This window comes from Pongo pygmaeus, chromosome X (genome assembly GCF_028885625.2).
Source record: "Pongo pygmaeus isolate AG05252 chromosome X, NHGRI_mPonPyg2-v2.0_pri, whole genome shotgun sequence".
NCBI classification, from domain to species: Eukaryota; Metazoa; Chordata; class Mammalia; order Primates; family Hominidae; genus Pongo; species Pongo pygmaeus.
Window position 1 is genome coordinate 24,882,413 of NC_072396.2, and position 72,089 is coordinate 24,954,501.

Consider the following 72,089-nt stretch of genomic DNA (forward strand, 5'->3'; position numbering starts at 1 on the left):
AGCCTCATAAATCCATTTTCCCATTAATCAAAACTTTACACGGGAGCTAACAGTGATTTTTACCATTCATTCAACCAGTTTGCACAGAGAGCAAGAGGCCAGAAGTCTGGTAAGAAATTGCCTTTTTGACAGCATGCCAGGTTTCTGGATTCCCTATCCCTGAGTGGCAGCAGCGACCCTGCTTGCTGCTCCACAGCCATGGGGCCTAAGCCACAACACAAAGGAAAACCATAGTAAAAAGCCTTTCAATTTTATAAGTTGCTGCCCAACCGGATGCGTGGGGGACCCGAATTAACATTTTCCATTCTGGCCAGAGCAAAATATGTGTGACAAAACAGATGTTAGCCACTCTGCTTAGCGCCCAACATCAAACTGGCCAGGCTTAAACTTGCCCCTAGTTTGGCTCTGTCATCTTTAATCCACTCCAAGTGAGATTAAAGGAGTTTTAACATGTGGTCTCTGGGCAAGATGGTTGTCCTGAGTAACAGAAAAGATAGAAAAGGGAAAGGAGAGAAAGAGAAAAGCATTGCTTGCGGCGAGTTGGGGAAGGCAAGGAGCTCAGAGTGGCCAGAGAAAGGCCCATCCATTACAGCAACACTGAATCAAAAGTTCAGGCGGCTCCTTATCAGTTGTGAAGGGATCTTTTCTAGCAGTCCTATCAGCCTGCAAGTTTCCCTTTTAGAGGAAAAAAAGGTTCCCCATGTCCCATGATCCTGTACATGCCTAATCCTGTCACCTATAGCCATCAGCAAAAAGTGCAAGGCAGATTAATCCAAAGAGAGTAGTGGTTAACATGCTATAGTGCGAAATCCATTTTTAACCAAGGACTTTACTGAGGAGAGGGCCTCTAACCCAGTCCTATCCTTTACCCAGGTAAAATGTACCCCACTACTTACCCCAAATCGGCCAATTGGTGTGCCGTCTATTTCCTTTTGATCGGGATTGTAACTAAGCCAAAAGATTAGCAGATTTTTTTTTTTAAATCGATTAGTCACTTAAGCTTTTTATTTGGCTTTATTAAAGTCTTTAAATAAAAATATTGAAATTTTAGGAGCTTCTGCGTATCAATAGGCATCTTCAGATAAGACTAATTTGGGAGCTCTCATTTGCAAATGCACTTCTCCAGTGCAGTGTTGTTCATTTGGAATGTTCACCGTAAGTTATTTTTGGTAAGACTTCACCATTTCTGTAAGACTTTGCTGCTTCCAGGGCCTAACACTTATGCATGTGTAAGCCAGAAGGAACTCAGTTCTTCAGAAATTAAGGATCCCATTTTTTACCTCAAATTTTGTCTTTGTTCTCAGGTTCCCTTGATCAACTCAGCCAATGATTTGTTTTTCCTATCTTAGCATGCAAGAAAAATGAAACAAAGGGATAGAATGCAAAAATCCCTGTGAATTTCCAAAAGCCAAGTTTTACACCCCCTGCAATATTGCCATTTACTATTGGGTTCTTTCTCACCCAGTCAGATGTAATAGGCCTCTAACTGGATCCAAGCCAGTTAATTATCAGATCCAATCCGATCCCGGACGTAGTCCAGTTTCTGTCATGACTTCCAAACCCAGTTTGGATCAGAAATTTGCTCAAACTCAGCTCCAAACACAAATCTGTGGAGCTTTGGAACTGGAGAGAGAACTTACCGTGATATCTAGCTGCTCCAAGAGAGAAACAGCACAATGGGTCTGGCAGGTGCCTTGCTTAGTCACTCAGCGCTCCTGCGGGTTGTTGGAAGCTCTACTTCAAGTCCCACGTTTGATGCCATCTGATAAAAGAAAAACTTCAGCTGAATTAATTTATTTTTATTTTTTATTTTTTGAGACGGAGTCTTGCTCTGTCGCCCAGGCTGGAGTGCAATGGTGTGATCGTGGCTCACTGCAACCTCCACCTCCCGGGTGCAAGTGATTCTCCTGCCTCAGCTTCCCGAGTAGCTGGGATTACAGGTGCCCGCCACCATGCCCGGCTAATTTTTGTATTTTTTAGTAGAGACAAGTTTTCACCATGTTGGTCAGGCTGGTCTCGAACTCCTGACCTCAGGTGATCCCTCCTGCCTCCGCCTCCCAAAGTGTTGGGATTACAGGTGTGAGCCACCGCACTTGGCCAGCCGAATTAAATTTAAAGGAGTTTAATTGAGCAATGAACAATTTGCAAATTGGGCAGCCTCCAGAGCCAGAATAGGCTCTGACTCCAGTGCAGCCACGCAGTGGAAGAAGATTTATGGACAGAAAAGAGAAAGTGATGCACAGAAAATGGAAGGGAGGTACAGAAACAGCTGGATTGGTTACAGGTTGGCGTTGGCCTCATTTGAACACAATTTGAACAATTGGCTACATTTGATTGGCCAAAAAAAAAAAAAAAAAAAAAAAAAAAAACTCAGTGACTGGCACAGGTGTGGGCTGTAGTCTGTTTATACCCCCACTTGTTATAGCTCACCACGTAAAGATAAACCTTTAGGCCAAACTTAAAATATGTAAGAAGGGAGCTTTAGGCTAAACTTGATTTAACACATGACATTTTCCAGAGATCCATGCCCCATAAATACACACATTCCAAGTTTGTTTACCATAAACAATGCTAGATGAACCAAATACATTCTCCTGAAAGCATTCCATAGATAAGGACTGTCCTGCTAGTTTAATATTATTAGTATGTTTGCCAGAAGGTCTGTTATTAGCATGTGTACAAAGAGATTTTAGTAACTCACTTTTTTTTTTTTCTTCCCAGGAAATCTTTCGGTTGGAGAGACTGGATTGCAGCTTGCTGCTAACCCTTTCCTTACCAGTTTCCAAAGAACAGGAGTGGGAGGCAGGGTGCCTTCTGTGTTTGTGTATGGCTGTCCAGATTGTGGAAGCTCTGGGGCACTGGGGAAATGAGGGTTTTAGAGTTGGGCGTACAGACAGATGACTTAACCAACTGAAGTTCAAATCTCAGCTGTCCCCTTTTTGTGTTACTTTAGGGAGTTAGTACAGCTGTCACCTCATCTGAAGAATGAGAATACTATCTACCTCATTGGTTTATTTTTATAAGCATAGGAGTCTTTTTTGCATGAAAATACTTTTTAAGCTTTAACAAGCTATACCCATGTACTGTATTATTGTTGTTATCAGTGGATGTCTGTAGCCCTTTCTATTTGGATGTCCATTTGTGGCCTGTTCCAAGGTTGGTGGCTCTGACTCTTGGCTGCAAAGCCTTTTAGTGGCTGAAGCTCTGTGTTAGCAGCAAGACATCCTGGATGACAGAAATCCTTTGTTTTGGAAACAAAAAGTAGACCCAGGTCTACTTTTAGAGCACCACATTTTTCACTATATTTATTTTCACAGTCTACAATTTTATATATTTATATAAAAATAATAACAGCTGGCCAGGCATGGTAGCTCATGCCTGTAATTCTAGCATATTGGGAGGCCAAGGCAGGAGGATCACTTGAGCCCAGGAGTTTGAGACCAGCCTGGGCAACATGGTGAAACCCCGTTTCTATAAAAAATACAAAAATTAGCCAGTTGTAGTGGCACGTGCCTGTAGCCCCAGCTACTTGGGAAGCTGAGGTGGGAGGATTGCTTGAGCCCAGGAGGTGGAGGTTGCAGTGAGCTGAGATCACACCACTGCACTCCAGCCTGGGTAATAGAGAGAGACCCTGTCTCAAAAACAACAAAACAAAACAAAACAAAAACAGCTAACAATACTGAGCACTTATTATATGCTAAGTACTTTTCCATGCCCTTTATGTATAGTATCCCATTTAATCCTCCCAACAACCTAATGAGGTCATTACTTTTTCTTTTTAATGATACATTTTAATTATTACAGAGATAAACACGTATATTCAAAATGTTATGTTCTGTTTTGATCAATTAGCGATCAATTATAAAAATTTTTCCATGTTATTGTCACAATGATTATTTTTTATTTTTATTTTTATTTATTTATTTATTTATTAGGGGGGATGGAGTCTCGCTCTGTTGACCAGGCTGGAGTGCAGTGTCGCAATCTCGGCTCACTGCAACCTCCACCTCCCAGGTTCAAGTGATTCTCCTTCCTCAGCCTCCTGAGTAGCTGGGATTACAGGCATGCGCCACCACGCCCAGCTAATTTTTGTATTTTTTTAGTAGAGATGGGGTTCTACCATGTTGGTCAGGCTGGTCTTGAACTCCTGACTTCGTGATCCGCCTGCCTCGGCCTCCCAAAGTGCTAGGATTACAGGCATGAGCCACCACGCCTGGCCATGATTATCTTTTATAAAGTTGTTTGTCAGACATTTAGACTGTCTGTAATTTTTCAGAGATAAATAAAGCTATAAAGAACATATTTTCTCATAAAAATTATACTTACCTAAATCTGTCTTTTAACTTTGTTCCTGTAGGTTTTTTCCTATTTGTGGAAATTTCATATACATGTAGAAGAGTTCATGTAAATGTTCAGCTCAATGAATTGCCACAATAAAATATTACCTGCGTCTAAAGCCCCCCTCATGTTTTCTTCCAGTAATTATGCCATCAGGCTCCACTCTTGTGTTTGGCTTCTTTTGTTCAACATTCATCTATATTGTTGTGTGTAGTTATAGTTTGGTTCATCTCAAAGAAGGTGGGAATTATTATTAATCATAATTTATAGGCTAAGAAACAGAGTCACAGAAAGGTCAAGTAGCTTACTCAGAATCATATATTAGCAAGTGGCAGAGCCAGAATTTGAACCCAAGTAATCTGACTTTGCTCTGTTAACCATTATGTTAGACTGCAGCTCATAGCTATTTATTTAAAGTCCATCTCCCCCACTATGCTGCAAGCTCCATTTAATACCCAGCACCCAGCACCTAGACATACCAGGTGACCAATAGGTATTTCTGACTGAATGAACGAAGAATGAATGAATGAATGAATGAATGAATACCAGATAGGCCTGCTTTTGTGATTCAGTGCTTTTGCCTCAGTTGCTAGAAATGCCTCTGAAGGTTCAGGATCTTCCTTTTCTTCATCTTGATTATGGGCACCTCCTCAGAATCACTCTTACTACCTGTGGTCACAGCCTGCTGATATCCCTTCTGCAGCAGCACACAGCAACCTGTGTGACTCTACTGGGAGAAGACTCTGGAAGCTTCCATGTTGAAGGAAGATTTGCTTCCGTGTCTAGACCTTGGAGAACTCCTGGGCCTTATCTTGTCCTTCCATAAGAGGGAGACACTAGGGTAATACTATTTGATTGCTGCTCCAGGAGTTGGAATGGCCCCTATACAAGTTCATGCTTCTATAAATCCTGGAGCAGTTGAAAATGATTCCTGCACTCTTTTTTTTTTTTTTTTTTTGAGATGGAGTCTCGCTCTGTTGCCCAGGCTGGAGTGCAGTGGCGCGATCTCAGCTCACTGCAACCTCGGCCTCCCAGGTTCACACCATTCTCCTGCCTCAGCCTCCCGAGTAGCTGGGACTACAGGCACCTGCCACCACGCCTGGCTAATTTTTTTGTATTTTTAGTAGAGATGGGGTTTCACCATGTTAGCGAGGATGGTCTTGATCTCCTGACCTCGTGATCCGCCCGCCTTGGCCTCCCAAAGTGTTGGGATTACAGGCGTGAGCCACTGCACCCAGCTGATTCCTGTACTCTTAACCCTCAGCTTCCTGTACAGAATTTTGGTGTCCATGGACAGTTGGTCTCTTGACATTTGTGGTAATCTTTATGGTTTGTTTTTTTCTTTCTTTGCCTAACAGTGAATCTTTTACTTATGATGTTACTGAAGCAGGGATATAGTCAGGAACCATTTTCAGGTATGTTCCATCCAAAGCAATGTGAGATTGACTGTTGGATTTGTGAATCCCAGGCCTGTGCTTGATTGATTGCACTCTTCCTCTCCCCAACTGTACTGTAGTGAGACTTTGAGAAATGGCCCACCTTCTCCTCTGAAAATTGCCTTCAAAGGAATTAGCTTAAGCCAACTGTCTTAAAGCCCATAAATGATCACTACAGAATTTCCAAAACCAAGAGAATTGGTCCATTTCTCTAATACTTAGATTTTTTCTAACACACTGAGGCCTGGCACTATGACAAGTAAAAACAAATCTAGCAACAGTTCTTTGTATTATAGGAGGACACTTTTTCTTAGAACGTTTTAGCCATTATTGTGATGATCTGCATACTGGGCACAGGTAAACAATTTACATGGAGAAAACCCAAGAGTTAACTATTACTCATCTAGTAGTCTGATTCTCAGCATTTTCTCCTTATTGAATGAGTACCGTATTTGATACAGGAAACACAGGTTTGGAAGAATACACATGCCAGCATTACAGGAAAGCAGATTATTTGCACTTTTTGTGGCCTAAGACAAGGGTTGGCAAACTTTTTCACTAAAGGACCAGCTAGTAAATATAATAGGCTGACAACCGTACAGTCTCTGTTGCAACTCTTCACATATGCTCCTCTAGAGTGAAAGCAGCCATAAACACTATGTAAATGAATGGGTATGGCTGTGTTCCAGTAAAACTTTATTTACAAAAGCAGTCATAGGCCTTATTTAACCTACAGGCCATAATTTGCCAACCCCTTGTCTAGGAGATCCAACAGAAAAAAATTAACCAAAGGAACAAAAGCCCTGTACAACGTAAGTTGAGAGATAGACATATTCCCCAAATTGGTAAATCCTTTATAGAAATATCTATTTTTTCCACGGTGTTCTAAATAAAGAAGTTGAACATGACAGTGAATGGTTTCAAGTGGGGATATGTGCAGAAAAGAGTTAACATACCGTGCCTAATTGCTATCCTTTAAAAAGCCTGCTTGCGGCCGGGCGTGGTGGCTCATGCCTGTAATCCCAGCACTTTGAGAGGCCAAGGCAGGCATATTACCTGAGGTCGGGAGTTCGTGATAAGCCTGGCCAACATGGCAAAACCCTGTCTCTACTAAAAATACAAAAATTAGTCGGGTGTCATGGCACATGCCTGCGATCCCAGCTATTTGGGAGGCTGAGGCAGAAGAATCGCTTGAACCTGGGAGGCGGAGGTTGCAGCGAGCCAAGATCGTGCCACTGCACTCCAACCTGGGTGACAGAGTGAGACTCCATCTCAATAAATAAATAAATAAATAAATAAATAAATAAAAAAAATTAAAAACCTGCTTGCAAGGTTGGCCATTGACTGGTGTCGGGCAACTTAGATTTTGGGGAGGGTTTTCACCCTAACTGATAAGACTGGTTCACTGTGCATAAACTGTTCAAACAATATGATCTGTGCTGAACCCTCGCTTTCCTTCTGGGAGTCTAGAATTTGGGAAGGTGCCAGGCAGAGGCTACCTATGTGACCATCCTCTGATAAGAGCCCTGATTGTTGGGTCTCTAATGAGCTCACCTGGTTGGTGACATTTCATGCATGTTGTCACAGCTCATTGCTGGGGGGAATTAAACATGTCCTGTGTGACTCCGCTGGGAGAGGACTCTGGAAGCTTGTGCCTGGTCTTCTCTGGACTTCATCCCATGCACCCTTCCCCTTTGCTGATGGTGCTTGGTATCCTTTCACTGTAATAAAACATAGCTGTGAGTGCAAGTATATGCTGAGTCCTCCTAGCAAATTGTCAGACCTGAAGGTGGACTTGGGGACCTCCCAACACAGGGTACATTATTTCCTACCTTGTTCATTTAATGTCCTTTTCCTCCAGAGGTAAACCATCAATTTTAAATTTTGGAAATGTTCCTGATCACAGTGACAACACCTGGGTTTAATATAATACAGGATTTGCAGAATCCTGAGCCTGGAGGGCATGAGAAATTGCAAGACAGCATGTGGTCAGGGCTCCACTAAAAGGAACTCGGTGACCACTTACTAGAAAATTGGTCTGATTTAGCAGAAAATATAGCTTGATGATAAAACTATGACTGTTTGCAGCTTGTATATCTGAGGTCAACCTAATGACTTAATGGGTCAACACAGTTCCTAAAAACTACAACCAGACTTGGGGTTCAGTAAATGGCCTGTGCCCAGCTTCATTACAATGACCCAATCTGGAACTAATAAGCTTGGCCTTGTTCAACCAATTGGTCTTTGTGAAACTTTGCAGCTTTGCTTTTATAAGACCCACGCTGAGGGTCTCCAGAGGGTATGCTCTCCTTGTATATTCCCTAAATGCTAGTAAATCCTCAGTACGTCAGGCTGGGCATGGTGGCTCATGCCTGGAATCCCAGCACTTTGGGAGGCTGAGGCGGATGGATCTCTTGAGCCCTGGAATTTGAGACCAGCCTGGGCAACATGGTGAAACCCCGTCTCTTTAAAAAATACAAAAATTAGGGGCCGGGGGCGGTGGCTCACACCTGTAACCCAGCACTTTGGGAGGCCGACGTGGGCAGATCACAAGGTCAGGAGATCAAGACTATCCTGGCTAACATGGTGAAACCCCATCTCTACTAAAAATACAAAAAATTAGCCGGGCTTGGTGGTGGGCACCTGTAGTCCCAGCTACTCGGGAGGCTGAGGCAGGAGAATGGCGTGAACCCGGGAGGCGGAGCTTGCAGTGAGCCGAGATCACGCCACTGCACTCCAGCCTGGGTGACAGAGCGAGACTCTGTCTCAAACAAAGCAAAACAAAAACAAAAAAATTAGCCAGGCATGGTGGCATGCAACTATAGTCCCAACTACTCAGGAGGCTGAGGCCGGAGGATGGTTTGAGCCCAGGAGGTGGAGGTTGCAGTGAGCCAAGATCACGCTACTGCACTCCAGCCTGGGCAACAGAGTGAGACCCTGTCTCAAAAAAAAAAAAAATTCTCAGTACTTCAATTTTCAATTGTCTCTGAATAATTCTTTGACAGTTTGAAGGCTCCATCCTACAGGATCTAATTCTACTTAGGTTTTCCCTCATCTTGTCTATCAGTAAACTGATTTTAATGCTCACCATGTCTCAAAGTCTTCATATTTCTTTTATTAGTGGTGTCCTCAAAGGTTGTGTATAGGGAAGTATGGGGTGATCTGAATCATGCCAGTGTCACTGAAACTGCCTTTGCAAAAATTATAACAGTGAGAAAATTAGGACAGTGAAAGAGATCTGTCCTAATTGACTCCATATTGCTTTTAACCTCCAAATTGCCAAACAGAGCAGGCACAGAGAGCTAAAGGTGCCAGAGATGCTGAGGGAAGTGTGTGCATTTTTGATAACTGTGTACTTCTAGTGACTGCACAGTTTGAAATACCATGTCACTAATAGAATTTCAGAAGCTGGATTGATGTGGGGAAAGCACCTTTCCCAAGACTTCTCTTGGCTCCTAGGAGGACGGGCTCCCTGACTTTGACACATATGGCCACCTTGGCATTTCAAAAGCCTTGTGGTATGGAAAAACAAATTCATTTTTATGTCCTCTTTTCCCTTTCCACCTTTCAGCACAGACTTAACTCCCTTAAACCCAGACATCTGTTGGAACCTCACCTCCAGTCATTGGTTACCAGCGTGTCAGGCAATCTGGACTTTCCAGTGATGCCACTGAGATAGCACCCCTCAAAAGAGCAGTGGTTTCGTTTCTAGATGGCGGATCTTCAGACAAATTCGGCCATTTTCATTTCACTTCCTGAAAGTCAGGGTCAGCTCGTGAAAAGTTGTTAAACAACATGCTAAATGTGAAATGTCAATCCTCACTCTAAACTTTCCCTATTCAGAGCATCAGATGAAGACTTCATTGGGTTTTATAGTGGCTTTCTGATTTTTGGTAGTCCATTGAAGAAGGGAGTTTGAAAGCTGCATACTGTTAACGATTGTCTGCCCATGTCTGCCTGAAATACCATGATTATTTATGGAAAGTATCTTTAATAAAGCTGGATACAATTTGGCTTGGAAAAAAAAAAGGCCACTCCACTCCTGTGAGGCGGGAGCCACCGTGCCCGGCCTCGGTCAATCAAGTCTTGAAACACATTACCACCTGCTATTGCGGGGGTATCGAGGGCAGGGCACAACTGGGAACACGGCCTACCCTGGGCCGCCCTTCACTGCTCCATGACAGCATTATCACATAGAGGAAGACATATCCGCAGGTGGTGGCCCAGAACAGAAGCTCACAAAGCAGAAAGGGTGATGCCAAGTGGATGACTCAGGAGCAGGCAGATGATGAACCTCCTTTTCTGGAAATATAACGGAAAAAAGTCATCTTTGAAGAGAGTAGGGGAAGCTAATGTTTGCGTTACACTTAGAGTTTAAGTTTCACACCAGATATGAGAGGTTCTTACAAGAGATAATACTTTTGTACCTTGGCTTTCTAAAGGCCAGACTGTTATAAAAATGGTGATGGCACAAGGCAATGACTGTCTGGGCCAGATGAATGGATAATGAACAATCTTTCCAGAAAAAATGTAGGCCAGGAGTCATATCCAGCTTTCATATCTCACAAAACTAAAATTATAGTTGGGGCTATCATCTTTTCTTAGCAATGCATTTTGACTGTAATTTGGTATTAGTGTTATATACTTAGTAACATTAGTCAGCCTTATTAAAATGGATCTGATGACACAATTTTTTTCTTTTAAAAATATTTTAAGTTTTTACTCTTTTCAAAATGTAGGATGACTAAACAGGAGGTACTTTGTCTACAGGAACTTCTTTGGGTAAAGTAAAATAGTGAAATTTGATATACATATAATTTTAATATATGAATACGTTATATATATTAAAGCTATACATACACTGAACCTGCTAGTTTCCCTTATATATTTATATTTTCATATTAACCTTATATATTTATACCATTGAGATATTTACATATAAAATTTTAGTATTTATATATACATATATAAACATACAGACACAAATACATACAAATAGAATTTTATTTTTCTGAACACCAAGTATAATTTTTTTTTTTTTTGATGTGGAGTCTTACCTGTCTGTCGCCCAGGCTGGAGTGCAGTGGCATGATCTTGGCTCACTGCAACCTCCAACTCCCGGGTTCAAGCAATCCTCCTCCTAAGCCTCCCGAATAGCTGAGATTACAGGTGCCCGCCACCATACTCGGCTGATTTTTGTATTTTTAGTAGAGATGGAGTTTCACTGTGTTGACCAGGCTGGTCTCAAACTCCTGACCTCAGGTGATCTGCCCGCCTCAGCCTCCCAAAGTACTGGGATTACAGGCGTGAGCCACCACACCCGGCCTGAACACCAATTATAATTTTAATTCTCCAAGCCGCATTTGGTAATTCTTGTAAAACCATGCAATCTATGGGCTGATTTAGGCACTAGGGTATTGTGGATAGTGAAAAAGACTTTTGGGTGTTAGCCCTTGTTTTTGGAAGCCTAAGTGGTAGCATGGGTCTACTTTCCTACCTCTGCAGGTAGGGTACAATGAATGTAAGTGAGTCTTTGAATGATGATGCTTGTCTTAGTCCATTTGAATGATGATGAGTCTTTGAATGATGATGCTTGTCTTAGTCCATTAAGTCTACTAAAACAAACTACCATAGACTGGGTGGCTTATAGACAACAGATTTATTTCTCTCTGTTCTGGAGGCTGAAAAGTCTAAGATTCAGGTGCAAACAGATTCAGCGTCTGGTGAGGGCCCACTTCATCCTTTGTAGATAGTGCCTTCTTGCAGTGTCTTCACATGGTAGTAGAAGGGGCAAGGCAGCTCTCTAGGGCCTTTTAAAATTATTATTATTAGGGCACTGATCCTATTTATAAGGGCTCTGCCCTCATGTCCTAATCCACCTCCCAAAAACCCCACCTCCTAATACCATCATATTGGGGGTTAGGATTTCAACATATGAATCTGGGAGGGATGTAAACATTTAGTTCGTAACAATGCTAATCTTGCTTTGCCTCTGCATCTTGATCCGGAATATTGTTTTCATGATGCCTCGTGGATGTGAGTACATTTTGAACCTGTTCATTTTCTTGTGATTTTCCTCTTTCTAATGTTTTGAGGGTCTGCTGAGTGAGGTCCTAATGGACTGTAAGCTTCACCTGAGTAAGTGCTTCACCTTGGGAAGAATTAGAAATAGGAAAAAAACCCAACTCTTGTCTTATTTCAACTCCTACAATCAGTTACCAAGCCCTGTTCAAAATATCTGAGATACGACTGAAATATTTCCTTTACATCTTCACAAATACTGCCTTCATTAGTTGCCACTGGGGTATTGCAATCACTTCCTAATCTGTTTCCTGCCACCAATCTCACTCCACTCCAGTCCACTGTCATCACCATGACTACAGTTAACATGCTAAAAAAGGTTACTCTTCCTCTCCAAACTGTTAATTAGTTCCCCACTGTCCCCAGGAAATAAAAGGTTTCTGAAGCAATTAGAAGGATGGTGGTGAGGGGGAAAATAGCTAACCTTTAATGAGTTCTTATAATGTGCCAGGCATTGTTTTATGGACACAATTTATTTGGACTATGTCACTTAACTTTAAAACAACTAAGTGAGTAGTCATCATCATCATTCCAATTTGTAAGTGAAGAAACAGGAACACAAAAGAGTTAAATAATTTGCTCAAGGGCACACAAATAATTAATGGAACAAGGATTTGGGCCTTGTAAGCTATAGAAATTGACAAGATGATTCTAAAATGTACAGCTTATGGAAAAGCAAAATGACTAGGATAGCCAAAACTACTTTGCAAAAGAAGAACAAAGTTGGAAAGTATCACTACTTGATTTCAAAAATTATTGTAAATCTACAGTAATAAAGACACAATGATATTGGCACAAAAACAGACAAATAGATCAGTGGAATAGAACAGAACTTCATACATATGGTCAATCTTTTTTTTTTTTAACAAAGGTATAAAGGCAATTCAGTGGAGAAAGAATAGCTTTTTCAACAAAGGATGCTGGAATGTTTGGATATCCATATGCAAAAAATAAAACATGACTTATACTTCACACCTTATACAAAAATGAACTCAAAATGGACCATAAGCCTAAATGTAAAGCTTAAAACTATAAAACTTCTAGAAGAAAACATAGGAGAATATCTTTGTGACCTTGGGTTAGGTAAATTTTTCTTAGATCTGATACCAAAAGCACACTCCCGAAAAGAAAAGTGGTAAATTGGATTTCATTAAAATTAAGAGACGCTGCTGTTCAAAAGACACTGTCAAGAAAATGAAAATATAGCTACAGATTGGGAGAAAATATTTGCAAAACACATATCTCCTAAAAGACTTGTGTCCAGATCATATAAGAATTCTCAAACCTCAATGATTAAAAAAACCCAATAAAAATAGGCAAAATATTTTAATGGACATGTCACCAAACATATATGGATAGAAAATCAGCTCATGAAAATATACTCAGCAGCACTAATTATTAAAGAAATAATCAAAACCACAATGAGACACACTAGGTACCTACTAGAATGGATTAAGACAAAACAAATCTTGGGAGGCTGAGGCGGGCAGATCACGAGGTCAGGAGACTGAGACAATCCTGGCTAACACAGTGAAACCCCATCTCTACTAAAAATACAAAAAATTAGTCGGGCATGGTGGTGGGTACCTGTAGTCCCAGCTACTCGGGAGGCTGAGGCAGGAGAATGGCATGAACTTGGGAGTCAGAGCTTGCAGTAAGCTGTGATTGCACCACTACACTCCAACTTGGGTGATAGAGTGAGACTCCGTCCCAAAACAAAACAAAACAAAACAAAACAAAAAAACAAATCTGACAATACCAAATGCTGTCAAGGATGTGGAACAACTGGAATTCTCAAGATTGCTGTTGGGAATACAAAATGGCACAGCCACTTTAGAAAAGGGTTTCACAGTTTGTTACGATGCTAAACATATACTTACCATGTGATCCAACATAACCCTCCTGAATATTTACCCAAGTGAAATGAAAACTTCTGTTCACAGAAAATCTTATTTGTGGCTATTTCCATCAACTTTGTTCATAATTGCCTAACTGGAAAGAATCCAAATGTCCTTCAACTGGTAAACAGATAAACAAACATTGGTTAATCTATATGATGGAATACTATGCAGCAGTGAAAAGGAACAAACAACAAATACATGCAACAACATGGATGATTTTTTTTTTGAGACAGAGTCTTGCTCTGTCACCCAGGCTGGAGTGTAGTGGTGTAATCACGGCTCACTGCAGCTTTGACCTCCCTAGTGCAACCAATTCTCCCGTCTCAGCCTCCTGAGTAGCTGGGACCACAAGAGTGTACCACCATGTCCAGTTAATTTTTTGACTTTTTGTAGAGACGAGGTTTCACTATGTTGCCCAGACTGCCTCAAACCCCTGGGCTCAAGCGATCCATATGCCTCAGCCTCCCAAAGTGCTGGGAATATAGACGTGAGCCACTGTACCTGGCCTTGGATAAATCTTAAATATAGGTATGTGAAGGAAGCCAGTCACAAGGGCTATATGCTTTATGATTCCATTTATATGACTTCCATTTATAAGCCCTTCTGGTAAGGCAAATCTATATGCACAGAAGAAAGATAACCAGTTGCCAGGGATTCTGCGTGGGGAAAGAAGTTGACTCCAAAGATGCATGATGGAATTTTGTTTTGCAAGATGGAACAGTCTATAACTTGATTACAGTGGTGGTTGCATGACTATACATATTTTTCAACACTCACAGAACTGAAAAGGATGAATTTTACTCTGTGTGTATTATATTTAATTTTTTTAAAGTTTATGCTTGACCCAGAATGGGTATAGAAAAAAGAAATTAGGCCAAGTGCGGTGGCTCACACCTGTAAACCCAGCACTTTGGGAGGCTGAGGTGGGAGGATCGCTTGAGCCCAGGAGTTGGGCAACCTGGCAAAATCCCATCTCTAAAAAAAAATACAGGAGGCTGAGGCAGGCAGATTGATTGAGCCCAGAAGGTAGACGCCAGAACGTCAAGGCTACAGTGAGCCATGATTGCACCACTGCACTCCAGCCTGGGCGACAGAGCAAGACCCTGTCTCAAAAAAAGAAAGAAATTTACTAATTGAAAATTATGTAAATTATCTTGCAATTAATTGAATTTTCTTATGCCTCTAGCAAACGTTAGTCTAGCCAGGACATTTCTTAGCATGTGAATCTCTGCTGAGCTGCTACAGGGGAGGGCTGTAGTTGAAGATCTTTTAATGAACCAGAGTGCTCATTAACGTGCTTGGAAGGCTCAAAGGATGGTGTGTACACAGAGTAATTTTTTCTAAAAACATCATATTGTGTAAAAATAAGGCAATTAGGCAGCTCAAGTGAAGGTGATGGCCAACCATGATAAGCAGTGTCAGGCCCACTAATGCATGTTGACACACACACACACACACTCTCTCTCACACACACACACACACTCTCACACACACACACACACACTCTCACGCACACACACACACACACACACACAGGTTCACAGCCTCTTCCAGTGCACCTGTGGCCTAGGTAGCCTTGGCATCTTCCCTCTGGGAAGTCAAGAGTGAGTCACATCCTCCATTTTTGGTCTTGTCAGCTTTAATACCTGAAAAAACCTTACATTAAATTGCCCACTTCACTTGGATGGAATACAATTTCACTTCTCCATATGCCCAGATATATTACATAGCACATTATCTACATCGTTAAGAATGAATGGCTGACTTCTCTCACTTATCTTCAGTCCTAAATGCAGCAAATGCTGCCGGTGCCCTGTCCATCTCCCCTTGGCACTCACCATTCTGTACACACAGACAGAGTATTACTGCAAGCACCTGTGATTTTGAGGGCATCCTCGAGCCACATCAGCATGGGTGGCCCCTGTATGTGGCAACCAGAAGTGTCAGGGAATAACGCTCCCAGGACTGTCCTCAGTTTAGGAGAAAGATAAGTGGATGAATAAATACCCCAGCTTCCTTGCATTTAGGACGGGACAATCTGAGGCTTATTCTGTACTGTCTTCCAAGGTCCCCAGCATGAACTAGTTGTCTGGAGCTGCTTGTGCTCAGGAATACGTCTCTCATTGTCTGTTTTCCTATCCCTGACTCAGCTCCCCTTTCTGTCACCAATGCTTCTAAGGATTAGCACCCAAAGAAACTACTCCCACTCAAATCCTCTCCTCCGGGAATGCTTTTGGGGAAACCCAAGTGAAGACAGGGGCAATTCACCAGCTGAAGATCGAGTCCATCCCATGGCAGGGCGAGCAGCTATACCTCTCTAATAAGTGAGATGAACCCTGGGATATCAGTTGAGGGAGGGGCAGAATTTAGATCACACTCATGGATCAGAAAAACAGGCTATGGAGTAGTTCTCCCCAGAAAAACATTATTGATCTTGTCCAATAAAACAAACAAAAACAAACTGGGCGATTTCAAGGCAACAAAGTTAATGGAAAACAATGTCCCATAAGTTACCTAAGACAGAATGATGACACTGCAAATCCATCATTAGGATCTTAGCTAAGGTCTACAGTTTACTCTAATCATTGGAAATTTATTGCCATCACCTGGAACAATTGTTCTCGTCCTTATCAGGTGCAAATCACCTTGTAGAAATGAATGGTTTCATGTCTCTCTACCATCCTGACCTGCAATCCATAGACAATGTAATGACCCACCACGTAATTTTTTAATCTGTAAGTGCCCTAACTCAACACATGGAGAAATAAAGGTGAGTAATTATGTAAATGAACGTCATGTACTGGTGCATCCACATGAACACCCCCAGGCGGGAGCTCACTGGACGACGACATGAAGAATCCTGCTGCTTGCCACAAATCTGTGGCGTCTCTGGGCATGGAAGCACTACTACCGCGGGCTCATTCCGCAGCCCAGTGGCTGACAGATATCAACAGCAGCCTTGCCACTGACGGCAAGAGATTCCAAAAGTGCCAACAATTGTTGAAGTTTCCACCAAGACCAGTGACAACTTCCCATGATTTCCCGACAGTGGCATTCCTGTGGAAATTGATGTCTATACAGGGTACGAAAGATACATCTATACCGTCGTTGGTGGCTTATGCTTTTGCATGTATGCTTTCAAGGTGAAATGGCAAGTAGTCGAGTGCAAGTGCGGGCAGCAGATCCGGAACTGCGGCGGGTGAGCCTTGCGCCCAGGAGGCCAGAGATGCGAGAGCCCCGGAACCTGCGGTGCAGCGAGTGCGCATGCACATAGACGGGGCCCAGGAGCTGACCCCGGCCCTCCCGTTCACTTCCGGTGTAGCATGCAGAGGCATGAAGCCCGGGCCATGACGACGAACCCTCAGGTACCAATGTTTTCAGAAACCCTCAAACAGATTGGGTAGCACTTCCCTGGGGGCGGGTATCTGGGCAGGTGCCCGGACGGCGCCCAGGAGCTGACCCCGGCCCTCCCACTCACTTCCGGTCCAGCACGAACAGATGCAAAGCGCGTGCCACGTCGACGACCCCTCAGGTACCGATGTTTTCAGAAACCCTCAGATTGGGTAGTGCTTCCCTGGGGGCGGATTTCTGGGCAGATGCCCACGTTGAACTCAGTGTGGACTTGCGGCGTCTTGTGGGCCTGTAGATTAATATGACAGCCGTGATTCCACCCTGCTTCACCAACACACATGCGTTTTCTCTCCTCTTAGGGGCCCTGTTTTCTGTTACAATGGATCGAGATTTAGAACAGGCTCTGGATCGCACAGAGAATATCATTAAAATTGCCCAACAGAGACCTCCTAGAAGGAGATATTCACCTAGGGCGGGAAGAACTCTGCAGGAAAAACTTTATGACATTTATGTTGAAGAATGTGGAAAAGAGCCTGCAGATCCTCAGGAATTGAGAAGCAATGTAAACTTGTTAGAAAAGCTTGTTAGGAGAGATTCCTTGCCATGTTTACTGGTCAATCTATACCCAGGCAATCAGGGGTATTCTGTGATGCTCCAGAGAGAAGATGGGTCCTTTGCAGAGACCATTCGGCTGCCTTACGAAGAAAGGGCATTGCTCGACTACTTGGATGCAGAAGAATTACCCCCTGCTTTGGGTGATGTCCTGGATAAAGCTTCGGTTAACATTTTTCATAGTGGGTGTGTCATAGTAGAAGTTCGTGACTACAGGCAGTCCAGTAATCTGCAACCTCCTGGTTACCAAAGCAGGCATATTCTCCTACGTCCAACGATGCAGACCTTAGCCCATGATGTGAAGATGATGACAAGAGATGGCCAGAAATGGAGCCAGGAAGACAAGCTTCAGCTTGAGAGCCAGCTGATCTTAGCGACAGCTGAACCACTGTGTCTCGATCCTTCTGTAGCAGTCGCCTGCACTGCAAACAGGCTGCTGTATAACAAGCAAAAGATGAATACCGACCCGATGAAACGGTGCCTCCAGAGGTATTCGTGGCCCTCTGTAAAGCCACAGCAGGAGCAGTCTGACTGTCCACCTCCTCCTGAGCTGACAGTGTCGACTTCTGGCCAAAAAGAAGAAAGAAAAGCAGGTCAGCCTTGTGAGCTGAACATTGCTAAAGCAGGAAGTTGTGTAGACACGTGGAAACGCAGACCCTGTGATTTGGCCGTGCCTTCAGAAGTGGATGTGGAGAAACTTGCTAAAGGGTATCAGTCCGTCACAGCTGCTGACCCACAGCTCCCAGTCTGGCCAGCCCAGGAGGTAGAAGACCCTTTCAGATTTGCATGGGAAGCTGGCTGTCAGGCCTGGGACACCAAGCCAAGCATCATGCAGTCATTTAATGATCCGCTTCTCTGTGGTAAAATACGGCCACGTAAAAAAGCCAGGCAGAAGAGCCAGAAGTCTCCCCGGCAGCCCTTCCCAGATGACCATTCAGCTTGTCCCAGGCCTGGGTCAGAGACTGATGCTGGGAGGGCAGTGAGTCAGGCCCAGGAATCAGTGCAGAGCAAAGTCAAAGGTCCAGGCAAGATGTCACACAGCTCCAGTGGCCCAGCCAGTGTCAGTCAGCTCTCTTCATGGAAAACACCAGAACAGCCTGATCCTGTGTGGGTCCAGTCTTCGGTATTGGGGAAGGGAGAGAAACATCCACCTCCCCGCACCCAACTTCCCTCAAGCTCGGGAAAGATTTCCTCAGGGAACAGTTTTCCCCCACAACAGGCAGGCAGCCCTCTTAAGCGTCCATTTCCTGCTGCTGCTGCTGTAGCTGCTGCTGCTGCTGCTGCTGCTGCTGCTGCTGCTGCTGCTTCTCCTGCTCCTGCTGTAGCTGCTGCTGCTGCTGCTCCTGCTCTAGCTGCTGCTGCTGCTGCTCCTGCTCTAGCTGCTGCTGCTGCTGCTCCTGCTCCTGCCGCTGCTCCTGCTGCTGCTGCTCCTGCCGCTGCTCCTGCTGCTGCTTCTGCGGCACCAAGTCATTCTCAGAAGCCCTCTGTGCCTCTCATTCAAGTTAGCAGGCCCTGTTCAGCTGCCCAGCCCCCCACCAAATTCATAAAAATAGCGCCAGCCATTCAGTTGAGGACAGGCTCCACTGGCCTAGAGGCCATCAATGTGGAGGGCCCAGTCCGGGGAGCCCAGGCTTTGGGGAGCAGATTCAAGCCTGTGCAGACCCCTGGCTCGGGTGGCCCGGCTCCTGCAGGAATCAGTGGCAGTGGCCTTCAGTCCTCAGGAGGTCCACTACCAGAAGCAACGCCCGGTGCAGTGCAGGCATCTTCTCCAGCACCCCTTCAGTTTTTCCTAAATACTCCCGAAGGTCTCAGGCCCATGACTCTCCTCCAGGTTCAGCAGGGCTCCGTGGTTTTGAGCAGCCGGCAGCAGCAGTTCCATCAGCTGGTTTCCCTGCAGCAGCTCCAGCAGCCCACAGCTGCTCACCCTCCTCAGCCAGGGCCACAGGGTTCCGCACAAGGTTTGAGCACTCAAGGGCTGGCCTTCCCTGCTCAGCAACTTCTTAACGTGAACCCCGCTAGAGCCAGAAGTGGTCTGCAGCCCCAGCCCCAGGCTGCTGTGTTGGGTCTGCTTGGCTCTGCCCAGGTTCCTCAGCAGGGTGTCCAGCTCCCCTCTGTCTTGAGGCAGCAGCAGCAGCCACAGCCGCCGAAGCTGCAACCGCAACCGCAGCGGCGGCCACAGCCACAGCCGCCGAAGCTGCAACCGCAACCGCAGCGGCAGCCACAGCCACAGCAGGAGCAGCCACAGTCGCAGCAGCAGCAGCCGCAGCATATCCAGCTCCAGACTCAGCAGTTGAGAGTCCTGCAGCAGCCAGTGTTTTTGGCAACAGGCGCTGCTCAGATAGTGCAGCCACATCCAGGTGTGCAAGCAGCGAGCCAGTCGGTAGGTCAGACGAAGGGAGGCAAGCCAACCCCTCCAGCGCCCTGAGGCTTGTGGTAGTTTGTCTCTCTTTTAAAAGCACAGGAGCATTGACTCAAATGATTTCCCAGTTTTTACTTGAGTTTTTTTTTTCATATTTCGGTATTTTACATTTTAAAGTACACAGTTTACACAGAAGCACAATCCACTGATTTTTATTTAGAAACGGAAGTGATTTCCTAAAGGGGCATTGTTTTGCTTAAGTTACTCTTTTGGTTGTCATTGCTGCTGTTGATATAATTATTTTTAATACAGTGTGTTAAAGTGTCCAAATCCCGACCAGTTTGAGTTTAAACTCGTGAAACGTATAATTTCTCTACAGCTATAAAATGGCAATACCAACAATGTTAAGTTAATATTTTAACAAGATTTTAATTTTAAGTTAATATTTTAACAAGAAGAGTGGGATTAAATTTATTTTAATGGTGGTAAAAACATATAATCTAAAATGGACCACTTTAACTATTTTAAGTGCACGGTTCAATAGTATTAAGTCCACCCCCACGGTTGTGCCGCAGATCTCAAGACCATCTTGCAACACTGAAACTCATGCCCGTTGAACACCAGCTCCCCATTCTCCCTTGCCCAGTCCCTGGCAGCCATTGTTCTACTTTCTTTCTCTATGAGTTGACTACCCTGGCCACTTCATGGAAGTGGAATCATATGGCATTTGTCATTTGATGAGTGTCTTATCTCACTTGGCATAATGTCCTCACGATCTATCCCTGCTGTCTCATGTGACATGCAGGTCATTGCTTTTTAAAAATGGTTTCCCTGTACATAATATATATGAAAGTGACTTATGAATTCTGAGAAACCTCTTTCAGAAGAATTCTGAAAGAGTGTAATCGTATTTAGATTAATAGGTTTATGTACAATATATGGAATGGAATTATTACACATTCATTTTGAAAAATAAAATGAAAAGAAAGTACAATACAGTGATCCTTGTCACACTGCGATTGAATACATGGGAGATCTCTAAAGCTGTGGAATGGAATTAGTGGCAAATTTGCCTGTGTGACAGTCCCCTGCCCTTTCAAAGGCCCTGTCTGCACCTAGTGCTCCACAGAGCAAGGCTTTCTCACTGGCTTTGAAAAGGCTCTTTTTGGATGTTTTGTGTGCTCTCTTTATAAGATCATTTACATTTTTTGTAGGTTGTTTGCAAGAAGTTAATAGTGAAACATTTGAAAATCCATTTTATTGGTTTGCTTTTCAAATATCTGTAGCCTTGTTTCTTAAGTAGAACCCCCGTCTTTTTCTTTGTCTTTTTCTCCTTGTTGATGCATCATCATCAGTTGTTCAGCTGTTTCTGCTCCCTTATTTTTTCCGTTGTTCCAGTAAGACTCAAAGAACCATGAACTTTTGTGCCCTTTTGTTTTCCCTTTCTTTTTTCTTTTTTAACAACTAAGGGGTAATCACAGAACAACCAACCATTGTAAAGTACAATTGTAAAGTGGCATTTAGTACATTCATGATGTTGTACAACCACCACTTTTGTTTCCAAAACATTTTCATCACCCACCAAGAAATCTGTGTACCCATTAAGCACTAGCTTGTCATCTTCACACCCCCAGCCTCTGGCAACCACCAATTTGCTTTCTGTTTCTATGGATTTACCTAAATATTTCCTGTAAATGTAGTCATACAGTATGTGATCTTTTGTGTCTGGCCTCTTTCACTCGGCATAATGTTTTTGAAGTTCTTCCATTTTGTAAAATGTATTGCTACTTCATTCCTTTCTGTGGTTCTGTAATATTCCATTGTTTGTATGTAGCAGATTTTGTACATTCATCCGATGATAGACAGTTGGTTTTTGTCTGCCTTTTGGCTGTTGTGCATAGGGCTGCTGTCAACATTTGTGTACAAGTATTTGTTTTAGTGCCTCTTATATTTTGCTCTGTTACACCTTTGAAGGGTACCATGTTTATATAATATTTGTTTTTCTAAGTATACGTGTATGTTTCTCTGCCTTTTGCCTTAACGAAATGAAAAGAAGTTTGGTCTGGCAGTTCCAAAATACATCAGTGAAGAGGCAGGTAACTGGTTGATCTTACTTGACAAAACCTATTACTAATGTGCTACTGATGCTGTTAAAGAAAGATTTGGCCAACTTCAAGAAAACACGTCGAATTTCCTGAGTGACACCAAGTCCATCAGATCATCCTGGGCATAATTGGAAATGGTGCCTGCACTTTTAAGAAGTGAACCAGTGCAACAACTGGTTGCAAAGAAGAGTTTCTCCTTAGCTTTGGGTGCCAACTAGAGACCTGAACTCAGAATATCATCAGATTTGGTCTACTTCCTTCCTTTGTTGTCTATCTCGTCCTTTCAAGTACTACATGGAGCTACCAGCCAAACTTGTGCTTGAGTGATGTGGCTCTTTCTTCCCAGGCAGGCAAATAAATTCAGCTTTGTTTCAGATGACTGTTCGGCAAACTTTGTTGATTTCCTTCTAGTTATCCCCACCTACTTGGTACTTGATACAGGGTACCTTTTGAAGACATTAGCTGGCTACATTTTGTGAGTAAACTTTTTATTTATTTTAGTATCATGAGAACCTGGATGCTATCCCAGGACAAATTCAAAATTAGTTCTCTGCAGGTTGCATGTTCAGGGCTTAACAGCAGAACGTTGATGGTGAAGTGGTTGTGTGAAAGCAGTTGTCCCTAAAATGTTCTGACAGTTTGCAGAGAAGGTAGGCCTGCAGATGAGCATCCAGGAAAATCCAGGTAGGCCCAGCACAACAGGACATGTCAGGTGGAATTGAGCCTTTGTCACAGGGTGGGAATTTGGGAACAGGATTATATTCCTTGAGAATAATTGCAAGTGAAGAGAGGACCCTAGCCCTAGAGCAGGGCTATCCAATAGAAGTATAATATGAGACCCATATATAATTTTAAATTTTCTAGTAGTCACATTTTTTTAAAGTAAAAAGAAACGAGACATTCGTTTTAATAATAATTTCTGTTTAACCAAATATATCCCAAATATCATTCCTATGTTATCAATATTTTAAAATTCTCAATGAGACATTTTACATGAGGCTTCCAACTCCAGGGACTCTCAATTCATATACCAAATTTTCATCAAATATTTGATCTGTATTTAGATTTTGTAAACCTTACAGTTGAAAATGTAGATTCACTTTCCAAACATACTTGGAAGTTTTCCCATAATTGAATCAAGTACCAGTTTTAAAATTTAAATTAATTAAAAGTACATGAAATTTAAAATTAGTTCCTCAGTCTCGCTAGTCACATTTCAAGTGCTTAATAGCCACGTATGGCTAGTGGCTATCGTGTGGGTCAGTGCAGTTCTAGAGGGACAGGAGCAAAGCAGATTATGGGGACAGAGCATCAGGCATGACCTGGGTTTGGGGCACACAGGTGGAGTGAGATTTATGATGCCGATTGCATGTAGTGGGCTGGAGCTTCTTGAAATCCTCATGGCCTATGGTCACCTGGGCCAGGACCTGCAGCTAAAGATCAAGTGGCCCCAGCCATGGAGCGAGGAGAGTGGAAAAGGTCAGCCTTTTGCCAGGCTCTGTACAGCCATATGCAGAAGACCTACCAGGAGGACACTCATTTTCCCAGCAGTCAACTCACCAACCCATATCTATTCTAAAGTGCTTAGAACCTAAGGGAGTGGGAGAGAGGAGAGGCATTGCACTTTTTTTTATTTTTTTTGAGATAGAGTCTTGCTGTGTTGCCCAGGAGAGCAGTGGCGTGATCTCGGCTCACTGCAACCTCCGCCTCCCGGGTTCAAGTGATTCTCCTGCCTCAGTCTCCCGAGTAGCTGGGATTACAGGTGCCCGCCACCACGCCCAGTTAATTTTTGTATTTTTAATAGAGATAGGGTTTCACCATGTTGGCCAGGCTGGTCTCGAACTCCTGACCTCAGGTGATCCACCCGCCTAGGCCTCCTAAAGTGCTAGCATTACAGGAGTGAGCCACCGTGCCCGGCCGGCACCACTCTTTTATTCTTCCTTTTGCACCTCCTTCCTGTGCATCTTCTGGGTCTCTAGCTCCTCCTGCAGAAGTGAAACCTGATCAGCCATGAGTTGATAATTGTGGGAGCTGGTTGATGGGTATATGGAGACTCATTATACTATTCTACTTCGGCATATGTTTGAAATTCATTTATATATGAATTCATAGATATTATATCCATTTGAATAGTCAAGTTCCTGATATTCCTACAGCCCCATTAACACACCTTCCCCCCATCCCAACCTTTGTCTTGTACTCGAAGTCCAGGCCCCAGCCCTCGACTTGCCCTTCTGTCTTCCCTGCTTTACTCCCATAGCAGGCAGCAAAGGGTGTGAGAGTTAATTGTTAAATTCAGTTCAACAAGTTCCTCATTAGGGACAAATTACCTGAGTTTGAAATCTGCTAATTTTCCAATCAGAGTGAGTGTTTGCACTTATGATTTGGAAATAATTACCATATGGTAAAAGCAAAACCTATGTGGGGATTAAAGTAAAGGTGAGGGAGGACGGGAGCTTATTTTGGCAACTTCCCTGGAAACCCACGTTAGCATTTGCAGATTAGTGGAGGTGCCTCTGCAGTTGGGGTGGGAAAGCTCACCTGTAGCACTGTTTTGCAAAGGCTGTTTACTTCATGTGCTAATGCCCCTGAAAGGTGACTGTGGCCTTTGAAGGGAGAGCAGTGTGGGTTTTGTAGGCCAGAATTACATCTGGGAAAGAGAAAAGCCTTTTGAATGTAGCTATTTCATCTAAAAATATATCTATACTTTTATTTAAATCTGTCCTCAGTCTGAAGCTTCTGCATGAGTTGGAAATAAAAACATTTCTTTGAGGTAGAAGGGGTGAGTCTAATTGTCCTTTGGGTGATCTCACAATGAATGTAGCAGGGAAAGTTCAACTGAGAGAATTTAAAGAATTATAGGAGAGTAATTGCTGCAGAATACCATTGTGATCCAGAGTGTAGAGATCTAGGTCATTCACCTTCAATAATTTGTCCCAGTCCCAATTACTACATCACTAGTTCTAAAGCTTTAGAAACCCCTTGGTAAAGATTAGTCAAGGTTTCAGGTAATTTACAAGCCAATGCTTTTGAAATTTGGAGCCAGGAAAAGCTTTGTCTCTCCTGAGAAGGCATCCTTCCTCCTTTCTGATAAAGGTAGTTGTGCAAGTTCTGAGATTTCTCTTTGTGCCTCAGCTGCCGGGAAACTAAAAACCAAATTTGTAGCTCAAATCGCTGCATTTACATTTATGGCTAGCACTTCAGCATTCCTCACTTCTTATTTTTTATTTCCACTTTACTAGTTCTTTTTATTTGTCTTTTGTCTTGGGAAACTGGGAACAGCCCCTCCATGTGTCAACACATCCATCAATAAATAGTGGCTTCTATTCATTTATATATGCTGCCTCTAATCCTTTTAATAACCTAGTCATAATGTCCATTAGGTATGATTATCCTCACTTGCAAGTGAATAAACAGGCTCAGATAGTCCTTGCCTGAGGCAATAAAGCTATTAAGTGGCACAATTTTTCAGCTCCCTTTCTGTCTGCTTCTGAAGTCTATGCCTTGTGCCTGGGTACATGTAACTGATGCATTGATGAGTCTCAACTCAGTGGTGGACTATACAGGTGAAACCATCTTATTTTTCCCAACCACTGATTTCAACCATGCAGCACCCTTTTCCCATCCTTTAATGACACCTAGGGTGGACCTCATGACTTGCTGGGCTCTCTTGGTTGGTAAAGCTGACAGTCCCAATTACAATTTCAATATCGTATTCTCTGGTCTGGTGGGTGGGGGAGGACGAGAGGAGGGAGAGAGAAATCTTCCTGCGAAAATGGTCCTTTTCCAGGTGTGATGCTCTGATTTGCTGAGCGAGGTGAAGGGTCTCTGAGCACGGGGCTGGTTCCTTTTTCTGAGGCGACGATGTTGAACTTCACTTGGATTCTGACTCCTCTGGGGCCTCTTGAAGAGCGGCTAAGTAAGCCCTGTGCTCCTTCCTGTGGAGCCTTTCCAAATTCAGAAGCTGTGGGCTCACGGGATCAAGGTGGAAGTGATGCTCCCATTTGCTTTCCAGGCACACCGCCCCTCAGTGCCTTTTGAACCGCTCACGTTCAGATGTCTTTAGACCACAAGGGGGCACCAGACTCCAGGTTCACACACAACACATCCCTCAAAGAATATGCGTCAAGCTCGCCCACAGTTCCCAAGGCTCCGGGGTGGTCCAGTGTGGGCCTACGGGTCTGTGCAGCTCCACAAGAGCCCAGGCAGTAAAACTGGATGCCAACTTTGCCTTCATGCAGACCTGCCACTCTCCCGGAGCGACCCTCTTAGAGGTCTCCCTTCTACATACAACTCTTAGCTTGGGAGAGCAGGGGAGTCCCAGCACTCCTTTCCCCACCCCTTCCTACTCTGTCCCAAGAAAAGAAAAGCCCCCCCCCCAGGAACACTCAACTTCTCTCCCTCCCCTTCCTATCCTCCCGTAGCTACAGAGGCTGGAAAAGGGTGGTTGAAGGGAACGGTCAGAGTCCAAATAGGGCAAGTTCTGCCATCTCTTAGTACTCTCTGGGAACGTGTCTGCTGGCTGGTTGCAGCCCCTCGTTAGGATGTGGGAGCGCCTGATGCTTTTTGTTTCCACCTTTGGCAACTCTGGGACAACAGGAAAAGTCCTATCATGCGTGAGCGCCGCACACACACACGCACGCACATACACAAGCACACACGCCCGCGTGCACACTAGCACACACAAGCACGCACACACGCACGCGCAAACACACGCACGAGCACACACACACACACACACACACTGCTTCCCAGCCTTCTCCCATCCTTGCCTATTTAAGATCTCTGGCTTTGCCCTCCCAATTTCCAATGGGAAAGAGCAGAAGGAAAAGCGATGAGGCCTATGGCTGGTGAGACAGGTTTTGGAAGGACTGTTTTGGGTGAGTCTGATAAACTCTAATGAGTTTATTGTAAGACTTGAGAAAGTGTGAAGCGGGAGGCAGCTTGAGAAACTTTAGCTCTCCACGCCTGTCTTTGCTATGGAGCGCATTCTTTGATATGGAAAAGTGATGCTTCTAAGAATTGTGTAAAGTGTTATGCAAATAGAGCTTCAAAACAAATCCCCTAATGCCCTGCCTTCTTCCAAGCAGGATTACTCTTGGGTTCTAAGCGGCTCCTCTACAGAAATGTTAAAGCTTCCACTGGAAGTAGGAAGGGGAAGGGGAACAGGGTGATTTTTAACAAGTGATATTTGGAGCTATGCATCTTTTTCATACTCCCTGAGAAGCCAGTTATTTTGAAATGATTGTTTGGGAGTGTTTGGAGAGTGGGAGGTTTGAAGTTGAGATTATGGAGGCTCTTATGGTTATTGATAATGATGAGTTCTACTGTAAAACCATGGGAGTGTGGTTGCCTGTGGCTGATGTCTTAACAGGATCTTTGCAGGAGAGGAGGTCAAGGAGTTGAAGGCCCAGGCTACTGGAAGGATTATCTATATGGATGCTAAAATCATCAAGAATTCACACTGCTGGTATAGTGTTGAAGAGGATGATAATGAGTCAGGCCCTAGAATCTTCAAGGTATGGTGGGGAAGAAGAGGGGTTTGGTTTTAGAGGTCAATTACATCAAGATGACCCTTAATATTGATTGTAGGGAAACTGCTTCAATGTCTTTTTTTTTTTTTTTTTTTTGTGAGACAGAGTCTCTCTCTCTCTCTCACCCAGGCTGGAGTGCAGTGGTGCAATCTCGGCTCACTACAACCTCCGCCTCCTGGGTTCCAGTGATTCTCCTGCCTCAGCCTTCCGAGTAGCTGGGATTACAGGCGCCCGCCACCATGCCTGGCTGATTTTTTGTGTTTTTAGTAGAGACGGGCTTCGCCATGTTGGCCAGGCTGGTCTGGAACTCCTGACCTCATGTGATCTGCCCACCTTGGCCTCCCAAAGTGCTGGGATTACAGGTGTGACCCACCGTGCCCAGCCTTCAATGTCATTTTTTAAAGTATTGAGAGCATGCTTACATGCAAGGCCTTTTGCTAGGTACTCGTGGGGAAGAGTAGGGCACATTCTCTGTCTTCAGTGGGATTAAAGTCTACTCAGAGAGAGAAGGGAAATAAATGATTTTACATCAAGGAGACTATGACAAATATCATTAAAAATAAATCTTACTGGATGGAATTGGGGAAGGCCTCACAAAGGAGGTGACCCTCAGGTGACCTTGGCTTTGATTTTGATAGGTTTCGATGTGGGCGGGAAGAAGGTGTTCTAAGTAGAGGAATCACACGAGCAAAGGAACAGTGGAGGATGATCAGCGCAGAAGAGGCGCTATCTATAGCATGGTGTACGTGCAGAGCGGAAGTGAAGGAAAGGGCAAAGACAGGCTGGCTCCGTAGCGTGGATCTTCTTGGTAATTTAAATGAGACAGATTCTACTGTTTGAATTAGGAAGCCAGGTGGGGCATGGTGGCTCACATCTGTAATCCCATCACTTTGGGAGGCTGAGGTAGGTGGATTGCTTGAGCTCAGGAGTTTGAGATCAGCCTGGGCAACATGATGAAACTCCGTCTCTCTCAAAAAAAAAAAAAAAAAAAAAAAATTAGCTAGGCGTGGTGGTGTGTGCCTGTAGTCCCAGCTACTCGGGAGGCTGAGGTGGGAGAATTGCTTGCCCAAGGAGGCTGCAGTGAGCCATGATTGCACCACTGCACTCCAGCCTGGGTGACAGAGTGAGACCCTGAGACCCTGTTGCAAAAAAATAAATAAATAAATAAATAAAAGAAAAAGAAAAAGAATAAGGAAGCCAACAGAATCACAGGATTGACAATGCCTAAAGGGAAAAAAAGAAATTCTAAAGCTCTTCTTCCACTTAACAAAGGCTTCTAACCGAAATATTTGTTACCTTGTGGAAAACAGAATTGACAATTTCCGTATTATTATTACCAGGGCAACACATTATTTAATAAGATGACCAACCAGAGTTGCAGACTTTTAGGTGTTATAGGTGCCATTTCACAGGGCATAGCAACACACTCTGATATCCAGGTAACTTAAGAGATACATTTCTTTAGAAATAACACTTCCAAGGACAGTTTTATAGTAACAAAACAGACTAGGATTATGGTCTTTCATCCAAGCCTCCACACTGGCAAGGAGAGTGGGATAGATACTTGCATGAATGTTCCCCATTAGAATTTTATGACATGGGACTGGCTCTGTGTCACATAATAGTGTCTGCTTCTCTGAAGCTGCAGGGAAGAGGGAACATTTTCTCTTTATTTTTCCGAGATTTTTTCACCAGAAGTTGGGGCTGGTCATTAGCAGGTTAAGTATTAAAATTCTAAGAAACTTAAAAATTACAATGTGGCCAAGTGTGGTGGCTCATACCTGTAATCCCAGCACTTTGGGAGGCCAAGTCAGGCAGATCACTTGAGGTCAGGAGTTCAAGACCAGTCTGGCCAACATGGTAAAACCCCGTCTCTACCAAAAAATTAAAAAATTAGCTGAGTGAGGTGGTGCGTGCCTGTAGTCCCAGCTACTTGGGGAGGCTGAGGTGGGAGAATCGCTTGAACCTGGGGGCAGAGATTGCAGTGAGCCCAGATCACGCCACTGCACTCCAGCCTGGGTGACAGAGTAAGACCTTGTCTCCAAAAAAAAAAAAAAAAAGATTACAATATGGAAAAGAAAAAGGCTATAGAGAAGTTTAACAAAGTAAATATGAGGTAGATAGTATTAGGTCAAACCATATGAGATTGCTGATATTCGATACTTTTGCTCCATTAAAATGACAATTTCATACAATTCAATGTAAAATCTACAGTTTCAGTCTTGAATGCCAAATGAGAAATACGAAGTTAATTTGGGAAATATTGGGGGAGAAACGCTATGATTGGAGCTGTGGTTTAGCATAGTTTATGAGGCAGGAATGCGAAGGAGGAATTGGAGGGGGAGAGCCTGGGGGTCAAACCATACTTTTATACCCACTGTACTTGAAAGAATACCCCTAGATTCGTTGATAGTATAAATGCACTGAGGAGCTACATTACTGTTCATCTTTTAAATTAAAGATTGAGAGTTCACAACTTCTTCATCTAAGAGGTAGAAATAATAATGGCTACTTCACAGGGCTTAGGTAAGGATCAAATGATATTATACATGAACAAGACGTTTAGAAACACTGTATCTTATCTCCTGCTACTTGAAATGTCTGCAGCTCAGCAGCAGCGGTATCACCTGGGAACCGGTTAGAAATGTGATTCTCATTCGCCTTAAGTTCTCCCTGTCCCATGGAGAGGGACCCAGCATAGGAAAGCCACACACTCAGCCTGGATGCGTGGAGTGCATGGAGAGGCTGAGGGACTCACCGGAGGGCACCCAGCCAGCCCACAGCCAGGGAAGTGGGGAGGGGGCGGAAACCCATGCCTTCCAGCTGAGCACTGGGAGTGTTAGCCCAGTAAGTATTGGCCAGTCAGGCGCCTTGTGGTCAGAGCAGAGCCACCAGGTCCCACTGCCCCCAGCCCCTGCACAGCCCTCCCTCCTGCCTGGGTGGGAGAGGCTGGAGGTCATCGGAGACGCTGACTGCTGCCACCCCAGGTGCTCCCGCTCTGCTATAGCACCGATCAGTGACAACTTACAGGAATGCAGCAGCGATGGAATTACCTGGAACAGATTTGTATGTGTGTGTGTGTGTGTGTGTGTGTGTGGTGCGGGGTGGGGGGTGCAACTAAACAAACACAAAGTTTTCTGTGTCAGGTATTGGGCTGGACAGGGCAGTTGTGTGTTGGGGTGGCTTTCTTCTCTATTTTTTTTTTTTGTTCATTTCTTGTTTTTTAATAATGTTTACAATCTGCCTCAATCACTCTTTTATAAAGATTCCACCTCCAGTCCTCTCTCCTCCCCCCTACTCACGCCCTCGAGGCTATTAGGAGATGCTTGAAGAACTCAATAAAATCCTAATCCAAGTCAAACTTTGCACATATTTATATTTATATTCAGAAAAGAAACATTTCAGTAATTTATAATAAAGAGCACTATTTTTTAATGTAAAAATGTGAATCTCAGGCTCTACTGCAAACCTGCTGAATCGGGATCTGCATTTTATTTATTTATTTATTTATTTACTTAGTAGAGACTGGGTCTCTCTATGTTGCCCAGGCTGGTCTCAAGCTCCTGGCCTCAAGCAATCCTCCTGCCTTGGCCTTCCAAAGCACTGGGATTACGGGAGTGAGCCACCACGTCCAGCAGGATCTGCATTTTAATAAGATTCCCAGGTGGTTTGTATACACAGTCAAGTTTGAAAAGGACGGCCCAATCCCTTTTGAATGTGTCATTTTTCAACATTTAGTGCATCGTCCTTGTCTTCCCTAATCAAATCAGAAAATGCAAAGTTCACATGAGGTGGCATAGCATCATTGAAACAGTGGCCTTTCAGATCCTGACTCTTGATGCTTGCTGTCTACTTACCTTGGGCAAACTGCTTCATCTGTATAAGCCTCCTCTGTGTCCTCATCTGTAAAATGGGTTTGAGAGTTCCAACCTCCCCAAGTTGCTGTGATGACTGATAGAGATAATGCGTGTTAAGGATCATACATAGAGCATAGCATGATGTAGTGAATAGTCACCAAATTGTACTTACTTGTTTTTAAATAAGGAAACTCACATTCATATGGTTTTAAAAAAAGATCAAGAGTTCAGTGATAGGGCCACGATGAGTGGATTATAAAAATGGGCTTTCATACCCCAGTAGATTCGAATCTTGGCAGACTCTTCTACCAACCTAATTTAAACACACACACACACACATACATCCCTACATCAAGGAGGAAAGGAGGCATTTTCAAATCCACGACTCTCCCCACTTGCCATCCCATCCACACAGATCCCACACATCTGGTTCAGACACCCTTCCTCCAATGAATCCTCTTGAGAAACACAGATTTATATCTACAGAGTAATATTGTGAATGGGGTTTACTGTTTTTAATACCTTTTTGAGGATAAGGCAGACTGACAAAAGAATCCTATCCCATGGGCTTGTAAACTACTCACAGAGCTTTTTTAATAGGGCTGTGGTAGCTGTTTGGTATGTCAGAATAAATCTAAGTCATAGAATAGGCTCAATAGCAGGAAATGCTCTTATCTCATGGTTCCTCAGACCCAGCCATGCATTGGAATCGCAAGGGGGCTTGTTAAAACCCAGATTGCTGAACCCCACTGTCTGAGTGTCTGATACAGCAGGTCTGGGGTGGGGCCTGAGAATTTGCATCTCTAACAAGTTCCCAGGGATGCTGATGCTGGTGGTCCTGGGACCATACACTCTTTGAAAGATGCTCTACTCTATGGAGAAGAGTCTGAATGTGCCAGTGAGAAGGATGATCTACTCTTCTACTCTGAAGAAAGAAAGAGAAGCATGAAAGGTTTTTTTTTTTTTTTTTTTTTTGATAGAATACTCAGGTAACTGCAACTGAAGTCAACCAAGTAGGTCTGGGTGGGTGGGCCCTGAGAATTAGCATTTCCAAGTTTCCAGGTGTTGCTGCTGCTGCTGCTGGATCAGGGACCATCCACACTTTGAGAACCTGTCTGGATGCAAATCACATGGCGGCCCTCCAGGGTGAATGCTGTAATTCGAAATTTAAACCTGAGTTATTGAAATTTAAACCCATTTAAATGGCTTAAACCCATTTAAACCATTCAAATACTAGAATGCTGGCTGTCTTCCAGACTCAATACCTTTTCATAGGGAAATGGGTAGAAAAGAGAGAAAGACCCCATGAGAGGGGAGAGAAGAGGGAGAGGAGAGCAATTGCAAGCGCTAATAATCTCTTGCTGGAGACCCATTGGTTCCCAGGTCATCAGATCTCCAAAGCTAAAATTATATCCATGTGAGTATTTTAGGCCATAGAGAAAATAGGAAAACATCAAAGGTGATGGTTTAGACACAATGCTATTAAGATTCATTTTTTAAACCTGCTGGCTATGTTTGTTACATCAAAACCTTCTTTTGAAAGAGGAAAACTACAACTATTACTCTGACCTAAAAATTCTTGGAAACTGGAAGACCTGAATTTTGTAAGAATCAACTCTTGGAATGCTGTTTAGTTAATAAAAACACCATGTTCCTTTGCTATTCCTGGGGAAGGGCTGCCATTTCAAAATCCTTTCCTCTAGTTAAAAATGTTATCAGATAAGTAACTACAAAATAATACCTTCTTTATTATATCAAAGATGAGCTTAGAGGCCTTAAGAACTGATTTCTTGTCAATATCTCTTAAAAGAGGAGATAGTTATGGCAAAAAGTGAGGGCTAGAGTGTGTAGAGGGATAAAGACATCTCTATTTGATCACGTCTTGAAATTATAGGGTTGTCAGCAAAATAAAATTATTATTATTGTTTTTGAGACAGAGCCTCACTTTGTTGCCAGGTTAGAGTACAGTGGCATGGTCTCGGCTCACCGGAGCCTCGGCCTCCTGGGCTCAAGCGATCCTCTCACCTCAGCCTCAGCTGGAGTAGCTGGGATTACAGGTGTGCTCATCCACGATAGGCTAATTTTTCCGTTTTTGGTAGAGATGAGGTTTCACCACGTTGCCCAGGCTGGTCTTGAACTCCTGGGTTCAAGCGATCCTTCTGCCTCAGCCTCCCATAGTGCTGGGATTACAGGCGTATGCCACCACACCCAGCCAGAAAATATTGTCTGAGAACTAGCAATATTCTGGTTGCCATACTTTTTTTTTGTTTGTCTTTGAAGCAAAGCAAAAGCATAAGCATAGTCATAAGGCAAGAATCTTGGTCTTATTTTTTTCAACCTCATGATTACTTTCATAAGGTAATAAGCCACTGAGGTGACTAAGAGATTAAGCAATTAAGAAGGGAAGGTTTGCTTTACAATCCTTTCTTTGCATGACCCATAGATACCATTCCTCGCTACTCCTCCGTAATACCCAGGACCATGCTCCAAGCCCAGAATTATCCCTGACTGAATTAGGCTCTTTGGACTGCCTTCCATTTCCCATTGAAACCTGTCTGTGGAGAATGGATTCAGTTGCAGAGAAATAAGCATGAGTGTACGAATGATAGTACAATTTTGTATTTCTAGTCGTCTGTTACATTGATTTTCTCAGCCATTATTCCTTCAAAAATTTTCTTCCAAAAAGAACACCGTGCCCTTTCTGACCAAGGTGAGATCAAATCTGCTTCCTCTGGTCATGAGCGAAAATCTCTCGATCAAACTTTCCACGGGAGGAGTTAATGTCAATGTCACTGATAATCTTTAACCGAGGTTGCCAGATTTACCAAATAAAAATGCAGGTTGCCCAATTACGTTTGAATTTCAGGTAAACAAAGAATAATTATGTTTTAGTATAACTACATCCCACATGTGGAGATTCAAATTAAGATGAAATAAAATTTAAAATGCAGTTCCTTTATTGCACTACTCTTATTGTTAAATGCTACATGTGGCTAGTGGCTAGCACAATGGACAGTGTAACCTAGTGCGGGCTGTAGAACATTTTCATCATCACAGAAAGTTCTGTTGGACACTGCTGTTTACAGCAAACCTGGGAGATGTTCCTGGAGACTGGGTCCCAGGCAGATAGTTCAAGCTTGTAGGCTCTTGACGCACCATCTATTCCTCCTTCACGTATAAAAATGCAAGTGATCCCCAAAGGCCGCAGGGAAAAGATCCTACCGGCCATTGCCTTTTGGGATAGCCCAGTCTCGTACCTATTATAGGGCTGAATTGGCCAGTGCCGTGCAGAACCGATGGTTAAATTCGTAGCTATTAGCATTTCTCCTGCGAGAAGCAAACCCTTTCTGTTTGTATAGGGCTTTGCAGATAACGAAGCATTTCCAATTCCACTTGAGATTTTTTTTTTTTTTTTGGCCAGTGCTATTATTTATTTATATAACCTCATGCATTTATCAGAAGAGGCTTTTGAATGTTCTTACCACATAGGATTTTATCCTCACAATCACCCTGGGTGGTAAGCAGGCCCATGAGAAAAATAACAAGAACATGAAACCAGTTCCAAAAGAATTGCCTCATGCCATAAGGCAGGTTCTCACACTTGAGCTTCCAATCAGAATGCCCCCGAGGGCTTGTTAAAACACAAATTGTTGGGACTGAGCCCCAAAGTTCCTGATTCAGTAGGTCTGGGCTGGGGCTCAAGAATTTGTATTTCTCACAAATACCCAGGTCAAAAACGTCGGTCTGGGGACCATACTTTGAAAACCACTGCTATTGTGACAAGGCCCTGCCCCAGTCTAATGATATAATGAGTTTAGGCTTTTTTTTTGTTTCTCTGACCTGGCAGACTCCTCACTCTGTTAGAGCTGCTTTGACGAGCTACATCTGTTCACTTATTTGGGTTATTATCACTTTTATTCTTTGCACAGCTTTTATCCATCTGCTGGTTTGATAATAAACTGAAGTGAGAACAACTTAAGCCAAGTTCAAGTTGACATTCTCCCTGTCTTTGCATGTGACTGTGGTGTGCCCAGATTGTAGACTGGCCAGGCTCACTGGGTAGATATTTTAAATCCTCACTTGTATATTCACAAACTGAGCATTGGAAAAAGAAAAAGAAAATAACTTGCTCAAGTCACAGAGCTAGGGAGAGGTGGAACCAGGATATGAATCTAAGATTTCTAACTTCAGTTTTGGTTCTAAGAATATTCCGGGGTTTGTGAAAGTGTTCTGAGGTTTATGATTTTAAAAAAATAATAGTGGAATCTGTTTTCATTTCAACTGTAAAAGCCTCCAAGTGTTGACTGGCTGTTTGGGGCAATCAAGATCCTGTGCCTGTTAGTAGCAGGCCTGTTCAGCATCATCCACTTGGTTCTTTTGTCACTCAGGTGATGGCCTCATCTGCTATGGGGGTTTTGACCATTTTACAGCTTTCAATTATTTTTATTCAATTGTCTAACTTATTCTCACAGTGGATTATTGGGTTCAGAAAGGAGGCATCAAAAATACTGATTTTAAAATAGAATGAGCTACTGAACTGTACACTTAAAATGGTTAAGATGGTAAAAAAAAAAATAGAATGAGCTGATGAGGGACATAAAAATGATAATTCTGAATTTTGACCTTACACCTGTAAGGAACATTCATATTATCATTTCTTACTACATCAATATATCTCTAGTTCTTCAAAATAAAAGTTAAAAGGACAAAAAGGAATATGCACTATATGGATAGTGGATATGGATTAAAAGATTTTATATGGATAAAAAGTTCTTATCCAACTTGGCTTTTCCTTTATTGAGAATAAAATTATCCATTTCCACAGCATATTACTTCTGAAGAAGTGCTTGCAAATAGCTGCCAAAAAGTGCTTGTGTCTCCTCTTTTAGAAACAAAACACAAAAATTATAATAATAAAGGAATGTATTTTTTAAAGTGCAAAAGTCAAGAATTCCAAACAACAGGCCATGGAAGCAGTCTGGATGGATTCAACACATAGTTAAATTTCAATCTACTTATTAATACACATTTGATCCCCAAACATGATATTAATATGTCACTTTGAATTTGTAGGTAAACCATGTTCTTGCTTGTATACTTTAAAAAAGTATTCACTATGACTTTTTTTGAATTGTTTTTATTTTTATTGATAAATAATAGATGTACATATTTTGGGGTACATGTGATAACTTGATATATTCATATAATGTGTAAAAATCAAATCAGAGTAATTGGGATATCCATCACCTCAAATATTTATCGTCTGTTTATTCTAGGACGAATTTATTTTCGTCTAGCTATTTGAAATGTGCAATAGATTATTGTTAACTATAGTCACTCTACTGATTTATCAAACTCTAGGTCTTATTTCTTCTAAGCGTATGTTTGTACCCATTAATTGATCTCTCTACATGCCCTCTGATATGGTTTGGCTGTGTCCCCATCCAAATCTCATCTTGAATTGTAATCACCACAATCCTCACATGTCGCAGGAGGGACCCAGTGGGAGGTAATTGAATCATGGGGGCAGTTCTCCCATGCTGTTCTCGTGATAGTGAGTGAGTTCTCACGAGATCTGATGGTTTCATAAGCATCTGGCATTTCCCCTGCTGGCACTCATTCTCTCTCCTGCCACCCTGTGAAGAGGTGCCTTCAGCCATGATTGTAAATTTCCTGAGGGCTCCTGAGCCATGCGAAACTGTGAGTCAATTAAACCTCTTTTCTTATGTATTACCCAGTCTCGGGTGTTTCTTCATAGCAGCGTTAGAATGGACTAATACACTCCCTCTTCCCAGATTCTGACAACCACCAAACTGCTCTCTGCCTTCATGAGATTCACTTTTTTAGCTCCTACATATGAGTAAGAACATGTGATGTTTGTCTTTCTGTGTCTGGCTTATTTCTGTCAACATAATGACCTCCAGTTCCATTTATGTTGCTGCCAATGACATTAGCATTTCTCCTGAGAGACAGAAATCCTTTATGTTTGTATGGGGCTTTGCAGATAACGAAGCATATCCAAGTCCACGTGGGATTTTTGGGGGTCTGGTGCTTTTATTTATTTATTTATTTATTTTTATAACCTCACACATTTATTGGAAGAGGCTTTTGAATGTTCTCACCACATAGGATTTTGTCCTCACAATCACTTTGGGTGGTAAGGTTTTCATTCTTTTTTATGGCTGAATAATATTCCATTGTGTATGTACACCACATTTTATTTATCCATTCATCTGTTGATGGGCGCTTTGGTTTATCCCATATCTTGGCTATTGTGAGTAGTGCTGCAATAAACATGGAGGTACAAATATCTCTTCAATATACTGATTTCCTTTCTTTTGGGTGTATACCCAGTAGTGGAATTGCTAGATCATATGGCAGCTCTATTTTTTGTTTCTTGAGGAACCTACATAGTCTTCTCTGTAGTGATTGTACTAATTTACATTCCCACTAACACTGTACGAGGGCTCCCCTTTCTCCACATCTGTGCCAGCATCTGTTATTCCCCCCCCTTTTTAAATAAAAACCATTCTTACTGAGGTGAAATGATATCTCATTGTGGTTTTGATGTGCATTTATCTGATAATTAGTGATGTTGAGCTTTTTTTATACATTTGTTAGCCATTTGCACGTCTTCTTTTGAGAAATGCCGATTCAGATCTTTTGCCCATTTTAAATCAGATTATTAGATTTTTTTTCCTATAGAGTTATTTCAGCTCCTTATATATTCTGGTTATTAATCCCTTGTCAGATGGGTAGTTTGCAAATATTTTCTCCCATTTCATGGGTTATCTCTTCACTTTGTTGATTGTTTCTTTTGCTGTGCAGAAGCTTTTTAACTTCATGTGATCCCATTTGTCCATTTTTGCTTTGGTTGCCTGTGCTTATGGGGTATAACTCAAATATTTGCCCAGTCAAATGTCCTAGAGAGTCTCACCAAAGTTTTCTTGTAGTAGTTTCATAGTTTGGGGTCTTAGATTTCAGTCTTTAATCCATTTTTATTTTGATTTTTGTGTATGGAAAGAGATAGTGGTCTAGTTTCATTCTTCTGCATGTGGATATCCAGTTTTCCTGGCACCATTTATTGAGGAGAGTGTCCTCTCACCAATGTATGTTCTCGGCACCTTCGTAAAAAGTGAGTTCAGTGTAGATGTATAAATTTGTTTCTGGGTTATCTATTCTGTTCCATTGGTCTATGTGTCTGTTTTTGTGCCAGTACCCTGATGTTTTTGTTATTATAGCTCTGTAGTATAATTTGAAGTCAGGTGATGGGATTCCTCTGGTTTTGTTGTTTTTGCTTAGGATAGCTTTGGCTATTCTGTGTCTTTTGTGGTTCTGGGTGCATAAATATTTATCATTGTTATAGCTTCTTGCTGAATTGACCCTTTTATCATTATGTGGTGATTTTTTCTCTTTTTACAGTCTTTGACTTGTCTATTCTATTTGATATAAGTGTAGCTACTCCTGCTCTTTTTTGGTTTCCACTTACATAGAATATCTTTTTTCATCCCTTTACTTTCAGTCTATGTGTGCTTTTATAGGTAAAGTGAGTTTCTTATAGGCAGCATGTAGTTCTCTCTTGTTTCTGTATCCCTTCAGCCACTCTGTCTTTTAATAGGAGAACTGAGTCCATTTACATTCAGTGTTATTACTAAGTAAGGACTTACCACTGCCGTTTTTGTTGCTTGTTTTCTGGTTGTTTTGTAACTCCTTTTTTCCTTTCTTACTGTCTTCCTTTGTGGTTAAGTAATTTTCTTTGGTAGTGTGTTTTAATTCATTGCTTTTTATTTTTAGTGAGTCTATTACAGGTTTTTGCACTGTGGTTACAATTAGGCTTACAAAAACATCTTATGGATATAACAAGTTATTTTAAAGAGATGACAACTTATCTTAGATCACAAAGAAAATAATAGAAACAAAGAAAAAAATGAAAAAAAAAGCCTCTCCACTTCAACTCCATCCCCCCTACATTTTGACTTTCTGTTGTCTCAATTACATATTTTTATATTGTCTATCTTTTAACAGCTTACTGTAGCTATTGTTTTTGATAGATTTATCTTTTAGGCTTTATACTAGAGTTATGAGTGAATTGCACACTACAATTACAGTACTAGAGTATTCTGAGTTTGTCTGCGTACCTAGTTTTAACAGTGAATTTTATACCTTCAATTTTTTTCCTTTCTGCACATTAGTGTTCCTTTTTTTCAGGCTTTATCTCTCCTTCATATTTGAAGAATACAGTATTCTTGAATGGCAGGTTTCTTTTTTCCCCCAGCACATTGGAAATGTCATCCCACTCCCTCTGAGGCTGTATGATTTCCATTGAGAAGTCTACTGCCAGATGAATTGGAGCTCCTTTATACGTTATTTGCTTATTTTCTCTTGCTGCTTTTAGAATTCTCTATTTGTCCTTGACCTTTGGGAGTTTTATTATGTGCCCTGGGGCAGTCTTATTTGAGTTGAATCTGTTTGGCATTCTATGAGCTTCCTGTACCTAGATATTTGTATCTATCTCAAGTTTTGGAAAATGTTCTCTTATTTATTTCCTTAAGTGAGCTTCCTACCCCTTGCTTTTGCTCAGCTCCCTTTTGATCACCAATAATTCTTAGATTTGGTCTTTTGAGGTAATTTTCTATATTTTTCAGGTGATCTTTATTCCTTTTAATTCTGTTTTTTTCCTCTGACTGTATTTTCAAATATTCTGTCTTTGAGATTAGTGATTCTTTCCTCTGCTTGATCTAGTCTGCTGTTGGGGGCCTCTAATGAATTTTTCTGTTCAGAAAATGTATTTCTCAGTTCCAAGATTTCTGTTTGGTTTTTTAAATTATTTCAATCATCTCTTCATTAATTTTGCCGGGTAAATTTCTGAATTGCTTTTCGGTGTTATCTTGGATATCACTGAATTTCCCTAAAACTGCTATTTTGAATTCTTTGTCAGATAACTCATGTATCACCATCTTATTAGGATCAGCCATTGGTTCCTTGCTTTGTCTGTTTGGATAATGTTTCCCTACTTGCTATGGTCTCTTGTGGATGTATGTCTATGTCTTTGCATTGAAGGATTAATTATTTATTCTAGTCTTCTCTTTCTGGCCTGTTTTGGATTTTATTGGTTATGTTTGCTTAGAGATTCTTCATAATTTACCTGCTGAATTTCTTCTTCTTTCCACTAGGTCATTGCCTCATTTTTGGCATTAGATGGTGCTTAAAGCTCAAGTTTGCCTCCACTCTAGCAAAGGATAGGAGTGCTGCCAGTCAGGAATAGGGGAGATCCCAAAGGAGATAACCTGGCAGTGTGGAAGGGCTGGCTTGGGGTTCATGCTACCACACCTCCTACAACACGGTGCTGCTGAACAGCTACTCTGATTTGGCATCTCCTTTGGCCAAGTTACAGAGCAGAGTTTCCAGGGCTAGGGGTGATATTCCTGATTCCCTTTTTCTGGCTGTCCTCAGGGATATTTTTCCCTTCAGGCACTCCCAGTACTTCCTGTGGGTTGAGGCAGGGATAGAACTCCTGCCAGGGAACCAAAAATAGTGGGGAAGGTGGTTGTCCACCTCAATTTCACTTTTTCCAGTGTAGAAACTGTGAGTCTAGAAAAATTTTCTGCAAGCTTGGTGCCAGGCAGACTGGGAGAAGAGGTGTTGCAGATATGGAAGTCCCATTCTCTTACCATCTTCTCAGAGATTTTTCACTTTTCTGTGGCCCCAGGAACTATCTCATCCTCATCTTTGTCTCTTGTATACTGAATTAAAAATAAATTAAACAGCATGCATCACTTGTTAAATGGAGAAAGGTCAAACTTTGTTGTTGTATATCCTAAACATTATTATTATTTGATACAGAGTCTCACTCTGTTGCCCAGGCTGGAGTATAGTGGTGTGATCTCGGCTCACTGCAACCTCTGCCTCCCAGGTTCTAGCAATTCTTGTGCCTCAGCCTCCCGAGTAGCTGGGACTACAGGTGTGTGCCACCATACTTGGCTAATTTTTGTATTTTTAGTAGGGACCAGGTTTCACCATGTTGGCCAGGCTGATCTTAAACTCCTGACCTCAAGTGAGCCACCCACCTCGGCCTCCCAAAGTGCTGGGATTACAGGTGTGAGCCACTGTGCCTGGCCTTATTATAAATATTATTAAAGAATACATTAAACTGCAAATGATAATACAATCTTTAATAATATACTGATCCAAATTCCTTTTCCTTAAAACTTAAAGTTGCTTGCTGTCCTGTACCATACTACAACAGCACAATGATTTAGCAATTCTGTGGGGGTTAATGAGATTACAGATTTTCATGAATGCAGTTTTTAAGGATAGAGAACAGAAGACAGTAAGGGTGACTGCAGTGGAGAGGGTAGGATAGGTCAGTGTGTCTGAATGTATGTTTTCTGCTAGGGCTTTTGTATTGCACCATTTCTAGTGCAAGTAATAGAAATCCAATTCAAACCAGTTTAAGCAAAGAGGGGGATTTATTGGCTCAGGAAACTGGCAAGTCCAGAGATAGAACTTGTTTCAGAGACTCTAAGACATCAAGTGCTCTCTGCCACGCCCTCTCTCAACTCAGCTCTGATTTTCTCTGTGTTGATCTCTTTATCTCCTAGATATTCTTTCACACGGAGGGAGGCAAGGTCAAAGCTCTTATCATCCCAGTGAAGTGGTGTCATTCTTCTGGGGTAATACCCAAGGTTCATTGTCCCATGCCAAGGAAATCAATGACATGGACACACAAGGAGTGAGGTTAAGAATGGAGGTTTAATAGGCAAAAGAAAGAGAAGAGCTCTCTGTGCAGAGAGGGGTCCAGGAGAAAATGGGTTGCCACTTCCGCAGTGAGATGCAGAATGTTCCATAGATGAGCTTGAGGAGGTGGTGTCTGATTTACATAGGGCACAAAAAATTGGTTGGATCAGGTGTGCCATTTGCATAGTGTGTGAAGGAGCTGGCCACTCCACCCTAACCTTTTATTGTGCAGATGGGTTCTCTACCTGGCTGGTGCCATGTTGCCTGGTTTTTTACTGTACATGTGGTGACAAAGAAAAGGGAAGATGCAGCCTCCATGTTGAACATAGCTGGCTTCCAGGTAGCCCTTTTCTATTGGCACATCTGCCGGTATTCACCTGTGCAAGCTTCCAGCTTGCTTATCTATGTCTGTAGCTCAATTTTTCAGGCTGCTCTTTGTTAGAAAAGAAATGATTTGGGGGCTGCCTTTTGATAGGACAGAGATAAGCCACAGATAATGGCTCTGGTGGGTATATGTGTAACCCAGATGTCTTCAAAGTCTCCAGATACCTTCAATGCCAAATGGAAAATAGCTTGAGTCCCTGGGCTGAATATTCCCCATTTGTACCTCCAGATCCAGTCTGGAGAGTGGCTGCTTCTGGTTTGGTCCAGACGATGGAGGACACTGGTAGATCTGAGATAGGAAGAGAGAGAGGTAGGCGTACTTATTCCTGCAGCTCACTCCCTGCCAGGCTATGCTGGTCAGCAGCTTTTTTCCTCTGGTGAGAGCTACAACTTCCATCAGGCAACTCTCTCCCAGAGCTATAGCTCCCACCCATTTTGGTAACTCTTCCTTCTCTTTGCCCCTTCAGGCAAAATATTTGTGTTTTTGTGACTGGCTTATTTCACTTAGCATAATGTCCTCAAGGTTCATCCATGTTGTAGCATGTGACAGGATTTCTTTCTTTTTAAAGGCAGAGTAAGATTCCACTATGTGTACATACCACATGCTGTTTATCCATTTATCTATTGATGGACATTTAGATTGCTTCCACTCCTTGACTATTGTGAATAAAGCTGCTGTGAACACGGATGTGCAAACATATCTTTGAGACCCTGCTTTTTATTCTTTTGGGTGTACACCCGGAAGTGGGATTGTTGGATCATACAGTAGTTCTATTTTTAACTTTTTGAGGAAACTCCATACGTGTTTCACAGTGATTGCACTCTTTTACAATCCCATCAACATTGCACAAGGGTTTTAATTTCTCCACATCCTCACCCACACTTGTTATTTTCTGTTTTTTTTTTTTAAATTTTTTTTTATAATGGCCATCTCTAATGGGTGTGAGGCGATATCTCATCGTGGTTTTGATTTGCATGTCTTTGATCATGTATGATGTTGAGCATCTTATGCTTGGCCATTTATATTTCAGCTTTAGGTAAATGTCTATTTAAGTTATTTACCCATTTTTTGATCAAGTGATTTGATTTTTTATTAATGAGTTGTCCCATTTTGCTTTTAACCAGAGTTTTTGACATTGATAGGGAAAACGTGTGTTGTGTAGTTTTGTGTTAAAAGTCTTCACATTCCCATGTCCTCTGAGGACTGGGGACTCAGGGAAGGTGGGTTGTGCTTGATGATCCAGACAGTTTCCCTAAATGAAGAAGCAAGGACGCAGCCAGCAAAACTCCAGGAGTTTCCAATATTCTCTGAAACCCAGTGGGGTTGGGGAAGAGATTACCTTCATCTCTGTCCTCTAGCCCACATCCTAGGCAGCATATTAGCATTCTTTATTTTATTTTTGAGACAGATCCTTACTCTGTTGCCCAGGCTGGAGTCCAGTGGCGCAATCTGGGCTCACTGCAACCTCCGCCTCCTGGGTTCAAGAGATTCTTGTGCCTCAGCCTCCCAAGTAGCTGGGATTACAGGTGTGTGCCACCACGCCTGGATAATTTTTTGTATTTTTAGTAGAGACAGGGTTTCGCCATATTGGCCAGGCTGGTCTCGAACTCCTGGCTTCAGGTGATCTGCCCACCTCGGCCTCCCAAAGTGCTGAGATTAAAGGCGTGAGCCACTGTGCCCGGCCAGCATTCTTGTATATTAGGGCAGACATGAATGTGATTTTAGTAGTAGTATATAGGAGTCTATAGAAGCTGGAAAGAAAGAAATAACTTTTAGTCTTCAAGAGAAAAATCATCTATGCCAGCCTCTGAAGTCACACTGTCTGAGGACTTTCTGCAGTGATGGACATGTTCTGTGTCTGTGCTGTCCCCTATGGTAATCAGTGAATATTGAGCACTTGAAATGTGGCTAGTGGGACTGAGGAACTGAATTTTTAATTTAATTTAATTTTGATAAATGTAAACTTAAATAGCCACTTGTGGTTAGTGGCTACCAAATTGGACAACACAGAAAAGTATGCAAAATATATCTTAATTTGGGAAGAGGACTAGAGGATTTATATAGGTTTACATTTTACTAATATGCATGATATTGGGCCTGTGTACACACAACTTGATCGTATAGTATCTGAGATTTAGACAACCTGCTGGTCATTGTCTGTGATGGTGGTGGACGAGGAGGAAGGAGAGGAAGTCTGGGCCTGTAGTCAAAGGAGGTGATTAAAGGACCAAGGACAGGGCAGGAGGAAATTGGTGAAGAATATGATCAATCAATATACAGGTACATACAGGGCACGTTCTGTCCTAGGGAGAAGCTACAAGTGGTATGAAAAGTTGGATCCACTCCCAAAGGGCTTACTATGTCTGGGGTGAGACAAGATACGGTCACATGAAGCACGTGGTAAACAAGATACGCCATAATGTCACAGTTATGCCAAATGCCATAATTTCAAAGTTATGCCAAACATCATAATGTCAAAGTTATGTCAAACGCCATAATATCAAAGTTATGCCAAACAGATAAATACAATGCGTCTCCAAGAAGGGAGAAATCCACCTTGGCCACAGACATCAGAACCAGACTGCCTGGATTGATTGCTGGCTCTGCCACTTACTGGTTGTGTGACCTTGGGCAAGTCACTTGCTATCTATATGCTCAGTTTCCTCATCATAAAATGAAATGATAAATGTGCCAATATTCTAGGGTTGCCATGAGCATTAAATGACATATGTGAGAGTGCTTAGAACAGTGCCTGGAATACGTAAGTGCTAATTAAATATTAGCTGTCATTGAAGGGGGGGGGAGGAAACGGTAGAGTAGGAAAAAGGGCATTAGCTTTCATAACCTACATCCACCCAGGCACCTTCTTTAAATATAACTTAAACTCCTTGTGATCAATTTGATACTGAGTAGAACTGTTATTTATGGTGTAATTAGCTACTTTCAAGTTCACTTATGTAGCAAAAGTCAGGAAAAAGTAAGGAAAATAGGTTCTTAGGTAAATGTCCCCAGAAGTAGACCTTGAGATGAGGATTCACAAGCAAGTGATTTATTAAGGGCATGCTCCCAGGGGAGGCAGGGAGGGAATGGAGGACAGGACAGAGAAGGGGAGGGAGCTAAGCAAATAGATGATCTTAAGTGAAGTCCCTGCCCCAGCCTGATCCCACAGGGGAGCTCTTGGGGGTAAGTTATACCCCATTAGTGTATCACAAATCCAAACAAGGCAGCTGGACTTTGAGATGCTCACGCCTGCTGGTCATTGGCTAAATTCCACCCCAGGGAACCTAAACCTCCAGGCACCATGAGCAAAGCAGTGTCAAAAGTCCACGCGGGCAGGAAAAGCATACAGAATTTCAGGGAAGGCCACTCAGAAACAGGAAAAGGGTGGTGCCATTTGAATGAAGCAGCTGCTATTGTCCACTGAATATTATGGGTTTTGCTGAACAAGGCTGGGCAAAGAACTTACTGGGGCAAATTGGTGCTGCTAATTGGTGACCACCCAAACTTCCAAACAGTGGATCTCAAACTTCAGGCTGTGTAAGATCCCCTGGAAGTTGTTTAAAATGTAGATTCCTGGGCTTCATCTCCAGAAATTTTAATTCAGTGGGTGGGACTCAGGAAACTTCATTTTCAACATGCTCCCTGGGTAACTCGGATGTAGGGATCCTTGGACCATGCCCTGAGAATCACTGCGTTAGGGGACTGGCAGGAAGGTGATGAGGTTGAGTGGTCAGGCTGGCTCACAGGCAGGGTTCCCACTAGTGCTTAATGTTATCAGCAGTGCGCTGGTGAACAGACATGGAAAAGTGTGGAAACCGCTTCATGACTACCTTCCTGGGGAGGCACAAAACAAGATGGCTCGTCCCAAGTAGGGCGCAGAAAAACAATTTCCCTGGAGTGGCTATTGTGTGAGCCCTGAGGGAAAGGGGAGCAAGGGATGTAATTTAAAGAACTACAATCAGGGAGTGTCTTCAGCTGATTCCTCTAGAAAGCCTGAGACTAGGATCTGAGTTCAAGTAGTTTACTAGGAAGAGATCTCAGGAAACACCAGTATGGAAGTGGGGAATGGAGGGACAGGGCAGAGAAGGGAGCTAGTCAGTACAAGATATGTTACCAGGCTGGGCATGGTGGCTCACGCCTGTAATCCCAGCACTTTGGAAGGCCGAGGCGGGTGGATCACGAGGTCAGGAGTTTGAGACCAGCCTGACCAACATGGTGAAACCCTGTCTCTACTAAAAAATACAAAATTTAGCCGGCCATGGTGGCTTGCGCCTGTAGTACCAGCTACTCAGAAGGCTGAGGCAGGAGAATTGCTTGAACCCCGGGAGGCAGAGGTTGCAGTTAGCCGAGATCGCACCACTGCACTCCAGCCTGGATGACAGAACGAGACTCCATCTCAAAAAAAAAAAAAAAAAAAAAAAAGAAAAAAAAAGGATATGTTACCGGTGTCAGTCAGCAGCTGACCACTGTGGGCAACTGGGGTTTCATCCTGCTGGGCACATCTGAGAGACCATGCAAACACATGCTTGAGTTGTCCCACTTGGGGTGAGAAGCTGGGGCATTTTGCCATTGCCGCTTCCTGAAACTTCTGGCATACCCTGGGTATTTGGTGAGCACCCCCCTGCAGCTGGAAAAAGCCCCAGGCAGAGTTGCAGATGCTTGCAATAGAAAGCTATCAGCACGTACAAGGCTGGTGAGTGCTGAGCGGATACTGGCAGGACTCCTATAGCGTCTGCCAGGGGGAGTGGAAGTTGTTCATTTCACAAACAAGGACGATTTCTCACACGACATTGCCTGCTGCCTACAGGGCTTATGTTAGGTGGATCTGCTTGTCTGCAGTGGTCCTCAGTCCCTTAGCTGCATGTTCTGATGCCTTCAGTCTGGCCAGATTTCTGGGAAAATCCCAGCCAAAGGATTGTAAGAGGTCCAGGTCCTCTAGTTCATGAGGTTCTGAAGATGTGTGCTGCTGGTGGCCCAAGAATTACCTTCTACCCACCCTGGCCTTGCACATTTTCTGTTCACTGCATTGCTAGCTATTGGAGCCACATCTGATCTCTAAAAATCCATGCCTGCCACCATTGCACCAGGCCAAGCCCAAGAGGAGAACTGTAAGACAGTCAGCATTTGTAGAGTTCCTTCTTGAACTGTCCTTCCTATCCATTTCTTTCTAGTTTCATCACCAGCCTTGATCATTTGTCACTATCCCTTTTGTTTAACTGTCATTACCTTACAGTGCTGATGAAGCCATGAGGAGAACTGATATACCAGTGCTAATGATCATCAATGAGGTGATGGTGGAGGTGACAGGAAACAGGAGAAAATGACAAGGACAATTTGACATAGCCAAGAAAGGGATCCCCAGGCATGTCCCCAGAGTTTGGGAAAGAACACGTCAAAAAATTTACCAAAAAAATATGGTCATGAGCTCATGGCTGGAGAGTCCAAAAACCAGAGATGAGCAAGAGAAAATGATTGCTGAAGAACTGTTCATAATATATAACCACAGAGGAAGCTGGAGAGGAGAGGAATGGGGTGGATCTAAAGAAGCCGTCGAGGCTTCAGCTCTTCAATAGCTTTGATTTTGAAGGGATATGTACAGAAACAGAAACCAGACATCAGTAAAGAATCAACACAAATCATGTCAAAAGTTTATCAGATTGGAAATCAAAAGATTAGAATGGCCCAGATTTTTGGAAAGTCTAATGTCAGCAATACAAAAATCATTTGTACTATATTTAGACCAGAAATAAAATAAGGAAAAAATAGATCTGCTTGGGGTGAGTGAAGTGATACAAGCAAAAGACCAGGAGAAAGAACCGTACAACTCCTAGTTTGTTTCCCCCTTTTTCTTATTGTTTATTAAAGAGAATGCTCTTTAAACTGGAAATGGTGAAAGACTCTTGGTTAAAGAAGAGAGAGAGGCAGAAATAGAAAAGAGTGTGAATGTTTTGAACAAGTTCAAATAAGGCAATCTGTAGGTGGAAGGGGCTGTCATTGAGGGTAGTGCATTCAGTTTTGTACGTCAAGTTTTCAAAGAATCACTGTCTCTTATAAAAAGGGGACAGGGTACCTGGGAAATGAGGGCTCTGAAAGTCATGGCAAATGAAAGCTGTAAGTGCCAGGTAGGTATAGTCTGGCAAGGGGGAGACATGGAGGAAGGACATCAAGCTAGCACAAAAGATGCAAAGGGATGACATTTGGAAAAGGTCTGGACCAGGCTGTGGTAGGGTAGAGAGTAGAACTAAGCCCAGTGGGTTGACATTCCATTGACAGTCCAATGCAGTATGAAACTTCTGAATGCTTAGAAGCAATTAGCATTAGACAACTGCCTCAAGGTAGTGGTGTCTCTACAACAGTAAAGTTTAACCTGAGAGTAACTGAATCTGTCAAGACTGTTGTAGACAGAATTTTTGTAGAGGATATGAGGCTAGGATCTCAAGCATTCTTTCTTTTTTTTTGAGACAGAGTCTCACTCTGTCGCCCAGGCTGGAGTGCAGTGGCACGATCTTGGCTCACTGCAACCTCTGCCTCCCGGGTTCAAGTAATTCTCCTGCCTCAGCCGCCCGAGTAGCTGGGATTACAGGTGCCTACCACCATGCCCGGCTAATTTTTGTATTTTTAGTAGAGATGGGGTTTCCCCATGGTCATGGGGTTTCCCCCCGACCATGTTGCCCAGGCTGGTCTCGAACTCCTGTCCTTAAGTGATCTGCCCACCTTGGCCTTCCAAAGTGCTGGGATTATGGGCATGAGCCACCACGCCTGGCCCCAAGCATTAGTTCTTAATCTTCTTTAGGCCACGGACTCTTTTGATAATCTGATAAAAACGATAGATTCTCTATGTATTAAAATGCCGGTATGTGCCAACACACTACTCTTTATGTTCAATTTCAAGGAGTTCATTTTTCCTAAAGCAGGACTATGGTCCCCAGCTTAAGCCCACCTCTAAAGGGATTCTTCTATCTCTAAAAGGCAGTGAGTCTAAGTCCTTTCTATGGAAGTTGTATTTTCATGAATCTTTCCTCAGTGACCCTTTGTAAACCCTTTTTTTTTTTTTTTTTTTTTTTTTTTGAGACAGCGTTTCACTCTTGTTGCCCAGGCTGGAGTGCAATGGCGCGATCTCGGCTCACCGCAACCTCTGCCTCCCAGGTTCAAGCAATTCTCCTGCCTCAGCCTCCCGAGTAGCTGGGATTACAGGCATGTGCCACCACGCCCGGCTAATTTTGTATTTTTAGTAGAGACAGGGGTTTCTCCATGTTGGTCAGGCTGGTCTCGAATTCCTGACTGCAGGTGATCTACCCACCTTGGCCTCCCGAAATGCTGGGATTACAACTGTGAGCCACTGTGCCCGGCCTGTAAACATTTTTATGGCTTGATACAAAAAAAAGGGGGGTGCTGAGTGTGCTATTTTATGAAACTAGCTGAATGTTCAGGCCGACCAAACATTCCATCTCCTAATGTATGACTTCCACATTATGGCAGCACTTAAAAATTTTAAACCATCTCTCAGCACCTGTGTGTTTGACACCCACCACACACTATCTAATGCCAAGTCGCAAAGGTTCAACTTTGTAAATCGAAGGACTGATTCAACTTTGTAAATCAAATGACTGATTCACAGTTATTTGCCTCTTGTTTCCAGCTGTGGTCTGCATCAGGTCGAAGAAATGTGGTAATACACAGAAGCACCACAAGATGACACCCTTGGGAAAGTCTTGCTTTGCAGGTTGGTTTCCCAGCTCTGACGTCTATTCTAAACATAGCCTTACAAAATGCTTGTGGAAGAGGGAAGAGAATCTATTACCGGGGAGGAAAAACACCAATGACAAAACAGCCCTGGCACTTTCCTGAGTTTTGGGATACAGAGTCAAGCCTTGATTACTTTCTTCTGCTTCTTAATTATCAGCTTTTGCAGGCAGACACATAGATTTATGTAACACATAAGCATATCTTTCATACACATCTATTTTCTGCCGATGCTGATGCTCTATGTGATTTAGAAGCTGCTCATAACTTGGGAGAAGAGCCTTTCTTCTTTTGTATTGTAAGCTTGCACATCCACTTTTTTTATTGCCTCTGTCCCCTACTTCACTGTCGGTAAGAATATTGGGTTTGCATGGAAACATCACAAAATGCCTTTATGGAAAGAAGAAAGTGCGGTTAGACCAGCTTTTTCTGCTATGAATATCAGGCCAACTGGAGAGAAGATCAAAGCGAAAGGTGAGGGCAGAGTGGGCTAGGATGGAAAGCAGGATTACTCACTGAAATTGACATGTCTGTTCAATCCTCTTGCTCCCTCCAAATTTTTCTTAAAAAAGCAATTAAAAAACCCCTATGTTCATGCTACATTAAGCCTCATGTTTCCATTTCTCATTTTACTGCCTGAGTGGCACTTGCTATCACTTGGTAAGCTTACTTAAGAGAGGGAACAATGTCGATTAGAATACAGTTGTCTGTGTTGAGTAAGAGCCCTCCGTTGGTTTGTGGTCTTTGGCAGGCAGCTAGTAAAAATAATAAGCTCTGAACAGATGCCATGTTTCTTTGGCGAATGGTTTTGGCCAGTCTTCTTTTCATTTTTGTACCTGCAAGTGGAAAATCACTGCTTTAATGAGCTATGTTACCCAGTGGTAAAAATGTTTGAAATTACCCAGTGGAGGGAAGCAGTCTTTTGAAAGATTTGTGAGAAAAGGTAATACAAAACCCCAACAAATTCCACTGGGAAATTCTTTTCTTACATTTTATTTCGAGGATAGTTCTGCTAGAAACCTGTATTTCTGAGCAAAGGACTGTGAAACTGAATTCCAAACTAGTTACAACTGCGGGGAACAAGGCACATAGTCATTTAGAGAGCATCTTTCCTGGCCTGGCTCTGTGCTGGGCATTACTGGCAATGCAGAGATTAAAACGACACTGTTTCTCTCCTCTGGGAGCTTCCAACCTAATGGGAAAGACAAACATACAGAGACCCCATGTTATGCCTGGAATTATAGTTGAGTGCCAAGAGCAAAATAAAATCAAAGTACAGCTCTGCTTGGCTGGGCCTGGCTGCAGCAACTCAAAATCTACTAATATGCAGACTGTTCGCAAAGTCAAATTATCTTTTGTCCTTGAAATCTAAGTAGCTGGCTGGATGTGGGTTATTTTTTTTCCTTCTTTTTAATACTTTTCTGTTCTTTGTTGAATTTCTAAAATAAGCATGTTTAGTTTTTTTTTTTTTTGCCCTCTTTATAAAAGCAAGTTGAGTCTGAAAAGGAAAATGTACACTTTTTTTGGGTAATAGTCATAATAATGTTACAAAAGCAAACATTTCCATAGTGGTTACTATGGTGCCAGGTACTGTTCTAAGTGCTTTTATATATCAACTCATTTTAGTCCTCACAACCACCCTATGAGAGAGGTGCTATTATTACATCCATTTTATAGAGGAAGATATCGAGGCAAGGTAACTTGCCCAAGGTTACGCAAGGAGTTAAGTGGCTGAGCAGGCTGGCTCCAGAGTCCAAGATGCCTAATTTACATTCGGAAGGAAGAGTTTTTTCCCCTGAATTAATTTCCCAGATAACTGAAGCTTGTCATCTGTCTCGGGATTGGGCTGGGAGAGAAATGATTTTTGAGAGCAGGATTGGGCTGGCAGGGAGATGCTGGGATTGGAAAGTTAGACCCAAATATGGTTCAGGCACTCAGAGAAGCCTCCAAGTGTTGACCAAAGAGTTTCCAGCTGGTTGGCCTAGACTGGCCTAAAGGGCTTGGGGAAATAGAGTCCTTCTCTAGAAAAGCAGCTGACCCTGTAAGGGAGCATGGAGAAGTGGTTGTAGCAGTGGGAAGGCGGGCAGAGTATCCTGGAGAAACAGATTGGGGGTTAGGGGTGAGGTTAGGGTTAGGAGTTAGGGCTAGAGTTGGGGATTAAGGTTAGGCATTGGAGTTACATGTTAGGGTTGGGTTTGGGGGGTTAGGGTTAGGTAGTAGGGATTGGAGTTATGTGATAGAATTTGGGGTTAGTGTTGTGGTGGAGTTTGGTGTTTGGGTTAGGGTTAAGGGTTTGAGCAACCATTAGGGCTAGGATTTAGGGTGATTTTTAGGAGTTTAGATTAGGGTTAGCATTAGGATTTCAAGTTTGGTCTAGGGGTAGAGGATAGGGATTAGGGTTAGGAGTTATGATTAGTGTTTGGGTCAGGGCAGGCAGTCAACATACAGCTCTTTTGAGAGGCTGAAAGTGCTGGTCACTTGGCTAGCTAGGGTTTGGCAGAAGATATTAGAATCTGGGAGAGTGGTTTTCAAGAGTAAAGCAAGAGTCAAGCCTACAAGGAGCTCTGAGTTACAGCCCAAATGAGATTCCCCGAACAGAAAGACAACAGGACCTAAGAAGACTCAGTATGACAGGAGCTGGGCTTGGGTTTGGGGGAGGAGCTATGACCAGGCAGTGCCAGGGCATAAGGGAAAAGTTCAGGAATCATAACTGGGACACAGCCACAGTCAGGTGACCTGCTACTATAGCCACCTTGCAGGATGGGCCCTGGGAACTGAGGGCAGAGTTGAGCTGCAGGGTGAGGTCTAGTGTATGTTTATGTAATTTAATTTTTAATAATGACTGTGTTTAACAACTGGCTTGCAAAATTCCTGATGATTTAACAATCAGCTCTTGCAAGTTGGTGCAAGTCTGTTATAGCATACCGCTGGTCTGAACCCCATAGCCAGTCCTTTCTATGCCTACCACAGCTGTGTCTACATCATTGAGGCTTCTAGTTACACATGAATACCCAGGAGGGAATTGGTTTATCAGGTGTTACCCACTGAAAAGGGAAACTTTAGAAGCATCCCAGTCACAACATTCGAATTATGGGCTTTGTAGAAACAGCTGTCCTACTGTTTAGTTAAAAAAAAAAAAAAAGCAAAAGAAATTCCCTTGGTATTGGTATGCATGTAGATGCATGGTCGTTTTGGCTGTGTGAGGATGATGCTGTGGAAGAAGTGTTTCATCTCATCATGGTGAAAGATGCGTGCTGAAACCCCCTTCAAGGTGCCTACACACACACACACACACACACACACCATTAGATACTTATTGTCAGTTGCTGCTTATGTCTATATTCCTTATGTATCAGTCAGCTACTGCCACAATTATGATGTATAATAAACTACCCCAAAACACATTCATTATGTTAAAACAACAATCATTTATTCTTGCTCATGCATCTGTGGATTGGCTTATCTAGGCTAGCCCCGACTGGGCTTGGTTCTGAGGAGCAGGCTGGGCCTAGGTATATACCCTAAGTGCCTCTCATCCTCTTTGCACTAGTAGGATATGTAGGCCATGGTCTGCTCACAAAAATGGCAAAGACATAAGCGAAAAAGCCCAACTGCAAAGCACATTTCAAGCCTCTGCTAACATCCCACTGGCCAAAGGATGTCACATGGCCAAGCCCAATATCATCAATGAGATGGGGAAATACACTTTGCTTCTAGTGAGAGGAATTATAAAGCCACAAGACAAAGGGTATGATGTGGGGAAGGGCAAAGAATTGAGGACAACAATGCAATCTGCTATGCCACATGTTTACCAGACTGAATCATACAGGAATCAGCTTTTGACCCTGAACTCATGGTTTAAACTTCCGAACAAGTTCTGGACTATATAGGCAAAGAATGGAGAGAATTGCTACTCTAATATATAATACCACGGGAGACACAGCTTCTCTGATCTAGTATTTGGAGCAAACTTTTCCCAGCTCTTTTAGGCTGTACCATACCTGGGAATATGTTCCTCACTTCTCCATCATTGCTCAGCTATTCACTTGTTTGGCCATTTTTTTCTGCCCATTTTCTCGGCCATGCTTAGACACACACCTGTCATCCATCTTTCTCCATCCATTATGGCTGCCACCACCTCCATCCCAAAGGGTGAAGAGAAAAAGCTGGAACTTCTAGGTACTGCAGTGTCATGGTATAGTGGGCACACATACAGGCTAAGCAGGCAGCCTGATGCAGGTTTGAAAATCCTACTTTTCACTAACAAGCCATGTGAATTTGGGGAGGCTTCTCTGACATTCAGTTCCCCCACTCACAAAGTGGAGATAATTCCACATATTTCTTTTTTTCTTTCTTTTTCTTTTTTTTTTTAGTGCAATGGCACTATCTTGGCTCACTGCAACTTCCACCTCCCGGGTTCAAGCTATTCTCCTGTCTCAGCCTCCTGAGTAGCTGGGATTACAGGTGTGCACCTCCACACCCAGCTAATTTTTGTATTTTTAGTGGAGACAGGTTTTCACCACGTTGACTAGGCTGGTCTCGAACTCCTGACCTCGTGATCCACCCGCCTCGGCCTCCCAAAGTGCTGGGATTACAGGCGTGAGCCACTGTGCCTGGCCCAATTGCATGTATTTCATAAGATGTTGTGTGGTTGAAATAATAAATGTAATAAACGTTGTTCACAATTAGCATGATGCCTAGCACACAGAAGGGACCTGATACATGTTTTTGGTTGGAAGACAATATCACCAAATATAAGCCTATCTTGGATGGAATTTAGAATCTGGATTGTAACTTTAAAACCTGTGGAGATGCATTAGACTGTAAGCTATTTTCTTGGGAAAATTCCCACCGTCTTCCAGGAAGGTATAAGTTATCAGCCAGTGTCGAGATGACCTTCATAGAGAAGTAAGCTCAGTGCTTAGGAAAAAAAAAAGATGACCTTGAACTGCCCTGTGGAAAACTCAGAACTGGTTCCTCTGCACCTGGAGGCCATCCAAGGGTTATTCTGTTCCTAACCTGGTTCTCAGACTTTGCATCATTTCTCCTGCCCATAGCTGGTTTTGTGATTCTGCCCAAAACACACCCACACACACACACCCACACACACACACCCCTCTTCTGCAGGTGGCTACATCTCAAGGCCCAGGCAAGGAATTATGGGTGTGGTGGCCTTTAAAGCTTAACGTGAATCCTCATTGCCAAACCCAGAACGAACCCACCTTCTGCTGCCTTTAGGGGTAATTGTGCCTTATTAAAACATATTGACAGTTGATCTGAAGCCAAGGGAATGTTCCTGTTTGAAATAACCTTTGTCTCTCTACCTCACAAACAATTCAACTCAATGAACACTTACAGGAAGTCGTCAAAGACAGAATCAAAGATCCAAAGAGAAACATAGGGGTGAGAAAGATTGGAGTATTAAAAGAAGGTCATTGGGCTTTTCAGAGTTGAATCCACTGGCTGGTGGTAAAAAGCTGTAGTGAAGAATATTCTCCAAGTCCTTCCACCTTGACATTTCTAACTGACCCTACCTCCATCCCACTCATCCATTTAAAAAATATAGAAGGGTTGTAATTTGGTACCTGGTAAGTTTTTCTTCTTCTATTCCTCTTTCAGCAAATTTATGATATATAGGTTTGAAGGTTGCTGGCAGGGGGGTGGGAAAATTTGTATAAGAGGGCCAAGGGCCTTCTGGAAGGAAAGGCACTGTCAGCACCAAGCCTTCTCACTGAGATCCAGTGATGAAATCTGTTGATGTGGACCTGGACCACAGAGAGCAAACACAGGGGTTAGGAAGTGGCACCAAGGACCCTGCAATGCAGTTGCTATGGGAGCGGGGGAGATTGGAGCAGTGGGCTGGCTGCAGATTTGAATCAGAACTGGTAATCCTAGGTCTGGAGTGTAGGGCACCCATGAACTTGTCCCAGTGCAGTCCTCCTGGGGACAGGCTTAGCCTGGTAAAGTGGCCATGTAGATGGGTCCAAAGAGTCCCAGCCACTGGATTTGTTATTTCTCACATCACATGGCTTCTTAGTCTACATCCCTTCTTCTTTTTCTTTCTTTCTTTCTTTTTTTTTTTTTTTGAGATGGAGTCTTGCTCTGTCACCCAGGCTGGAGTGCAGTGACGCCATCTCGGCTCACTGCAACCTCTGCCTCCCAGGTTCAAACGATTCTCGTGCCTCAGCCTCCCAAGTAGCTGGGATTACAGGCATCTGCCACCAAGCCTGGCTAATTTCTTGTATTTTTAATAGAGACGGGGTTTCACCATGTTGGCCAGATTGGTCTCAAACTCCTGACCTCAAGTGATCTGCCTGCCTCGGCCTCCCAAAGTGCTGGGATTACAGGCATGAGCCACCACACCCGGCTACATCCCTTCTTTGGCAGCTATAGGTGGGGACAAGTGGTCCCATCAGCTGCGATGTTCCCCTGGCCTGGTGGTCTGCAGCCAGCTGGTGATGATTGTGGTGTTATCCAATGTCAAGAGGGTGCTATGAGTTCTGATTCTCACAAAGAGAAGTGGGAATTTTCAGGCTAGGATGCTAAAATTCCCAAGGGGCTCTCAGCACGTAAGAGGACATCGAGAGAGGGAATAAATGGATTTCTACTAGTCTGGGCAGGTAAGGGCCTAAGCATTGCATTCTGGACAATACTGGGGAGCAGCCTTCACTTGAACTGGAAATCAAAGTCTGACATCCCAGTTGCACAGTAATATGGGACATGAAAAAAAACAATTGAAAACGTTGATATGCTCTCAAATGCTAATGGAGTACATGCTTATGGCAGAGGTCTCTGGATTTGACATGTACCTTCATGTTATATTTTTTGAAGTACAGAGATTTTTTGTTTTTTTCTTATTGTGGTAAGAAACACATAACACAAAACTTACCATCTTAATTTTTTAAATTTTTTATTTTATTTTATGTTAAGTTCTGGGATACATGTGCAGGATGTGTAGGTTTGTTACATAGGTAAACGTATGCCATGGTGATTTGCTGCACCTATCAACCCATCACCTAGGTATTAAGCCCAGCACACATTAGCTATTTTACCTGATGCTCTCCCTCCCCCTGCCCCCTCCCCATAGGCCCCAGTGTGTGATGTTTCCCTCCCTGTGTCCACGTATTCTCATTGTTCAGCTCCCACTTATAAGTGAGAACATGCGCTATTTGGTTTTCTGTTCCTGCATTTGTTTACTGAGGATAATGGTTTCCAGCTCCATCCATGTCCCTGCCAAGGACATGATCTTGTTCATTTTTATGGCTGCTTAGTATTCCATGGTGTATATGTACCACATTTTCTTTATCCAGTCTATCATTGATGGGCATTTAGTTTGAGTCCATGTCTTTGCTATTGTGAATAGTGCTGCAATGAACATACATGTGCATGTATCTTTATAATAGAATGATTTATATTCCTTTGGCTATATACCCAGTAATGGAATTGCTGGGTCAGATGGTATTTCTGGTTCTAGGTCTTTGAGGAATTGCCACAGTCTTCCACAATGGTTGAACTAATTTATATTCCCACCAACAGTGTAAAAGCGTTCCTATTTCTCCACAGCCTTCGCAGAATCTGTTGTTTCTTGACTTTTTAATAAGTGCCATTCTGACTGGCGTGAGATACCATCTTAATTTTTAAGTGTACAGTTTAGCAGTGTTGAGTATATTCATATTGTTGTGAAACAGATCTCTAGAACTTTCTAATCTTGCAAAACTGAAACTCTATACAAATTAGACAATTCTCCTCTCCCACTTCCTCCCAGTCCCTGGCAACCATCATTCTACTTTGTTTCTATGAATTTGACTACTTGTAGATACTCCATGTAAATAAAATCATACAGTATTTGTCTTTTTGTGACGGGCTTATTTCACTACCTTCAAGGCTCATCTATGTTGTACCGTGTGACAGGATATCCTTCTTTTTTAAGGCAGAATAATATCCATTGTATGTAGATACCACATTCATCCATCGATGGACATTTAGGCTGTTTCCACCTCTTGGCTATTGTGAAAAGTGTTTCTTTGAACAAGGGTGTGCAAACGTCTCTTTGAGACCCTGCTTTCTATTCTTTTGGGTATATACCTAGAAGTGGGATTGGTGGGTCATATGGTAGTTCTATTTTTAAGTTTTTGAGGAGCTGCCATACTGTTTGCCATAGTGGTCACACCATTTTGCAATCCTATCAACAGTGCACAAGGACTCCTATTTCCCCGTATTCTCACCAACACTTATTTTCTGTTTTTGTTTTTTAATAGTGGCCATCCTAATGGGTAAGAGGTGATATCTCATTGTGGTTTTGATTTGCATTTCTCTGATGATTCATGACATTGAGCATCTTTTCATGTAGCTTGTTGGCCATTTGTATATGATCTTTGGAGAAATGTCTATTCGCGTCTTTTGTGCACTTTTTAGGCAGGTTATTTGATTTTTTGTTGTTGTTGAGTTGTAGTTCTGTGTGTGTTCTGGATATTAACCCTTATTAGATATATGATTTGAAAGTACTTTCTCTCATTTCATGGATTGATTTTTCATTCTGTTTATTATTTCCCTTGATGGGCAGAAGTTATGTTTGATGTAGTCCCATTTGCCTATTTTTCTTTTGTTGCCTGTGCTTTTAGTGTCATATCCAAGAAATCCTTGCCAAATTCAATGTCATGGAGATTTTCCCCTGTTTTCTTGTAGGAATTTTATAGTTTTTGGTGTTAAGTTTGGGTCTTTAATCCATTTTTGGTTAATTTTTGTATGGTGTAACATAAATGTCCAACTTCATTCTTCTGTATGTGGATATTCAGTTTTTCCAACCCTATTTGTTAAGAGATTGCCCTTTAGGCCGGGCGCGGTGGCTCAAGACTGTAATCCCAGCACTTTGGGAGGCCGAGGCGGGTGGATCACAAGGTCAGGAGTTCAAGACCAGCCTGGCCAAAATGGTGAAACCCCATCTCTACTAAAATTACAAAAATTAGCCAGGCATGGTGGTGCGTGCCTGTAATCCCAGCTACTTGGGAGGCTGAGGCAGGAGAATCGCTTGAACCCAGGAGGCAGAGGCTGCAGTGAGCCGAGACCGCGCCACTGCACTTCAGCCTGGCAACAGAGTGAGAATCCGTCTCAAAAAAAAAAAAAAAAGAGATTGCCCTTTCCTAATTGAGGGGTTTGGCACTCTTGCCAAAGATCATTTGACCATGTATGCATGCATTTATTACTGGGCTCTCTATTCTATTCTATTGGTCTATAGGTCTGTCTTTATGTTAGTACCACACTGTTTTGATTACTGTAGCTTTGTAATGTTCTGAAATTAGGAAGTGTGAGTCATCCATATTTGTTCTTTTTCAAAATTGTTTTGGCTATTCAGAGTTCCTTGAGCTTCCATATGAATTTTAGGGTTTTTTTTCTATTTCTGCAAAAAAATTACCATTGGGATTTTGATTTTCATAGGGATTGCATTGAATCTGTAGATCACTGTGGGTAGTACTGGCATCTTAACAATATTAAGTTTTCCAATACGTGAACATGGGATGTCTTTCCATTTATTCGTGTCTTCCTTAATTTCTTTCATCAATGTTTTGTAGTTTTCAGTGTATAAGTCTTTCCTTGGTTGCGTTTATTCCCAAATATTTTTTTGTTTTCGTGTTATTGTAAATAGAATTGTTTTTTAAATTTCCCTTTCAGATTGTTCATTGTTAGTATGAGAAACACAACCAATTTTTGTGAGTTGATTTTGTATCCTGCAAATTTGCTGAATTCATTATTTCTAACAGGTTTTTTTGTGTAGAATCATTGGAGTTTTGGAGTACAGATTTTTTTTAAAGGCAATCTTTCTTTTTTTGAGACAGAGTCTTGGCTTGCTGCAACCTCTGCCTCTCAGGTTCAAGTGATTCTCCTGCCTCAGCCTCCCGAGTAGCTGGGACCACAGGCATGTGCCACCATGCCCACCTAATTTTTGTATTTTTAGTAGAGATGGGGTTTCACCGTGTTGGCCAGGATGGTCTCGATCTCCTGACCTCGTGATCCACCCGCCTTGGCCTCCCAAAGTGCTGGGATTACAGGTGTGAGCCACCGCTCCCAGCCTTTAAAGGGTATCTTAATGTAAGAATAAAATATTAATGTATGACTGGAATTAGGAGTCTCTAGATAGTTCTTGTGAAGGGATGTTGAAACTTCACTAGAGAGAAAGCTTTTTCCAAATTCCAGTAACCCTGAAATTCATGGCACCATCTATTTTCTCCTTTCAGAGAAAAAAAAGAGTGGATTAATTGTATAACAGTTACCATTGTCCATTATATAATGGAGGGAAGTGGGCTGACTTTGTTAGTTAAGTCTGTTTTACTTATGCATGTGACATTTTTGTTTTCAATGACATTTCTATTCCCTTACCCTTCTAGGGAGATTTCTGATAACCATAAATAGTTTTCACCATGCCAGTGCAGGATATAAAACACTGCCAGGGCTTCTGGAGATTTCTGATTACAGCAAATGGATCATACATGGTGTTTCAGTACCATAATTACAAGAGTAAGAGATGGTGGTACTAGTTAAAGGAAAGGGTACAACTTTGAGGATCCTCTTATAGGTCAGTGCCAGGCATTTGCTGATGAGGCTCTTAGACCGTGGAAGAAACATCCAAAATATCATTGCACAGTAGGAATTTCTGTTTCAACAGATTCCTTGCCTATGAACATTCTTCATCTTGGTGATTGCTGACATTAGTGGAGGTAAATGCCCATGTAGAAGAACCAAAAGCATTTTAATTTTCTACAATTTGAAAAAGGTACTTTTACTTTGGAAAAAAAATTCTGAGATTCTGATTCCCAACCATTTGGGAATTGTGGCAACATTACTGGGTTAATTTTATTTTATTTTTTGAGAAAGGATCTTGCTCTGTCGCTCAGGCTGGAGTGCAGTGGCACAATCATTGCTCACTGCAGCCTCAAACTCCTGAGCTCAAGCAATCCTCCCGCCTCAGCCTCCTCAATAGCTGGGACTACAGGTGCACACCCCCATGACTGGCTAATTTTTCAAACTTTTTTTAGAGACGGGGTCTCACTACGTTGGCCAGGCTGGTCTGCAACTCCTGACTTCAAGTGATCCTCCTACCTCGCTTCCTAAGTAGTTGAGATTACAGGCATGAGCCACCGCACCTGGCTTGGGTTAATCTTAAACATATGCTCTTCTGAATCCAGCTGAGTTCTTAGTTGCCAACATTAGAATCCACTTTCACTAGTTTAAGGAGTTTATTAAAAATACTAGGTAGCTTTCAGAGCCTCGGGGAGGGCCAGAGAGCCAGGCTTGGAAGCTACACAGCCAGGCACAGCACAGTTAGAGAAATAGGCAAAGCTCCTAACTACTTCATGTTCAGGTCCAGAGGAACTTCCATGCTTCAGTACTTATGGCTCTAGATACACTACCCAGCTCTGAGTCCCTGGCACTCAGTGCCATTTATCAACTCTATTTATTTATTTATTTATTTTTATTTTTATTTTTTTGAAACAGAGTCTCACTCTGCCGCCCAGGCTGGAGTGTAGTGGTGCAATCTGGGCTCACTGCAATCTCCGTGTTCCGTCCGGGTTCAAGCAATTCTCCTGCCTCAGCCTCCCGAGTAGATGGGACTACAGGCATACGCCGTTGCGCCCAGCTAATTTTTGTATTTTTAGTAGAGATGGGGTTTCACCATGTTGGCCAGGCTGGTCTTAACCTCCTGACCTCAAGTGATCCACCCACCTGTGCCTCCCAAAGTCCTGGGATTACAGGTGTGAGCCACTGCACCCAGCCTACCATTTATCAACATTAAAAAAATAAATTTGTACTCGAAACTTTACAATAGTTTTTGATATATAATGAGCTAAGAAATGTCCTTACTAATTGAGTCAGTTTGAATCAGGGCTTTCTGTTACTTGCAGCCAAAATTATCCTAACTGGCAGGCATTCTGGCTCCTATCAGTCTCCCTGGCAGGAGCCAGAGTTGAACCCCACCCTAAAAACTCCCTCATGGAAGTTTTGTAGGCAGAGAGGGGTGACAAGTAGCCCCCTGAAGGGACTGTGCCTGAGAGCAGATGCGATTCATCTTATAGGTTAGTGCCAGGCATCCCTAACTGGTTTGAGTTTGGAGCTGGTTTTGACCACCCCCACACAGAGGCTGCCCTGATGGGCTACTCTCTGAGGGAAATAGACTCAAGACTGGAACCCAAACTGCCCAAGGAAAGAGCAAAGGATTACAAATCGCCTTGAGCCGATCCAAAGGCAAATTAGGAGGATCCCTTCCAGAGAGGACACAGCTACACAACCTGTTCATTTTCTCTCTGTTTCTTCATGTAGTCGCAGAAACAATCACTTATATAATTTAAAACATAAGTACCACGTTCATCTGTTCATCTTACTATGGAAACATGAAATCTAACACCACTTCCCACCTCGGAAAGAGAAAAAGAATTGGACTCCAAACTTCAGACTTCCAAATCAGATATCTGTGCCCTATAGTGTGTCCGTGGAAATCGACTTTGGGTTAAGAGTAGTCTGGTTATCCATCCGTGATGTTTGCGGAGGTTTCACAAATGGATACACATCCCTTATCAAGGACTTGCTGGCCAGTCAAATAATAGACCTTTGCGGGGGAGTCCCTGGTACCTGGCAACAAACTACTCCAATAAGTGATGACATTTTCTGCTGACATTTGACCAAACAGCCCTTATTTCCACTGGGATCAAAGATGACTGCCTTTCATTTGCTTCCCCAAAGTACGGAGAATGAATTATATTTGAGTGGCGGTCATTGAGGTACACTGCGTAGATATCCCTCCAAGAAAGAACTTCCCATTCAGCTGTAAAGAGCGCAGTTAGCTGTTAGCCCCTTCAGCCAACAACTGGGTGTGGTGCGTGGTGCTGGTGGGGGGCACTACGGCACGGATATTTCTGCCCAACACAAAACTCCTCTCATGCGTTGGCCAAGACTTTGCCAGAGCTACAGGGTGCTCCGAAGCTTTCCATGCCCAATTATGCTTTCCATGCTTTGCATGCACGTTCATTTTGCAGATGTCAGAGCTGCATCATGGTCTAAAGATTTTTCCTGCCCAGTCTGGCTTCTTTCCCTTTTATTTTTCACTCTCCCCACTCCCCAAATCAATCTCTCACACTCCTAACTCTGACTCATCCTCGGCTTTCTCAAGATCCTCACTGACATAATTAATATTATCCATTTTCTGCTCACTTCCAGAAAAAAAATGAAATTGTTTTTTCCCTTTCCCTCACATCATGATAGAAAACTAATTTTTTTTTTTTTTGAGATGAAGTTTCACTGTGTTGCCCAGGCTGGAGTGCAATGGTGTGATCTTGGCTCACTGCAACATCCGCCTCCCAGGTTCAAGTGATTCTCCTGCCTCAGCCTCCCGAGTAGCTGGGATTACAGGAGCCCGCCACCACGCTCGGCTGATTTTGTATTTTTAGTAGAGATGAGGTTTCACCATATTGGCCAGGATGGTCTCGAACTCCTGACCTGAAGTGATCTGCCCGTCTTGGCCTGCCAAAGTGCCGAGATTACAGGTGTGAGTCACCGCACCCGGCCAGAAAACTAATTTTTTTTTAATTCCTTAAAGCCTCACTATTCCTTTGTGTTACTTCTTTTCTCTGTATCTCAAGTTCTATAAAGTGGTGCCCAAATGCCCGCCTTGGGTTTTGTTGTGAAATATTATGTGATACTGCTTTGACAAGGTGGAACACCAAAAATGAGTTGTTGCTCAGGAAGCAGGTGTGTTCAGTCAGTTAAGATGGCCCAGCTGGGCCATTATCCACCCTTAGAGTCACAGAATTTTACAGAGGGATCTGAGCATCTTTCTTAGTGGTTTTTATTAGGTTAGTTTTTATTAGGTTTTATTAGGTTATGGCAAAAACCGCAGTGACTTTTGCACTTACCTAACACTTTCTTTGGGTCTCAGAGCCCATAATGAAAGCCACTGAACCTCTTCAGTCAAGCTTCTGTACAGTCAGCTTCAGAGCATCATCCATGGACCCTAGATGAGCACTCTGCATTTTGAAGAAGAGAAACAGAGACGTAAAAAGATGAGATGACCTGGCCGGGCGTGGTGGCTCATGCCTGTAATCCCAGCACTTTGGGAGGCCAAGGCGGGCAGATCACCTGAGGTAGGGAGTTCAAGACCAGCCTGACCAGCATGGAGAAACCCTGTCTCTACTAAAAATACAAAATTAGCCGGGTGTGGTGGCACATGCCTATAATCCCAGCTACTCGGGAGGCTGAGGCAGGAGAATCGCTTTAACCTGGGAGGCAGAGGTTGTGGTGAGCCGAGGTTGCGGTGAGCCGAGATCGCGCCATTGCACTCCAGCCTGGACAACAACAGTGAAACTCCATCTCAAAAAAAAAAAAAAAAAAAAAAAAAAAGAGAGAGAGAGAGATGACTTGTGCGAGGTCTTCCCTGTATAAAGGGGTGGGACGGGGAGGCAGTGAGTCTACTCCAGTCTGTCCAGCAGGGTTAAATTTAAATGACCTTGCACAACTCTGGGACTTTGGGCACAACCTCTCTGGCTTCAGTAGCCTCGCCTCTAAAATCTCTGAGGATTTGAGCTTGACCCTAATAATGTTAAACTACACTTTTCTGAGTGATAAGTGCTTCATGTGCATGATCTCACAACCACAGTATGAAGCAGATACTTTCACTAGTTTTATTTTATTGATGAGGAAACTGAGCCTAATGGAGTTCAGAAACTTGCCGAAGCAGGTAAAAATCAGAGCTTCCATTTGAGAGGAGCACTAGGTAATTCCAGGGCACTTGCTCTTAAACCCTGCCTCTCCATCTTTACAGAAAATTCCAGCTTTAATACTTTATCATTCTGTGATTCAACCTTGATACTTTAGTGGGAATTGAGTGTCTGTTTGTTCCTGTAAGACCTATAATTGCCCACTGAACTGCACTCTTTCTGGTCTTGGCCCAGTGTGGTGTAATGACAGTTGTCCCCATTTAACAGGGAAGAGTGTGAAGATTAACGAGGTGATGATTGGTAAGTGTTTTAAATCTGTTTAACAAAAGCTTGGTCTTGCGGGCTTCCATATGGGAAAAGAACGATTTTTAATAGGAGTGAGAAACTGATGGGTACCCAATAGCAAGAAGCATTTTGTTTTTAGATGTCAGTCTCCTAAACCAAGAGCTATCATTTTGTTTAATGATTTCCAACCTGAATAAGTAGTATAACAAGTGAGCCTCAAAATCAGTCAACCAAAAGGCAAACATTTTTGTAACCAGGAGAGAGGGGAGCTTTACAGCCTTCAAGCAATATAATCGAAGAGCACTCCCTGCTATTTTACCAACCGCCAGCATAAAATATGTGGGTTTTAATCATTATATGTGATAGTTCAAACAGCCGGCTGATCAATCTAGTTTATTCCCAGAAAAAAAAAAAAAGCTTAGAACCATGTGGTGTGTTTATTTTATTTATAGGTTTCCAAATCAACTGCAAGGAATTAAGAATTCAAACACCATAAACATCGCAGTCAAGTAACACCCTCTCCTAAAAATGATGTGCTGAGCCCACTGGAAGATACAAACAGGGCCGGTGGAAGAGGAGTCAAGTGCAGGGGTTTGGCCTCCAGCAGTTCTCATGCTCAGAGGAGCCAACAACACAATCCTTGAGCTAGACCCTGGTCTATTAACACTAACCCCATTCCTCCTTGAAGCATCCATTGCTTAGACGTTTTGACACTCCGTATTTCCCCATCTCCATCGGGTCTCTCCTGCTTTCTCTTTCAGGGCACCTTGAACTTTCCCACAGAACATGAATAAAATGCATGCTACCCAGCTAGACTTTGGTGTTAGAAATCTGTGCTGCAGGAGTCTGCATGGCTTTTTGAAATGATCTGAGAAAGTTCCAAACATGTTCCCAGTGGCACTTCTTATCAACACTGCACTTTATGGTATCAGGAAAGCCTTTAGCGTGACTGGGAAGTTTGTAAAGTTTGTCTTCCCAAGACCATAGGTACAGGATGTCATGGCAAAAAAAAAGTGGGATTTTCAGTCAGACAGGTCTCAGCTCAAATCCTAGCCCCATTATTTATTACTTATTTACTGGCCATGTGGTTTTAGGCTATCGGCAGTGGCCATGAAAGTGGGCCACTCAGACCCCCTGCTTTGGAAGCATAATTGACTGATGGCCCAGCTCTTGCCTCTCCAGACCCTGACCATCCAGATCATTGCATTTGAACCCAGGCCATGCTCCCTGGCCAATGACTAAGCACAGTCACTTGCATAGGCTATTTCTGGGAGATGTGGGATTCTTCCAACAGGCCACTTTGGCTCAAGACCTGGCTGAGACTTTCCTAGGGCTGGCTGTGACCCCAGACACTTCCTTCAGTTCTGCTTCCTTCCTTCTCTCCTCCACAGGGGTCAGACTGGCATCTGACATCAGATGGCATCACCAACTGAAAATCCCCCTTCTTCATTCCCCTGCTCTTTCTCCTTGAGCTTCACAGACATTTCCCCCACCGACATCTCTCACATATCTAATCCCGTCTTGGCCTCTGCTTCCCAGAGGACCTGATGAATTAACACAGCTACTCACCTAGGCTTTCTATGACTCAGTTTCCTAACCTGTTAAACAGAGAGACTAAAACCTACCTTGTCTTGTGATTATGTGCCCTAAATACAGATGGAGGAGGGTGGCAGCATCATTCCACATACTACCTGCTAGTTGAGATTATTTTGTTATTCTTTGGATCAAAAAGAAATACAACAGAAGTTATTATCTTTTCTTACCCTGCTCCAGTGAGACATCTTGACCCCCTCCTTGAGTTATGCACCCCCTACTTTGAAGGCCACTAGTTTGCTTGCATTGAGTCCCCATTTCTTCACTTATCCTTCAAGAGCCTCTCTGCCCTGCACCCACCTCCCTGTACCTGCCCAATCTCTCCAAGGCACTCTGCTGCAGTCAGCCCAGCATCTTACCTCCCCTAGCCTCTTGTTCCTGGTCCTAATGTGTGCCCTCCTGCCTCCTGTCATCCACGTTTTGTTCGTCCTTCCTTCCCGAAGGGCCTTCTCCAAGCCTTTTCAGCCTAGAATGATCTCACTCTGCTCCAAATGCCTGGAACACATCTAGCCCTCACCACGCTTAAGAAAACAAAAACAAAGAAACCTCACCACCTACTTATTTGTCTCTACAGCTGAGCTGTAGAAGCTGCCCACAGGCCAAAGCTACTTGAGTGCAGAGAAGACAGAGAGCTAATTGGAGTTGACATGGTTTTTATTAGGTGGCACCAGGTTCTACATCCCAAGACCAGCCCATGGGCCTGAGGAGCCTCCTGGACTCAGCACAGACAGTGCTCTTTGACTCTCTCAGCATCTGTCTTCTCCTGGTGACTGGCTGGGGAGTGAAAACCTTAATTGGTCTATTGCACAGAGGCAGTAAGGAAGGAAGCCATGGGGAATCACTCTAACTTCTAGCTGAGAGGACAAAACTGTGCCACGCTTAGGGTGAGTTAGCCCACATTTTGCATGTATTACAGTTTCTGTTCTGACTTCCTAGGCTGAGTCAACACATTCATAATAACACACTTTTTTAAAAAAGAAGCCCAATTAATTTTTAAAAATTAGACCTCCCAAAGTATGAAATTAACCCACTTTTTAACAGCTTTATTAAGATATACTTCACATACCACATAACTTACCTATTTAAAGTGTACAGTGGTTTTTACACTTGATCTAAGCCAAAAGGCCGAGAAGCAATGTACAGTGGTTTTTAGTCTATTCACAGAGTTATCAGCCTAACCCTGTGATGGTCAGTTTGAGGTGTCAACATGGGCTACAGTCCCCAGTTATTCAACTAAACACTAATCCCAGTGCTTCTGTAACGGTATTTTGTAGATGTGATTAAAGTCCATAATCAGTTGACTTTTAGCTAATGGAGATTATTTGGGTAATCTGGGAAGGCCTGACTCAATCAGGTGAAAGGTCTTAAAAGCAGAGCTGAGGTTTCGTAGAAGAACTTCTGCCTGCAGACTGCAGCTTCAGCTCTTGCTAGAGAATTCCTCCCTGCCCTTTCTGACAGCCTGCCCCATGAATTTCAAACTTGCCTCACCATCCTCCACAACTGTAGAAGACCACTCCTTGCAACAAATCTCTTTATATTTCCTATTGGTTATATTTCTCTGCTTGAACCCTGACCGATACAAACTCACTTTAAAAATACTGTAAAAACAAAGCTCCATTTTCTATAGAAGTCTGTTTTTCTTTCTTAGTATCTCTTGCAATCTTCTCTCCCTTTTCGCTATGTGTTCTTAGAGGCATTTCTACTTCCCTTCTTCTTCCAGAGACAAGTCCTGGATTCCATCTTGATTATAGATAGGTGCAATAAAAAAATTTCGCCACCACCAGAACAATTTGTTGGGAGTTTATTTGTAATTTTTCCCATTGTAATTTTCACTAGAATGTAAATAACACAAGGGTTAGGATCTTAGTTTTTTCTGCTTACTGAGATATATCCAGGGCCCAGAACTATGCTTGACATATAGTAGATATTTGCTACAGTTTGAATGTTTGTCCCCTCCCAAACTCATGTTAAAATTTAATTACCATTATGACAGTGTTAAAAAGTGGGGCCTTCAAGAGGTGATTAGGCCATGAGGGCTCTACTCTCATTAGTGGATTAATGCCATTATCTTGAAAGTGGGTTTGTTATTGTGGGAGTGGGTTCCTTATAAAAGGATAAGTTCAACCCCCTTTTCTCTCCCTCTCACCTTCTGCCATGGGATGACACAGCAAGAAGGCCATTGCAACATGCTATTTCCTTGATTTTGGACTTTCCAGCCTCCAGAACTGTGAGATATACATTTCTTTTCATTATAAATTACCCAGTCTATGGTATTCTGTTATAGCAGCACAAAACAGATTAAGACAGAATATTGGTACCAGAGAAGTGAGGTGTTGCTATAACAAGTACCTGAACTCGTGAAAGCAGCTTTGGAACTAGGTAATGGGTAGAGGTTGAAAGAATCTGGAGGAGGCTGGTGTGGTGGCACGCATCTGTGGCCCCTGCTATTCGGGAGTTGAGCGGGGAGGATCGCTTGAGCACAGGAGTTCAAGGCTACAATGCACAATAATCGCACCTGTGAATAGCCACTGCACTCCAGCCTAGGTAGCATAGTAAGACCCCACTAATAAATTTAAATAAATAGATAAATAAAAAGAATTTGGAGGAGCAGGCTAGAAAATGCCTGTATTGCTATGAATGGAATGTTAAGGGCAATTCTAATGAGGGCTTAGAAGAAGACAAGAGCTGTAGGGAAAGTCTGAAATTTCTTTTCTTTCTTTTCTTGTTTTTTTTTAAAGCTTCAGAATTATGCTCCAAATATGAAATTTCTTAAGAGATTACTTAAATGGTTGTGATTAAAGTGTTAGTGGAAATATGGATGTAAGGACATTCTGATGAGGTCTCAGATGGTAACAAGGAACAAGATATTGGAAACTAGAGTAAAGGTCATCCTTGTTATAAAGTGCCAAATAACTTGGAAAAATTGTGTCAACACCTAAGGGCCTTGTGGAAGACAGAATTTAAGAAGAATGAGCTAAGGTATCTGGCAGAAGAAACTTCTAAGCAAAATATTGAAGGAACTGCACGTCTTCTTTTAACTGCATTTAGTACAATGAGAGAAGAGGGAAATAATTTAAAGATGGAATTTATAATTAAAAGGAAAACAGAACATAAAGATTTGGAAGATTAGCAGCCTGGACATATAAAGAACAAAGAGTGTGCAAGAGTACAGCCAAGAAACCCTCTGATGAAAGGATTAGCATGGATCCAAGGAAGCTAGGTGCTAATTCATCAAGACATAGGTGAAAACTTGAATCCATTTTGGAGATTTTTGGGGCTGCCCCTCCTATCACAGGCCCAGGGCTCTAAGAGGGCAGAGTGGTCCCTGCATTCCAGTGTAGTGCTACTTAGCCATCCCAGCTGTAGCTCAAGTGGCCCCAGGTTCAGCTTATGCTGCCACTCCAGAAGGAGCAAGCAATAAGCCTTAGTGGCATTCACATGGTGCTAATTCTGAGGTGCAGAGTTTGAGAACCATGGAGGCATGGCTACCTCCATCTATATTTCAAAGGATGTGTCAGACAGCCTGGGGGCCCAGCCAGAGACTTGTCATAGGGGCAGAGCCATGGCAGGGAACCCCCTCTAGGACAATGCCTAGTGGGGCTGCAGGGTCAGAGCCACTGCAGAGTTCCCACTAGACCTAGTGAAACCCCTGAGATCCCAGAACTGTGGAGCCACCAACATGCAACACCAACCATCCGGGAAGAACGGCAGGCATGAGACTCCCACCCATGAGAGCTGCTGCTTGGGAGGAGCCCAGCAAAGCCATACGGGCAAAGCTGCCTGAGGCCTTGGGGGCCCAACCCCAATCTCAGTGTGTCTAGAAGGCAGCAGATGGAGTCAAAGATTATTCTGGAGCCTTAAGATTTAATGGGCCAGGTGCAGTGGCTCATGCCTGTAATCCCAACATTTTGGGAGAGATTGAGGCGGGAGGATTGCTTGAGGCCAGGAGTTCCAGACCTGCCTGGGCAACATAGCAAGACTCCACCTCTACAAAATAAAAAGATTAGCCGGGCGAGGTGGTACATGCCTGGTAGTCCTAGCTACTTGAGAGGCTGAGGTGGGAGGATTGCTTGAGCCTAAGAGGTCAAGCTGCAGTGAGCTATGATTGCACCACTGCCCTTCAGCCTGGGTGACAGAGCAAGACTGACTCTTTTTTTTTTTTTGAGATGGAGTTTTGCTCTTGTCGCCCAGGCTAGAGTGCAATGGCGTGATCTTGGCGCACTGCAACCTCCGCCTCCTGGGTTCAAGCGATTCTCCTGCCTCAGCCTCCCGAGTAGCTGGGATTACAGGTGCCCGCCACCACGCCTGGCTAATTTTTGTATTTTTAGTAGAGACGGGGTTTCACCACGTTGGCCAAGCTGGTCTCAAACTCATGACCTCAGGTGATCCGCCTGTCTCAGCCTCCCAAAGTGCTGGGATTACAGGAGTGAGCCACCAAAGACTGACTCTTAAAAAAATGATTTAATGTTGTTCATCCTGTTGGCTTTTGAACTTTTGGCCTGTTACCCCTTTCTTCTTGCCTATTTCTCTCTTTTGGAATGAGAATGTCTATCCTGTGCCTGTATCACCACAGTACTTTGGAAGTAGATAACTTGTTTTGATTTCATAGGCTCAGAGGTGGAGGGAAATTTGCCTCAGGATGCATTGTGCCTTGAATCGGTTTGAATGTTTGTCTCCTCTCAAACTCATGTTGAACTTTACTTGCTATTGTAACAGTATTAAGAAGTGAGACTAAGAGGTGATTAGGCCATGACAGCTCCATCCTCATGAATGGATTAATGCTATTATCTGTGGAGTAGGTTTGTTATTTGAGGAGTGAGTTCCTCATAAAAGGACAAGTTTGGCTCCCTTTCCTCTCTTTTGCCCTCTTGTCTTCTGCTACGGGATGATGCAGCAAAAAGTCCCTCACCAGATGCCGGATCCTCAACCTTGGCCTTCCCAGACTCAAGAACTGTGAGAAATAAATTTCTGTTTATTATAAATTACCCAGTCTGTGGTATTTTACTATAGCAGCAAAAAATGGACTAAGACAATATTAAATATTTGTTGAATGAATGGATACCCACAGTA

The 72,089-nt window shown here is 43.0% G+C and overlaps 1 protein-coding gene across 2 annotated transcripts; it reads left to right on the forward strand.

Annotated features, from left to right (window-relative positions):
• Nucleotides 1-17,486: 17,486 nt before the first annotated feature.
• On the forward strand, nucleotides 17,487-20,144 carry LOC129025113 (putative transcription factor SPT20 homolog-like 2). Of its 2 annotated transcripts, XM_054472667.1 has the most exons (3): nucleotides 17,487-18,966; nucleotides 19,051-19,882; nucleotides 19,976-20,144. In XM_054472667.1, exons 1-3 carry the CDS (start codon nucleotides 17,487-17,489, stop codon nucleotides 20,142-20,144), a joined length of 2,481 nt encoding a protein of 826 aa, XP_054328642.1. The 2 variants fall into 2 exon arrangements, with proteins under 2 accessions (XP_054328642.1, XP_054328641.1); XM_054472666.1 differs by having other exon boundaries at nucleotides 17,487-20,144.
• The last annotated feature ends 51,945 nt before the right edge of the window (nucleotides 20,145-72,089 follow it).

What these genes read in the sequence shown, in the direction of transcription:
- LOC129025113 (XM_054472666.1), top strand. Translation starts at nt 17,487, where the DNA reads ATGGATCGAGATTTAGAACAGGCTCTGGATCGCACAGAGAATATCATT.